This window comes from Gambusia affinis, linkage group LG16, assembly GCF_019740435.1.
Source record: "Gambusia affinis linkage group LG16, SWU_Gaff_1.0, whole genome shotgun sequence".
NCBI classification, from domain to species: Eukaryota; Metazoa; Chordata; class Actinopteri; order Cyprinodontiformes; family Poeciliidae; genus Gambusia; species Gambusia affinis.
The window spans coordinates 23,908,351-23,979,755 of record NC_057883.1 but is presented as its reverse complement, the minus strand read 5'-3'; the positions used below and the strand labels follow the sequence as shown (position 1 = coordinate 23,979,755).

The following is a 71,405-nucleotide window of genomic DNA, read 5'->3' as shown; positions in this document are numbered from 1 at the left end:
GTGCATGTTATTAATAAACCTGACAGTGATTTTCACCTTAACAGTGCTTAGATAAATTGCTCTAAGGGGTTGTGATGTGATGTTCTTCACTGATACAGACGTCTTTCACAAGTTCATCATTATAAGTTTCAGATATTGTTAATTCTGATTAAATATGCAAGCAGGTCTGATTATAGTATCTCTCTGATGACTGAAGGATCTCAAAAAGTAACATATCATCTAAAAGAAATAAACAATAATAGACAAAACAAAGTCATTGATATCTATCAGGCTGGAAAGGGTTACAAAAGTCTTTCTAAGGCTTCAGGACTCCAGAGTGAGAGTCATCATCCACACATGGAGGAAACATGGAGCTGTGGAGAACCATCCCAGGAGAGGCTGGTCAACCACCACAACCACATCTAAACCTCTGCAGGCCTCACTGCCTCGGTTAAGGTCAGAGTTCATAAATCATCAATAAGGTGCTTCCCCCACATGCCTGAGAACCAGAGGCACCCTCTCTTCACTCAGATCTTCTGTATGTTTTCTGGTAGACTCGGTTCGACTGGGAACGAAAACTTCAACAACTGCTCCATCTCCAGCTGCTGTGATTCTCTTTCTCTCTGCTCTGAGTCAAACCAAACAAACCCTGTGAGCAAACTGTTCCCCTCCTGCCCTGTGGGGGCGCTGCATCAAGAACCACTGAAGGAAAGACACAAAACCCTCTGAAGACACTAAGAGCAACTTCCTTCTTCACCAGATGGAAACAGAAATGGAGTGGTTGATAGGTACTTTTCCTTGAACCTAAATAAAGAACCACAGACAACGTATATATGAATTTTATGACAAAGCTTTTGCAAAAGGAGAAGTCTCCGATATCAGCTTCTCCAAGCTGTTCACAGAGAGTTCTGATCTCCTTTCACGCAAGCTCTTGTTTTATTGTCAAAGAAAAACAGCCAAGGGGGCAGTTAGTAAAAACAGCAGAGGTCGTAAAACATGTAACCTAAACAACCAGCAACCCATTTCCAGATGTGGTAACTAATCTACGATCTAAGCCCGGTTCAAATTTCGGTCAAGCTGTTAACTGCTCAACTGCTCACATGAAGATAAACAGACAATCCTGACCTCCAGGTCAGAAGAGAAACAGAACACTTTAAACAGACTGACTTTGAACTAAAACTAAAGTAATAACAAAATGATAATACCGAAAATTCTCTAACAGTGGTAACAGATTTTAACGGTTGGAGGATTTCTCTTTAGTCTTTGGCAAAAGACCACAAGATAGCGTTAGACTAGCATATTTAGTTTGGCTGCATTTACCCAGAATGCCTTGTGCTGTAGTCCAATTCCTGCTTTTGAATCGGTATCCGTTCTGCTTGGCGTCCACTTTTCCATTGAAACCACACCAGAGTTCACTTCAACAGAACCCAGACTGAGATTTGTAGGACCAGAGTTCACTTTTTTGTTCTGGATCAGAGTTTGATTACACATTCACACGTCCCCAAACGAACCGCACTTTCTGGAAAACAGACTAGAGTTAGATTAAAGGAGACTTAACAGGCCTGGTGGGAATTAACCGTTATTCTCTGGTGAATCATACTGAATAAATACTATGGACATTTTTCAGATTTGATCATGTTTGTTGGATACACTCCTGAGTCACTGATTGCCCAGTTGCTGAATCAGAGGGAGTGGTGACTCTAAATAAAAACCAACAGCACGTTCTGCCTTTCCTCCTGGCCAGATGAGCCGTTCTGCTCTGGTGGAGGGAAGCGTCTCCACCTCCTCTGTGGTGGCTGACACCATGATGTTTACAACCTGAGAAAATCAGATTCTCAGAAACAGGGTCAATTTGGGAAAATTTCCTGAAACTATTCTAGTCTCTTGGACAAAACTGCTTACTTGGGGTAATGCAGTTTGTTGGCTAGTTTGTATTAATACCACTATTTTTATGCATCACGATACATTTTTATTGACCTGTGATACAGAAAAGATGAGACACACACTTTGAGCTTCCATTAGCATCTAACAGGAAGGTTTATTCTTCTTCTGTGTGCACACCAATGCGACAGACGTTTTTTCTTACTAAGTTTAGCTGAAGTCATTATTAAGGCGACCTAGACTTCCTGAACAGAACCACAGGCTGATGTCCTCCATGCCACGATGCATTGAAGCAAAAATTCATGCAAAAGGAGCCCAGACCAAGTAAAGTACAACATAGACAGGCCCACATTTCTGTATTAAATATCCTTTAATTGTGTTATATAACATTCTAATCTTATTGTTTTTATTTCATTTCATTTTGGAGAATTAAAGTGGACGACCGAAAAACTCTGCATGCATGTTCTCCCACTTCGCCACACGGGGGCGCTGTTATCCTTCACATAATGTAATCAGTACACGTGCATCCTTCATGAAACATAGCAACACTGAAGAACAACCAGAGTCCTGCAACATGTTTCAGGCAGTTCCATGTTTCTAATGAGGAGCAAAGAGAAACTTTTACCAGTTGAATTTAAAAAACTAAACTAAACTCAGAGACCTGGGCGTCGTTTCTGTGAAGGAGAGAAAATTACATCAGAATTATGTTTTAAATGGGCTTTTATTTTAAACAGGAACATGTAGAGCTGATAAGTGCACTATGGAGACATGGTAATAATGACCAGTAGGCAATCATGATCATCACCAACGTAACGACGCAACAAACATGACACCTCTCACTCTGTTTGCAGATTAAAACTGGCCTCTGTTTGTTTTTCTCCTGATTGCTCGTTTGGAAGCAGACTGATGAAGAAAGATGAAGCTGGCCTAATCTATGCTGCAGGTACATGGACGGAGTTCAGGAGAAAACTGCAAGTAATCAGCTTTGAGTTTTAAACTTGAAAAAACCTGAACTTAATTATTAATTTGTTAAAGATTGTATTTTATTTATTTTAACCAAGTTGTTGTCCAGAACTAATGTTTGATGAGTCTCCTCCGGACGGGTCGGATGTAGATCCTTTCACCCAGAATAGCAGCTCAGAAATGTTGGAAATGTTTCATTTCATCCAGAAGTTCAATTACAAAAATGTAATAACTCTTTTTCTGGAGGTCTAATGAGTTAATTAAAATGAACTTGTGTAATTTAACTCAGAAACAAACACATTATGGTATGTGATGCACAAAATGATGGAACAGATACACGTTCCATCATGTGTGAACCGCTACATTTTGACCAAACTGCAGGAGTTCAGTCAAAATTCCCCTTCGAATTAATGAGTCCCGGGAAAAGTTAGTTCTGGGAATTTTGATAGTTTGGCTCCAACATGGTTTTGGCATGTGGTCTCTAAATAAATTCTCTCTGATAAATTTGGGCAAACAGCAAAAACTGACCAGAGGACGGGACAGACGTGTGTTTTTCTCATTTTATTCAGTACATTAAAATATTATCACAAAGTGAATTGATTTGAGAAATTAGTTGTAAATTGGCGATATCCAAATAAACTGAATGGAATTGAGAGAAAGAAAATGGAGGAAACATCTGGCTCCACACCTGCAGAAAGAGAGAAAATATCTGAATGTCTTTAGATGAGAAATAGTAACAAATCTTACCTTTATGTCACCAAACTATCTTATTAAAAAAACATAAGTCAAATTAAGAAATAGATTTGTCAAAGTAAAACACCGGTGACAGAACTTTAATATTTTTAAATATTAATGGTAAGTCTGACACACAGTGAACTCAGTAAACGTTTTCCATCAGTGAGCTGTTTGTTTCTCTTCCTCCTGTTTTCCACCAGAGGTTGGAGTTAAAACCTGTGATCTGCCATGGAGAACCTGACGCTGGTGGCCAATGCTTCAGGCTGTTTCCCGGTGGAAACGCCCCTCAGGAGGAAACTCTTCTTCCTCTACTACCTGACCGTCATCATCATCTCCATCCCTGCAAACGCCTTCTCCCTGTACGTGTCGTGTCAACACATCAGGCAGAAGAACGACCTTGGCGTTTACCTCTTCCATCTGGCCTTGAGTGACCTGACCTTCACCTTTGGCCTTTCCCTGTGGATGGACTTCCTGTGGAGAGGCGTCTGGACCCATGGAGGCTACATCTGTTTGGCCTCCATCTACTCACTCTACACCAACTTCTACACCAGTGAGGCTTTCCTCTGCTGCATCGCTGTGAACCGCTACCTGGCGGTGGTCCATCCGCTCAGGTACGCCTGGATGAGGAAGGTCAGCACCGCCGCCGTGACCTCCGTCACCGTTTGGGTGTTGGTGATGGGCTTCAATATGTGCACCATAACCTGGGAGGACTCCTACTATGAGAACAACACGTTCTCTTTGTGCTACGACATCTTCCTCCCGCTGTCGAAGACCATGGCTAATACTAGCATCGCTCGCTTCTTCCTGGGCTTCGTGGTTCCGGTTCTCATCGTGTTTTTCTCCAGCCGGAGCACACGCCTGGCAGTGAAAGCCAACAGAGCCACGATGGATGAGGAACGGCTGCGGGTCTCAAAGCTGCTGACGGTGGTTCTGCTCTGCCTGTTGGTCTGCTTCGGACCGATCCATGTTGCTTCCTTGGTCCGCATGCTGTTGGATGGCTGCGAGAGCTTTAAATGGTTCTTCTGTATTTACAAGGTTAGCACTGCGATATCGAGCATGAACTGCCTGGCAGACCCTCTGCTCTACTGCTTCATCACCAGAACAGGGCAGGAAAACATCCAACAGATTCTGCTTTTCTTCTTGAGGAAGCAGAAAAGGAGAGAAGGGATAAACTGTATCAGTTAAAGAGGAAAAGCTTTTGCAGAATCAGCTGGTTTTAATTCAGCTTCCCACTGATTTCAAAGTTTAAGCTGAACATAAACCTCCTTTAGACATGAGTTGATATTAAATTCCTCCTGAATGATGAAACGTTTCATCCTGTCTCTACAGTCAGACGTCCTCCAGAGGAAACTCATTTTTCTATCCTTGATCTTGTTTTTTTCATTACTACCAAAAGCTCGAGACCATCAGGTTCTTAGATAGGAGGAAACTTGACAGTCTGGATCTAGTTTTCTGGTTCCAGGGTTGGTGGCTTGTGCAGGATGAGAGAAGCTGCAGCAGCATCCGGCAGTTAGTTAGTTAGTTAGTTAGTTAGTTAGTTAGTTAGTTAGCTAGTTAGTTAGTCAGGGTTTAATTCAAGATAAAGGGTTCAAGTGGGTGGATATTTTACAAAAAGGAAATGTGTTTTCTAGATATATTCTCACATAAATCCCATCCTGACAGTCTGGTTCAGGCTTTTATCTTGACTTGCTGAGATTTATTCAGTTTCCTCAGTTTTTGTCCTTGACTCTTTTTTTATGTCCAGTTTTCTGTATTTACAGAACAGAGGGACAATTGCTGCTCTTTAATAACTGGACCAGTTAATAAGCAACAGACTTGTAGACTCACCATCCTGTCATTGTTACCATGGGACGACGTGTTTCCCGGAAATCAAGCTGCAGGTTTGAAGGAGGAGAGAACGTCTGCTTCCTGATGTGAGGCAGCTCAGTGTTTATTATTCTGCTTTGGGAAATATGTTGCTTTGGGTCAGTAGATGCAGTACAGACCAAAGGTTTGGACACACTTTCTAATTGAATTCAATAAGAAGGTGTGTCCAAACTTTTGGTCTGTACTGTAAATAAGTATTTTAATGTTTTATAGTTGATGGGAGTATTTTCAGTTGTTGAAACATGATTCAAGATTTCCATATCAAAGTTAAACACCATAATTATAACCCAGCTGACACATACAGCTGGGATGTGAATAAATATCCTGGAAACTTCCCAGTCAGGTGTTTCTGTGATCCCTCCTTCATTTTTACTTTACACTTTGATTTCTCCCACCAGGTTTGATTGTTTAATTAAAATCAGTTTGCAGGACAAACTTTATCAGCAGAACAACATCTGTTGTGATTCTGCTAACAGAAACGTTTGGTTTTCCACCTGCTGAGCAGGGAAACAGCAGCTGATTTTAACCAATCACCTTTTGTTGTGTTTTCATAACATAAACAAAATAAAACGTTTATTTAGCCCAATACCTGTTTAACTGCATTAACAGATAAATATACATGACAAATGAATATTTGCACAATTTCTTCCTTTGCAAATTTGATTGATATGTTTTTATTAGTTTTCAGTTTCTTCACATTTCTGGCTGTTTTAAGCAAAAATAGAGACTTTAATAGTTTCAAACCTTAAAAAGGAAAACGTCTCACATGAATATTATTCATGCTTTCACTCTGTGGTTGTGAAATGTTTGCAACAGACCAATGGAAGTATGTTGCTCTCTAGTGGACATTGTAGGAAATGCAGCCACATTTCTTTGCTGTTTAACTTCATACTTTTCTGTGACGTCATTCAGAATAAAAACATTTGTTCACTGAATGAAAATCATCTAAATCCAAACTTTCACACATATCATTGATGATGATAATCAAGATTCTAGCTGTGGCTTATAAAGTCTTTCTAAACATACATGCATGTTCAATAAACTAGAATATTATAGAAAATTATTTCAGGAGTTTTATCACTTGTTATATAAAAATATTATTCAGATAAATTACACTGTGAAGAATATTTGCAAACATCTATTTCTGTTACTTACGATGATTTTCCACTTACAGGAAATGAAAACATGTCACTTAAAATTTTAATATCACATCAAACCAATAAAAATTAATTGCTATTTAAAATAATTATGTTGTTTGTTTTTGATCATTTTACTTATATTCAGTATGTTCACCAGTGTTTCCTCTCTAATCTTCATCACTGTGATCTTCATCCTTTGACTGATTTTGCAGATGGAAAATCTGCAGAAACAAACAGGAATCCTTGAAGACTTGTTAATTATGAAAGTTCAGACGGACATAAAGTTCAACAATATCAGTTTGAGAATACTGAGCTGAAGAGTTTTGATTTAAATTTCTGCAGGTTGACATGACGACTTGCAGGATTGTTGTTGAAGCTGTTTCCATAGCAACACCAGCCGACTGCGTCGTCTTCAGTGTGGAACTTTGTTCTTTTTCTGAAACATAAAATCCTTCAGCTGAACCTCAACAAGCTGCAGCTCCTTCCAGGTATTCACTCTGCTTCACATTTGATCACATTACAAATACAAACAGGTTTTATGTTACATGTCACACAAAGCAGAACATAGTTTGTGAAGTGGAAAGAAAATGCAATGATTTTCAAACAAACGCTAAAATAAAAAATAAAAAAGAGAGGTGCGATGTGTTTCTAAGACTAGCAGGTCTGTTGATGTCATGGATTTTTGTCTGATTTTATGAAAAAAATTAAATTCAGTCAAGAAACCAGGAAAAGTGTTATGGATTATGGACGCCCACATGTCTGGTTCATCCAGCTGCCAGATCCACATTTATCCGTTCAAACATTAAGTTCGGACAGCGAGAGAATGTCCAGCCATCATCCAGTTCAGAGATGGACGGAATAAAAACTACGATAATAAAAACTGTGAAGGAACTTCCTTCGTTATCTACAGTGAGACGTTTCCTGGACCAACAGGAGCTGAACGGCTGCTCAGAAACCAAGCAGCCATTACTTCACAAACAGCACAAAAAGCCACATTACAGTTTGCAAAATCATTCCTGTGTTCTGATGGAAGTATTGTTTGGTAAACTGACCGGACCAGTCTGGTTCTTCTCCAGATCAGCTGAGTTCTGCCATCAGCAGTCGGTCATGCCGCTCTGCAGAGTCCAGCTAATGAGCCATCAGTTGGATTCAGGACAGCAGCTCTCCGAACGCCGCTGGGTTCATTTGTCTCTGATTTACCTGAGTCTCTGTGTGACAGACTGGCCACCTGTCCAGGGTGACCTCTGCCGCTCAGCCAGTGACCCCTGAGAGGGGCTCCAGAAATCTGCTGTTTGCACATTAAACCGGCCCTAAAAAAGACTAAAAACCCGCAGAGCAAAGAGAGAATTTAGACATGAAGGCAGCTTCTGCTGTTCCTCTTACAATTCTCCCAGCAGCCAGAACTAGAAGATGTTGTGAGGAACTGAAGAAGTGTGATGGCGCTAAGAGCGACAGGAAGAGGAAAAGTTGGAGGAAGTGCCAGACGGTGGCCCCGAGCGGCGCAGCGGGTTTGACATGAAACGTACCGAAACGCAGAGACAAAAGATCCGCCTGGCAGCTTCGACATCTGAGACTCTGACATGAAGCGAGGTGTAAAGTGAAGTCATCAGAACCGAACCGACCCGAACCGGAGATCCTGAAGAACAGCATGTTCCAGGAAGGGTTGACCAGAGCACGAGCAGTTAGCTTCTTTTCACCTCAGCCAATGTGCTAAAACTGTTGAATCTGACTGAAACCATCCTGTTACTGCAATAAAAATATTTACAGGCATTATATTTAGGTTAGTGGCGTAGATTTATTACAAGCTTCAGAGTCAGAAACTCTGCTGCTCTTTTCTTCTTCACACTTTGCGCCTCTAGGTGGATATTTCTATGACTGAGTCAGACTGAATGCATCTGCAGGACTGGAAAGAAACCAGAAGTGTTGAGACAAACTGAATGAAAATAAAGCAACAAGTAAAGAAACATTCTTCAGGACAGAAGCTGTTTACATTCAACTGTCAGCAAAATCTGAGCTAGCTTTTAAATTTTGCAACAAAAATATGAATTATGTAAAATTCTGTCACACAACTCGGCTGGTTTTTACCAGATTTCTAAACATTTTTATACGTAAATACAAACTCAGTTCCTTCTGTAAGTTGGACTGAGGTTTCATGTTTTTTTTTCTGAGCTTGTTTTGTAGAATTAACCTCTAACTGTTTGGTTTTGGTAAATCATTTAGTTCCTGTGTGTGTTTGTGTTTATTTCGGTTTTCCTGAGTGGAGCAGCCATCATGATGCTGCCATCACCGTGCTTCCCTGTGGGGATGTTGCTGTGCAGTTTTAGTTTTTCTGCACATATTTTACCCAGAGGCTCCATTCTGATCTCATCAGATCTCTCATCGCTGAGCTCGTAAACGTTTGTAGAGTTGTTGTTTCTACTATTTTCATCTTGCATATGAAAGATCAAAAAGTGCGTGGGAAGTTACAATCTTTGTTCCGGATCTATCGACAGCTGGGTTTAAATTTGTTTTGTGCTCCTCAACCTTCCTTTGATTGCTCTGGCTAATATTAGGATGTGAGCCCACGCATGCTGTCAGTGTCTCCAGATGAAGCCTTTATTCACACACACACACACACACACACACGCACACACACACACACACACACACACACACACACACACTCCTCTCTGATGATTTGCACCATTAAAGGACGCCTCAACAGTCTCTGTGCCGGAAGGAAAAGTAAAGTAGCCACTTCTAAACTCTGATACAAATGAAGAAGCTCGGTTTTTAAAAACGGGACAACAGGTCAACATCTAGAATCACATCTCAGATGAAGGCTGGATGGAGGAAATCCTAACAGTTTGTTTCTTCTCATTGTGTTGGTTTGTCTGCTTTTATTCACAATTTAAATGTTCAGGATGAGATCAGGCTCAACATCATGGACTCTGGTAAATACACACGGTTACTGCCATGCAGTTATTTAAAAAAGAAGCCTTCATCGTTATGACAGTATTACAACAAAATATTGTGATCAACTTTAAGTCCTTCCTGCACAGATGGCTTCATGGTACCATGCTGGGATGAGGTTCTGAGAACGACTCGTTCCTTCATAAACAGTCTGCATGTCCAGCTGCTGAGCAGGACTGGTGAAGATTTCATTTTATAATTATATCTACAGAATACAGCTTGATTCTAGTGGTTAGTAAGTTAAACGGAGTGAAGGTTGGTGGTTTCTGCTGCAGATCAGGTCGTTGCTCCTCCTGACAGAAGATGCTCTCCTTGCTGTTCAGGCAGAGTTACGTAACACTGCAGCACACAGAAGATTTATTTAAATATTTCTCAGGCACCAAAAACCATTCATTGTATTTAGGAAATGTCAATTCTTATGGGTACACCTGCTTCTCCTTTTGCCACTTTATTGCTGCTGAGTCTCTGTTTGGATTGATTTTCTTTAACGAATCGCCTGTCAGCTTCCTCCCCTGTAAATAACTCTGACTGCCCACCACAACAATGTTCAGTCAATGATGCGTCCAGAGGAAAAGTATTTAAAGAGCAGCAATAGAACTGGATCAGATGCAGTGGAGGAGTGGGAGCTGCAGTGGGACGGGGGGCAGAGGTCACATTCACCTTGAGGTAAAGCTCTGCAGACCCCACACCCACCCACCCACCCACACACACACACGCACACACACCCACGCGCAGACCCAACCACCCACACACACACACACACACACAATCGTGTTATTAATATCTCCACCTTCCTGCCCTGCCCTGCTGCCCAATTGCCTGATGACAGAACCGGACCGGACACGCGGTTCGGTCCGGTTCCCAGAGGGAGGGAGATGAGCGCACGCGGGGACCCGGAGCTGCAGCACGCCGCGGGTCACTTATACAATCAGACACTCTGTCATTTAATTACCTGAAGCTCCAAACACACCAGAGGAGAAATCTGCTGCAGGAAGGGAGAGAGAACAGAAAACAAGACGCTGGTCATGATTCAGGTTATATTAAATATGCTTTTTGTGCCATTTGTCAAGTCATAACTGATACAATTTAAATTAAAAACTAATCTTTGGCTTAAGAATAACAGAAAACCTACAAGTTTTTTTACTTTTATTTATAAGTTTTATTCTAAAAGAACAAATGAAACTACTTCCTGTTTGGTAATTTCAATGCTTTTAATACCAAGATTTTGTTGGTCAATATGAATAAAAATGGAAACCAAAACTATGAAGTCATTCTCAAAACAGAGAACTGGATGCAGGTTTTCTCCACAAAACCTTTGGAGAGTCTCAACCAGCAGAGGCAGAATATGAAAATAAATCCAGAGAACATATTATGACTTTAAAATTAAAACAGATAGAAATCATTATTATTATTACGAAACTTATTATTTTTAAAGATATATGAGAAAACTAAACTTCAAATCTAAGTTTAGTTGAAGTTTATTTCTGTTTCTATAAAGTGTTTAAAACATAAATAAATCTCCCAGTTTATATGCATCAGACATTTTAATGATAATCCATCAGATTAATATTGTTTTTACTTTTAACCCGTTAATACAATCTGTTACAGGCTCAGGGTGTGAAGAATTTAATAAGTGATCAAATGTCACAGCCAGAAGACAAAAATAATCTGATGATGTCAATAAGAAGCTCAGGCTGCAGAGGTCGGTGGAGGTCATCCCAAGGCCTCTGTAGTTTTGGTTTCACTCTCAGCCAATCAGGGCGCTGCATCTGAAGGCCAATCAGGACTCAAGTATCGAACAGGAGCCACTGAGCTGGAGCCACAAACCACACGTCCCATTTCAGGGAACATCTGTCCGCCACAGTTTGTTTCTGTTTCAGGGCAGCGACTCTGAAGGACGGAGGAGAAGCTTCTGACGAGACCGCGTATCATTTTAAATCACTCCTTCTGTTAGTTTAGGTTAATATGACTTCTGGTTTATGAAGAAATGTAGTTGTCTGGTAATGTACAATATTGCTTCAGACCATTAGATTATGTAACTTACAAAAACAAGTTTTTACAATAATTGTTAAAACTGTGACAGTAAAACTGTGAAAAGATCGATCTCCTCCACCCAACCCCAACCAAAAACAACCAATCAGAGCCAGGAGGCGGGTCTTAGTGCTGTCAGTCAGGCTTGTGCACTCGCTGCTAAATGTGGAGAAACAACTTAACATTACAGGAAAACCATTTATCTGCTGTCGTCAGTGAGCATGCTAACAGGTTTTAGCATTTATGGCAGCTCTGCTGTGGTTAACCAGCTGTAAGCAGAAAGCAGAGAGTGTGAGCAGCGCCTTCATGAGCCTGACTGACAGCGCTGAGACCCTCCTCCTGGCTCTGATTGGCTGTTTCTGACTGAGTGGTGTATTTCTGTGGTTGGTACTGGGAGCACTGGGAGAGGGCACAGGAGCTGGACCTTTTCACAGATTATCTGTCTCATATTATAACAGAATGACATGGTGGCAATTTAATATGTGATATGTTCCATATTAAACCCATTTTGGATTTTCATTGACTGTAAACCAGAATCATCAAAATGAAACAAAGGCTGGTTACCATGGCATCAGCCTCTTACCTTAAACATTCTACCTGCGGCAGTCAAACATGATGCTGAATGATTCTGAGTGGGAGCAGAATAGAAAGGACAAATAATGCATATTTCTTCACTGTGTTTGGTCCAGTTGGGGTTCTGGTCTCAGGCTCCGACCCACACAGTTCACACCCTGTCTGGACTCTCAGCTTCCTGTCACACCTCCAACGTCTCCAGCAGAGCCGCCGTGTCCAACAACAACACATCAGGACATATTGAGCCTCCCTGTCCCACCCGGACGGACCTGTCCCACCCGGACGGACCTGTCTCCACCCGGACGGACCTGTCTCCACCCGGACGGACCTGTCCCACCCGGACGGACCTGTCTCCACCCGGACGGACCTGTCTCCACCCGGACGGACGGAGCTGTGATGAGGCTGCATTTCATCCTTTTTCAGCGGACAACTGGCTATTAACTCCACTCCAGCCCTAACAGATGCTATCGACCCCATGCGTGTTATTGTTTACGTCCGAAAGTTTTACGCATGCGCACAATGCTGGAGGGCAAAAACACTATTTTAGATGCCATTCAAAGCTGCGCTGCCGCCGTTAACTAAATGAAACCTGGAGATGTAGGTATTATTATTTCAGTTAAATGTGACACAGAAAAATAAAAAATAACAGAAAAACGATTGAGGAATAACTCAAGAACCTCTGGTATTTTTCTTTTTTCCTCCCTCTGTGTCGGCTGTACTATACGCACACTTGTTGCCATAGCAACTGACAACTGTCCCCCTGTATCAGGATTCAACACCAAAAAATGCATTTCCCACACAAAATTATGTGACATTTTTGTAAATGACCCTTAAGTAAAAGAGCAATTAATTAAAGATGATTGAAATTTGAAATGCTTCATTTATATTTATTAATGAAAAAATATACAAACAATATGTTTTTCAGCTAAATTAATTTAAATCGAGATGCATGTGATGAGGACATAAATCTTATCTAATGAAATCGCTGGTTGATGAGGAGGAATCTTAAATGCATCGCATCGTAGTTTGTGAATCCAGATGTGTTGAGATCAGAGATCCCATCCCTAAAAACAACCATCGTCCTCCAGCGTCCTGTGAATAAAAACCAAACATTTTGCTTAAATTAGAAGGTTATAGCAGACCAATAAAAATAATTTTTATTCAGAAATGTAGGCTCACTGACTGAGCTTTTCAGCCTATATAAAACATATAAAACTATAAGTTTACCAGGGATTTGGTTGAAAAAGCAGTTTAATGATACAAAAATGCATTTTTATTAAAAATAAAACACTTATCACTATTTTTTGTTCATGTTACAGTTTAATGGAAAATACACAAAACCGAGGTGTATGGCTGATAGAAAAACAAGGAAACACAGATGCAAACATGCTAGTGTGTATAAAAATCAACAGCATCACATTCATGAACAGAATCAAGGTAGACATGTTTAATCCTGATAGAAATAAAAGGCAAATTGAAAAAGTGTAAAAAATTTGTGTACAATAAAAGCTGCTGATAATCTTGCCGGAGTTGTTTGGATGTTTGTGTTAATTCAGAATTAGCCGTTACAAAAACACATTAGTTTTACTGTGGATGAGCAGAAACCAGGAGTGAAAGCCAAACATTTTATTTTTTCATGAAAAGGGAAACATTATAACAGCTGTAACTCTTTAGGTTATTCCCGCTAGCTGCTATGGTTGTGTTTTAATAACCATGCACTGTGTATAGTTTTTCTTCATTTTTTTTCATCACAGATCTTAATATTTAGTTGTTTTTTTTTTACTGTCAGGCTACATATGCAAAGCCACATACAATGTAGGGATAATTGTACATGTCCTCTAGGTAGCTACTAGCGCTGTTTATTGATCCAGCAAAACCGAAACCTTCCAAACTGCAGTCATTAAGGTTGAAGTCCCTCCTCAGCAGGCCGGCGGCCCATAAACAGCCACCACAGTATGAGATGACAAAATGATCGATAATGTCTCTGGAGATGAACGACAGGAATCCAGCTCTCTGGCTGTTGCGCCCACAGTGTGATGGAAAAATAAGATTCAGCGTGAACAGATGGCCGTCTCGTGAGCGCCTCCAGGGCCGAAAGACAACAGAGCTGAGCGTGACAGCTCAGTTCACATCACAGGTAGCCCATTTTACAGCAACATATGTAATGAGGTAATCGAACAACAGGCTCTTCTGGATGTTTGTTTTGATTCATTTTTGGCAGCAGGTTTTCTTCCCATTGCTATGGCACGATGACTGAATTTGATGGGAACGGTTCCAGTCAAAGCATAGGAAACAGAAAAGGCACGTTTCTTGACATCTCAAAGGACTGTGAACTCTCCCTGGGACTCAGTCCGACTTTCTTTCTGTCTCTTTCTACAGTCTATGTCTGCAGCTGAAGTGTTCATGCATTTGAGATCTGATCGCTCTCTCTGTCCTTGGCCTGTGTCGGTGTGAAGCCGTTGAGCTTGCTGCGCTCCGCTGCGTACTGCGACAGGTTTGTCAGGCTGATGTTTTCCTCTTTCTTTTCTCGGGTCTCTTCGTCTGGCTCCTCATCCTCGCCCGTTCTCTCCTCCCCTTGCATGGGCGTGTTGATGGCCATGCTGGTACGCCGGGAGTCTTCGGTGATGTTCCTGCACAGGTCGCGGTTCTTGTTGCGCCGTGCCAGCTTGGTAAGCGAGCCGAAGCGCAGGTTGAAGAGGTTCTCCTCTGAGGAAGACGCAGTCTGCGGCGTCTGCTCGCTGCCCTGCTGGTCGTACGTCTCGCTGGCGCCCTTCAGCCTCAGGTTGTTCAGTTTTCCGTTGATGCTCTCTTGGGAAGAAGTCTTGAAGCGGCCGGCGTCCAGGCTGGCGAACATCGCCCGCTTCTCTGGAGAGAGAATGTCGAGCGAGTGAGCGCGCTGCTCCAGGCCCAGCTGGCGGCGCTCCATGCTGCGGATGGTGGCGGCCCGCTGGAGCTTGTCGTGGATCTCCACGCTCAGGCGCCGTCGCGTTTCACGCAACTCCGCTCTGACGTTAGCTTTCCACTCAGCAGCGTGAGCCTTGATCTCCCCGACCTGAAACAGAAAAACCAAAACGATCAGAACAGCAGGTAAATTACACACATACAGATTCATCCGAACTAATCACAATATCATCAATAAATGTGTTTATTTCAAAACAATACATATATGGTAGTAAGGGGAGCCATTTGTAAAGTTACACAGTAAAAAATACAAATATTTTGTTTGGTTTGGCCTGAATACACAATCGAACCAAATTGACAAACTAGTCCGTCTCCAAACCTCCTCTGGGTTCGGTTGAAGTGAACTCTGATGTAGTTTGTATGTATATGTGAACGCCAAGCGGACCGGAGAGTTGTAATGGATTGGATCTGGTTTTACCCAGTGAGTAATGTTACTCTGTGACCTATGAAATCAACATTGTTCTTTGATTCACCTGCTTGAAATTCACCCTGAGAAATTGACCTCAATGGGAGAAATCCCAGATGGAGCATTGAAGTGAGATGAGAATTGAGCTGAATAGCGTAGGAAAGTGACGCCAGGCTTGTTGAAGATGCAGAAATATGGACGCTCACCTCTTCTTTGGTCTTTTTAGAAAGAACTCTCAGCCAGTCTCCGATCATGCTGAGGACAGCAGCAAAGTACGCCAACCCCACCAGGATCCAGAACCACACCAGAGGCTTGTACCAGTTCATGTAGTCGATGGTGCGATTCCCACCTGCAGCAGGAGCAAAAGCGATTTTAGAGGGCCTGAATCCTGCAGCTTCAGTAAAAGGCTGCAGCTGTGGGACGACCTGCCACGTAGTCGCCGATGCCCACGGTGGTGAGGGTGATCACAACGAAGTAGATGGCCTCCAACGTGGTCCAGCCCTCGATGTGTTTGAAGATGACAGCAGGGATGGTGACGAAGACGATGCAGCCGGCGAGGATGAACAAGAGGGCGGACGTCACTCTTATCTTCGTCTGGCTGATCTGTTTGTGTTTTTGCTGAGCCAACCAAGAAAGAGATTAGAAACTAGGAAAAAATTATTAAAAGGTTCAAACATGACAGATTCACACTGGATATCCTTTAAAAAAAATAAAGTAATAAATAAAGAAAACAGTTTTCAGACACTGGGCAACATTACATAGGTTGTTTTTCCTCTCATATAGAACTGAGAGCTAAAAAAACATACTGATAAAAACAAAGACCACACGCTCCTCACCCTGAATATCTTTTCAACTCGCAAGATGCTTTTCACAAACATGGTGCCCAGCTGGTCTCCGATCCCTGCCAACAGGAAGCCAAAGAGAGGGATGCCAAAGATGGCATAAAGGATGCAGAAGATCTTCCCGCCTTCCGTGCTGGGAGCGATGTTCCCATAACCTGTAGAGAACAGCAGAACGTTTCAGAACCCGCTCAGACCCAAAAACAGACGCAGGGAAGGCTGGCGCGTAAGACGAGGAGGAAGACTCAATCAAGCTTCTCTTATGTAACTCAATCAATTGATGGCCTTATGCAATACCTCTTAGTGCATGGAAAAGCTCCAACAGACTGTAATCAGGTTTAAAGGAAACTGCATTAATAATGACTTTACTGTAACATACAGAGATACGAGGGGGTACAGTAAAAATCAGTCATGGAGGAGGCAGCTTGATTTCTTCATCCCACAGAAACCCGGTTATCACATTTAGGAAAGATTATCAAAACGTTTGAAGCTTTTGTTCAGCAGCAGCTGGCAGAAAAACTCACATTTTTTATGTTAAGATAACAAATTTTGGTATTTTAATGATTTTTAGGTTATGTGAAGCTAAAGCAAAATGATACGAATAAGAAAGTGGAAAGTGTTTGTTAATATTTGCACCACTGAGTTAGTACTCTGGGGAACATTTTCACTCTTTTGGGGTTTTTCTCTACCAGCTGTAAACATCTAAACACTAAAAGTTTTTTCTGTTTTTCTTTGTAAAATATCTGAGAGCAGTAAAACTGAGGCTGCTCTAAACCTGCTGCTCTGGTCCTGGAGCTTTATGATGCTGATTGTTCACCAATGTTTAAAAAAAAGAAGAAATATTATCTATCACATGATATCCCAATAAGACGTGTATGTAGTAACAGCACGTTGTTCTGTTCGCAGTGTGTATGAATGAATTTTGTGAAGCTCTGTACATTGAAAGCGAAACTTCATGCTGGTGTTTTAAATGGTCTCTGAATCGTCACCATGTTTTGTGTAAAAGCAGCAGAAGCTGTTTCAGGAAGGCGGCTCGTCGTGAGAAAACAACATGTTTATGTCAGCAGTTTCTCTAAGCAATTATGAGAATGCTGAGCTTCACAGGCTGTTAGCTCCAGGAGGATTTTGTCGTTCAAATCACCCGGGAATAATAATGAGACCCAGGTCAGCTGAGATTTTACTGCATCTATTCAGCCACAGCAAATAAAACTGGAAAGGACAGAAGAACATTTACTGTAAAAATGGGAACAATGAAATTTATTTTATAAATGTTTTGTTTTATATTAAACTTGTTGTTTTTGACCTTTGCTGATAGGCTAGCTCCTTTTAGCACAACTTGAAGCCAACAATGTTGTTTTCCAGCATCCAATCGGATCGTTTTGGAGCAGAAATGGACCCTCAGAGAAGCAGCTTTATTATCCATCGCCGCTGCCAGCAGACTGTGCGTCAGATTTACAGGCGGACCAGAAACACAACACAACATTTCCAGCTCAGGATTTATGCATTTTAATAAACCTCTGATAACTGCATTAAAATTTTGACATGCTAAAATTTATGCAATTAATTAATAGAAATGAACAAGTTAAAGTTCATACATTAAAAATGTTCTATGAAGTAATTATTACATTCTATTTGAGGTTTAATGTTAAACTTAACATCAGCAGGCTGAGGCTGCATGAACGTGTTGAGCAGAGCACCTTTCTGGCTCCTACCTATGGTGGTGATGACCGTTCCAGCAAAGAAGAAGGCGCTGCCCATGTCCCAGTAGCTGGAGTTGTACGTTTCTCCAATAGGCCTCACTCCTGCGCTCACAGCGTCTATAGCATGCTGCAGGAAACGGAGCAGTGAGACTGATCAAATGTATAGAAATGAACTCTGATCAAAACACAGGAAGACAAAAACGAGCAGCTCAGCCGTCACAAAGAGAAGAACCGGTTCAGAGCGCCGGGCTCCCACTCAGGATGGAGACCTGCTGCTGGTAAAGACAGACAGATTGATTCACTCAGCTCAGCTCAGTCTGGGTCTGCACACCCAAACGGTCATGGTATTTCAGAGAAGTCCAGATGAAATGGACTGACCCACAGAATCATAGATCCTCCACCATACTTATCTATGAGTCAACCTTTCAGTCTGATTTTTCTAGATTTTATTTTGTCTTTTGCCTGAATTTACATATTTGACCACTAGTTGGCAGTAGAGCTAGTGGAGGTGAAGTGAAGCACCTGTTGTAGTTTGTTACATTATTCCATAACGTGTGTTAATGCAGGACAAAAAGTCTGGACAAACCACACACACCGTCAAATTATGCACTTCATATAAAAAGACTTCTAGACAACACAAAAGTCTAAAAATATTTTAGAAATTAAAATACTTTGAAAATAAATAAAACTTTATATGAAGATGATAAAAACAGTTTATCTTAAAAAGCAGTTAAAATATGAGTAAAGTCAGAAGGAATCTTCCAGAAGTTCAGGTGTTGACTTGAAGCAGCCTGCAGTTTCAGGTTTACACACCTGGTCATGTGACCTCTGTCAGCACATAGTTAGTCCATTTAGTCCCTAAAAGAATTTCAGAAAGAGTTTTTCTTGATTTTGTACTCAAATAATTTAAAGTCATGTTAGTTATGGCACTAATCAACAGACTGTAAAATCTGAGGGAGTTTCTTTGTTTCAGAAAGAAACAATATTTTTGGAGTCTTGCTGTTCACACAGGATCTTGTTCTGTGTTCGGTCTTTCCTGTTTCTTTCACTTATTATAGAGTGTAAAAACCATTTACAGCATCATTTCTCAATGACCTCCCTCTGGGCTCCATAATGGACCCAGGAACATCAACCTTTAATGTTTTGTTCTCTATAATCTCTGTCTTTATGGGCATTTGTTGAGAAAAGCATTTATTTTATAATTTTCATATGCATGTGCTCGGTAACATAAATAAACCGAGGGAACGTTCACTGTGAAACTGTTTCCTCTCCGCGCTGCTGGAGCGTCATGCTTTTAACTGTTTCTCCTTCATTCAGGGCAACCCCCAATCTGTTCACTCAAGCTTCCTGCAAGCCGTTATAATAAAATATGCATGTACTCTTCTGACACACATTTTATGGCATAACACAACCTGCAAACACGCTGCTGCACTTGCTTACTCACCATCTTACATCTGATTGCCTCAGCTGCATCAACCCAACTAATAACATCCACTCAAAATCTAAAAATAATCACTTTCAAAATGCTTGAGGCTTTAATAAACATTAATCATTTATGAGGGACAATATCCTATCAAATAAGCCAAAGATTTCCTAATTTTAGAGTCGAGTGAGAGAAATGCATAGCTGCTCGGTGTGTCTGAATATTTTATAAGGACTTCTATTTTTGCCCCATAACTTTCACAACCACGCTAAAAAAATGATCCGTCTGAGATGCAAGTATCAGGTTGTCCAAGTAACAGCTAATTTATTCAAATCAATAGTGAAAACAAATATTTGTTATGTTAAGACATTAATTTGCATCTAAAATCAATATAAACAGAGTCATTTCCATCTTGGCACACAGTTCCACACAGATGTTCAGCCAGTCTAGTTTTACACGTCTAAAACGATGCTGTCAGTTCCACTGCACACTCCGGCCATGCAGCATGCACAAGCCACATGCCTGCAGAATCAAAGCTCCAGCTCAAGCTAAGCTACGCTAAGCTAAGCAGACACATTCCTCTCTGGATGCTTGAAACTAAATATGAAATTCAGCTTCACCTCCTTTCTAATCAATTCAGCTAATAATTATTTGATCACTTGAAGTCACTTCACTGAAAAGTCATTCCTGAACAGTCAGATAATTCCAGAAGCTTCATACTGATCACACCACAGAGAAACACTGAATGCCACAGCCTTCATCCCGAAATGATGCTCTAATCAGAACAAAACAACACACAAGTCTACATGTTCTTTAAAATAACCAACATAACAGAAACTTTTAAACTGCGGCACTCAAATCTGTGTCCGCCTACAAACCTCAGTTTGGGTTCAGTTGAAGTTCGGTTTGAATTTAGATGTGAAAGCTAAACAGAGCAAAGACCGCTCCAAAAGCAGGAAGTGGGTAAGTACAACCAAAACAAACATGTTAGCCTAGCATTAGCAGCAGAAATGTCTCCTGGTCTTCAGCCAAAGACTAAAGAGAAATCCTCCAACACTAAAATCTGACGCCTCCATCTTGTTTCCATCTGGTGAAACAGGAAGTTGCTCTCAGTGTCTTCAGAGGTTTTTGTGTCGTTTCCTTCAGTGGTTGTTGGTGCAGCGCCCCCACAGGCCAGGAGGGGAACAGGTTGGTTTGACTCAGCAGAGAGGAAGAGAATCACAGCAGCTGGAGGTGGAGCAGGTGATGGAGTTCTGGTTCTGGTTCTGTAACCGGGTCTACTGGGCTATCAGGGGGGAAAACATCTGGTGTTGTTTTGTCCACAAGGCAGGATTGTAATTGTTTGGAGGCAGACAAACTAGAATAGTCAAAGGCAAATCATCTTTGAGGCTGACACCTTGTCATTTATGAGATTTAATAAAAACTATGAAAAGTATTTGAGAATCCTTGCAGGTGAGAATATAAAAGCAACAGAAGGTTTTATTTTGTACCGGAGGAAGTCAAGTGTGAAAAGTCTCCGACTCATTTGAGAACTGTGATTTGTTCAGGTTATTTTTGTCTGATGTGAAACTTTGTGACTTTGGTAATTAGCCAAACTGTTTGTTTATCTGTAATGTTCTGGTCTGCTTTGGTTTCTCTACAGGTGCAGAAACGCTGCCACCACCAGCTGGCTCTTGGCTGATGTGTTTTCTCACCCTGCGCTGCAGAATCATTAGAGAGCAGACAGTCGCTGCAGATTTCCATCCTCTCAGCGGCGTTTCCTCCCTCAGCAGGCGACGGCAGCGATCCGGGCAGCAGCTTCCTCACGCTCTCCTCCCCCTGCTGCATTCTGACACGCTGCCAACAACTCAGCTCTGCAACACTTTTAACATCAGCCACACCTGAACACTGATCCAAACCACCTGGAAACCTTTGATGCTACAACCAAGAACTGAGTTCAACAACAATAACAGATGGGTTTTCTACTAAAGAACAATTTCTGAACTAATACTTTAAGGCTAAATCCCTCCTCTGCAGCATTCTGTGCAGCTAATCCTTAGAAATCAAAACAAACCCAACCTGTTACACTTTTCTCTTATGTTACATAATTTGTGACATGCTAGAGTATTTCTGGTGTATTTTTACTTGCGGTAACCCGGAGAATGCAGAAGTTTATCTGCAAATTAGTGAGTCATCAATACATGGAGCCTAACTGCTGCCAGAGACATAATGGCATGGTGAGTCATCAAACCAGCGCCCGCAAAGCCAATTAGGGCTGCAGTGTTTGTGGCACTCAGTGGGTGAGTGGGCATCTCCGGTACCGGAGCAGACGTGACGAGGTCAACAGACGCGCATGGCCGCATTAAGTCAGCACACGCTATGCGGCCAGCCTTAACGAGAGCCGCCGTCCTGATAGATCGGCCCACACAGGCTTCCCAAGGTTGCCATTTTCCTGTCAACTTCTTCACCAGAACAGTTTGACAACAGAGCGTCGCCGCTGCCAGCTCTCCGGCTGAGCGACTGGAGCACGAACAGATAACTAATAACCAAAGCTGAGAGAGGAGCAGGCAGACTCTCTGATGATGGACGTGTGAAGCAGCAGGTCCTGCAGGCCTTTTCTTCAAACCGCAGACACATAAAACTGAGTCATTCTGTTACTTTAAGAGCTGATCGAGCTCTGATGTTTATTAGGAATACATTTATTCTTCAGAAAGACTAATATTCATTTTCTTCCACATGTCATTATTCCATGTGTGCAGTAATCATAAAGCTGCTGCCAGTCAAGCTTCACAAAGCTCAAACTTCAGAGAACTTTGAACTGAACAATGATGCATTTTACTGACAAACTTCAAATGAATGCAGCTTTAATGATTCTCTGTTTGTGATTTTCAGTGTTTACAGGAGCAAACTCTGCGTGTCGGATGCATTATTTTCCCTGCAGCTGAGCAGAGTGACTGCTGTGTGAGGCAGGAGATACACTGACGACATGCAAAATCCAGATTTTATCCAAGAGAAATTTAAACCTTCGATACACTGCCTGGTTATTCACAGATCTTTTCCTACTCAGTTCACTTCTTTGTGTTCAGTTCAGGTTTTATTCTTGTTTTCTGATCTTTGTGCAGTTAAATGAATGAATCTTCGATCGGCGTTATCTTCTCCTCTTAGTCTGCAGTTTGAAAGTAATTCATTATTTTCCTTCTATTTTCCAAATCTTTATAAAAACACACTGAAGTTGGTGGCTTCACTGTGACTGAGTGTAAACAGTTGAAGAGTTGTTCATTCTTTTGAGACGCTTTGTAAAGTTTGAAAACTGAAACTATTTGACATGTGAGGAAATAGAAAGTGTTATGAAGAAGATCCATGTTGTCCTTTCATGACAATCACAACACATTAAAATTTAAGGTAGAAACCGAGTCATTAAATAAAAATTCAAATAAATAAATTCATTGAACAGATTCAGATAATCTTCCTTCAGATTGAGCTGATTTGTCCAGAAGACGCTGCTGGCTGTGAGTCACTCCAGCAGACGGTTTGTGTCTGCAGATCTGCTCAATGAATAATTGATTCCTCTGGACCCCAGGCTCGCCACGCTAAAGGTTTTCATTTCCACATGTCTTCTTAGGAAGCACTGTCATTGATTTTTTTCAAAAACTCATGATGGAGCATCAGTGGCTGAAAGGCTGAGTACAACAAAGGGAATGTGGCGCAGAAAAAGGACGGATCCCAAAGAAAGTTTGGCTGAGCTGCAGAGGGAGAGAGGCTCTGTGGAGCAGAGGGAGCGATCAAATGGAGTTATTCTGGTGGAAAGACGAGCGCCACCGACCCGTTTGGGTCGGTTCAAGGACTGGGCTGCAGTCCTCTGACTGAGAACGTCTGGAGAACTGACTGGGTTGTTGCAGAAGGTTGTTGTTCCTGGACTTTCTGTTTGTTCCTGGACTTCATGCAGCATATTGTAACGATTTCTGCAGCCTGGCTGATCTTCAGTCCTGAACCTGTAAAGTTTCTGTTCACCGGCACATCTCAAGTCATTTTCCCATCTCCCTTTCCACTTGTGTGTGTCATGGTGATGCAGTGACCCTCAGTCTGGACGATAATTCAGTTTAATGCCAGAGAGCAGAATAAATCACAGCTGTGCTTCATATCACTGCTGCTGACCGTGTGAAAAACAGTAAAATGGACGGTTAATTTGGATTCTGACTGAACTCTTTCCTGGACCTATGAACTGACAACAAGGGAAGTTTCCCAAGTCATGCTGAGAAATTACTGATTCAGTTTGTCACTGATTGAGTTTCTACTTGAAGTCAGAAATGTCCCAGCAACTTTTTCCATTTCCATGAACTCTGCATGGAATCATTCTGTCCCTTTTCTCTGGAATCAATTTAATTAATTCTAACCTTGAATTGGATATAAATACATCTGACTTCCTAACTGTGAGTCTGACTGATACAGACATGAGAAAGTGTTGGAGGAAACAACAGGTACACGAGGCGGAGTGTCAGAGTCAGATAAGGTGAGACTTTTCTGAAGTTGAAAAGAACATCCTCAGATATCACACTCACGTTCAGAAAGTTGTAAAAAAAATTTAAAATTTATCATTTAAAATTTGGAATGAAGATCTGAGATTCTCCAAACAGAGTTTAAATAAACCTGAAGTTAGACTCTCTTATAGCAGATGTTTTATGTTTATATAAGCAAACAGAAAACAGCAGACATCACCTCTTCTGTAAAATGAACTGACATTTCAGATCAGATTTCTCCTGTGACATTCTCAACCTCCAAGAAAATGTCTGACAAATTTACAGAAATCTCATCATTGATCTTCCACATGTAAGATAAACTCCAGGCTGATTTCAGCTGTGCTACGTAGAAACACAAATGTTTAGTTAAAAACAGACTAATGTATTCACAGTCAAACATTTTGTTTTTATTCTCAGATTAAATTAAAAACAAATTAGGAGAGTTTTATCATCTTGGTCTCTGGTGTTTTTGTGGCTGTTGGTTGTTTATTTCCATCTGTTCTTGTTCTGTACTTTTTATTTCCTTTCTGTATTTTGTTGTTTGTCTCTATAATTTTTCCTCCATCCCTGTTCTGCATTTCTATTGCCTGCTGTTCCATGACTCTCCCTGAAGCGTTTTGAAAGCCCTTGGAGTTGGAGACTAGATGCAACATGGATAAGATCCAAACCCACCTTGATGATGGCGTCCAGCTCGGTGGGAGTCACACAGGGGTTCCTCTCCAGAAAGGAGGCCTTCTCCAGGGTGATGCTGGTCTTCTGGTTGCTCTCAAAGGGCTGCTCCAGGGCCTTGAAGGCCAGAGCTCCAGCCACCAGGTAGAGGACCACCACCACAAACACCGCCATCACCGTCTTCCACTTCATCACGGACTGCAGCGCCGCGATGGAGCCGTCGGTGCTGGCGTCCAGGCTGGCCACCATGCTGGCGGAGCGTGAGGAGATGGAGAGGCGCGGCAGGGCGCAGTGGCCGTTGGCCCGCGGGTCGTAGCCCATCGGGTTCTGCATGGTGGCCACGCTGGCATGGACCAGGCTGGACTTCACCATGCCTGGCTGCATCTTTTTGGGTGGCACCAAGTGGGTCTGGACCGCCACTAGGAAACAAAACCAAAAGAAAGGTTAGGTTTTATTTGGACAGACGGAACATGAAAACATTTCCACAGCCTGGAGGGAAAAGTGAGAGAAATCTGGAGACTTTTTCTTTCCTGTAAATGCAAAGGCATTTTGGTCGACCATCACGATCCCAGAGACATCTGTCTTTGTCTGTGGTAAACAGCTTGCTGACATGTAGAATTAATGTAAACTAATGACATGGGTTTAACTAAACCATTTCTAATGGTTTGCAGTTCACATTTAATAATTAGAGATACATTTCTGCATACAGGCATAAGAGCATTACAGCCATTAAAAAACCTATTATCCCCACTCACAAGGTCTAAAAAGCTTTTCTCTGCTCACTTTGGGCAAACAGACGGCTTCTTGCAGAGGAATGCTATCAGAAATCCATGCTACGCTCACTCTCCTTCACCTCTAAATTCCTCCAATGTGAGAAGAACTGGAAGGCGAGAGCTCCACTTCTCCTTCAATCATGCTGGGACGTATTAAACAATGTTCTGATCTAAAAAAATATGCAAACAGAACTAAACCGAGCAAAACAATAATTTACAAACAGTTATGGCTTATTGATACGGGCAATAAAGCTCACACCCAGGGTGCCACTGTGTCAGGGGATCACAATTAGAAAGCAAACAAAAAGCAAAGTTGTCCTTTGCACCTCAAGCAATTTTTGTGTTTGTTGTTATTTTCCATCAACAGAGAATAAATCCTCTCTCCTATCCTCTGTTTGGTTTTCACAGAATGACAAGAAAGTCCTAAAAATGACGGCGAGTCGTTCAAGAAGACGAAATGGTTTCTGATTGAAGTGGTGCCGGGTTTTAACACGTTAATTTTGATTAAATAATTAATAGATTTTAACATGTTTGCATTTTTAATACATACAGTAGTCCCAAACCAGAACCATTGTGTCATGTTTCCGGTCTGTTCATAAATCTGACGCACAAGTGACTTCCAGAAACACCAAACCGCAGCGCCTCTTTTCTGGTCCACTGAGGGTTAATTCCTCTAAACAATCTGATTGGACGCTGGAAATACTATTGATGTGTTGAAGTTGTGCTAAAAGCAATTAGCCTATCAACGAAACATAAAATAGCATGTTAGCTCTGTAGCAGCTAACGCTAATGTCAGTGAGCACAGTTCACATTTCTAGGGAAACTCCGTTAACGATCAGAACTTCCTGAAATTCTGGAAAGATGAACTTTACTCCAATCTGAAGAACCTGAAGATTAAAAACTATAATTATCTTTTTTGTTGAGCTCATTTGTTTATTTATCCAATAATTTACCACAAAATGGGATTTGAATTGAAAATATTGTTTTTTCTGGTCAATACATGCTTTTCAATTGAAATGCGATTATTTAATTACAGACCCAGAAATGAACTGGATTTAAAGGACAGCGTTCATGCAGACACACACCTCCCTGCTTCACTGAGCTGACAGCAGATCTTCCAAACACATTTCATGAAGAAATGTTCCCACTAACATCACTCTGCTGGATTAGATATTAATAAATGAAGGATGTTGCTGCAGGTTAAACATACATCAAGCCACAGCACGAAGGAACCAAATATAGAATCTTTTAAATGCATTGATTTTGAAGCTCTTCGGCGCGCTGGCCTCCACCCAAACGCCCACACATCTCTGGCTGGAGTGCCTCAGGGCGGCGGCTGTCTGTGACGCTTCTCATCTCCACATGGAGAGAAATGGATTTACTGAAGGAAGAATGGTTCTGCTTTAACGCCAAACATCCACCAGGAATCAAAACCGTCCAGGAACAGCCTTAATCTCTGACGGAGGAATTTTTTTAGTTATTCACTAAAAATTAAGTTTACAGGCAGAAATATACTAAACGCTGCAACTAGCTGCACAGAAAAACAGCAGCTGCTGTTCACAGTCCTGATCAACATGTTCCCGTTCCTTAGGGGGAAACATCCTCAGTTCACACCATCCTTGGGTTTGTGTGTAAACATCTTCTGAACACCCTGGAGCGGACTGTTCTTCTGGTTCTGGTTCTGGTTCTGGATCTGTTGGTGAGCAGCGCGGCGCCGTCGGCCTTCCTGTGGAAACTGAATCCTCGGCTGAAGCCACTAAGTCTGCAGGCCTTATGCAATCAATTCAGACAACCTCAGGAGCCTGGCGGCCACAGATCCCGACTCCACCACCAGGGGGCGTAACTACTGCTTCATCGATGCTAAACAAGAAATATGTTTCCAACTGAATCTTTTCAGGTAATTGACTTTTTGTAATTTTCTTTGTGTAAGGCAATAATCTCTTGTCTTTATTAAGGCTTGCAATAAAATATTACTATCAACACTAAAGATAATTCAAGTGTTTTTCTTTCAAGGATTAGTCAAACAATGAGTGACTTAAAAATAGGATTTAGTGATGAATTTGGAAATAATTCTTGTAAGATTAGTTTTATTTAAACATTTAAACTCTTGATGGGTAATCTGTTCATTACAAACAGCCAAGCAGTTCTAAATGTTCCCAATAAAGTGATTTTACAGAGTGATTAAAAACTTCAGGGCCAAATGTAGCAGTACCTCTTCAGTGGAAGCAGATAACTAACGTTTATATCACTATGGGTGATAACTTTTATAAATGATGAAAAACCAGAAAAAGTTGTTTTATTAACCTTGTTGTTTATTTAATACATTTTAGATGAAGCAGTCGTCCAAGAACATTAACTGTCAGAAAGTGAAGGTGAAGAACTGCAGCTCACCAGGAAACCACAGGAAACCATGTTTTATGACAGTCAGAAAAATAAAATGTAAACTAAGAACTCAAACTACAACTTGCAGTCCAAACCAAACTGCAGCGAACAAAACACCGTCTGGCTTCCTGGAGATGAAGGTGGCATTACGGTAAAATCATTTTGAAGCTTCTCAATCAGCTTCACATTGATTTCTGTAAATTAGATAAGCAGGGAGGAGAAAGTGTTTCATGCCATTAGACGCTTCACCCCTCTGCCCTCACGCTGCGCTTCTAACCAGAGATGAAGAAGGAAAATACACAGATGGTGATCCATAATGGAAGAGGTGGAGGAGCTGATGGTGGAGCTGATCTCAGCAATGTTCTGATGGAACCTGCAGAACCTCTGGGCTGCAGCGGGTTCACAGCCGGCTAAAGTAAAACTCCAGCAGTTCTGTGATGGTTCTCTGTTGGTTCTGTATTGGTTCTGTGTTGGTTCTCTGTTGGTTCTGGGATGGTTCTGTGTTGGTTCTGTGATGGTTCTGTGTTGGTTCTGTGTAGGTTCTGTGTTGGTTCTGTGTTGGTTCTCTGTTGGTTCTGTGTTGGTTCTGTGTTGGTTCTGTGTTGGTTCTGTGTTGGTTCTCTGTTGGTTCTGTGATGGTTCTGTGTTGGTTCTGTGTTGGTTCTCTGTTGGTTCTCTGTTGGTTCTGTGTTGGTTCTATGATGGTTCTCTGTTCTGTGTTGGTTCTCTGTTGGTTCTGTGTTGGTTCTGTGTTGGTTCTGTGTTGGTTCGCTGTTGGTTCTGTGATGGTTTTGTGATTGTTCTGTGTTGGTTCTCTCCTGGTTCTCTCTTGGTTCTGTGTTGGTTCTGTGTTGGTTCGCTGTTGGTTCTGTGTTGGTTCTGTGTAGGTTCTGTGTACGTTCTGTGTTGGTTCTGTGTTGGTTCTCTGTTGGTTCTGTGTTGGTTCTGTGATGGTTCTCTGTTGGTTCTGTATTGGTTCTGTGATGGTTCTCTGTTGGTTCTGTGATGGTTCTGTGATGGTTCTCTGTTGGTTCTGTGATGGTTCTCTGTTGGTTCTGTGATGGTTCTGTGTTGGTTCTGTGATGGTTCTGTAATGGTTCTGTGTTGGTTCTCTGTTGTTCTCTGTTGGTTCTGTGATGGTTCTGTGTTGGTTCTGTGTTGGTTCTCTGTTGGTTCTCTGATGGTTCTGTGTTGGTTCTGTGTTGGTTCTGTGATGGTTCGGTGTTGGTTCTGTGATGATTCTCTGTTGGTTCTGTGTTGGTTCTATGATGGTTCTCTGTTCTGTGTTGGTTCTCTGTTGGTTCTGCGTTGGTTCTGTGTTGGTTCTGTGTTGGTTCTGTGATGGTTCTGTGTTGGTTCTGTGTTGGTTCTGCCATTGTTCTGTGATGGTTCTGTGTTGGTTCTGTGATGGTTCTGTAATGGTTCTGTGTTGGTTCTCTGTTGGTTCTGTGTTGGTTCTGTCATGGTTCTCTGTTGGTTCTGTGTTGGTTCTGTGTTGGTTCTGTGTTGGTTCTCTGTTGGTTCTGTGTTGGTTCTGTGTTGGTTCTGTGATGGTTCTGTGTTGGTTCTGTGTTGGTTCTCTGTTGGTTCTCTGTTGGTTCTGTGTTGGTTCTGTGTTGGTTCTGTGTTGGTTCTGTGTTGGTTCTCTGTTGGTTCTGTGTTGGTTCTCTGTTGGTTCTGTGTTGGTTCTGTGATGGTTCTGTGTTGGTTCTGCCATTGTTCTGTGATGGTTCTGTGTTGGTTCTGTGATGGTTCTGTTATGGTTCTGTGTTGGTTCTCTGTTGGTTCTGTGTTGGTTCTGTCATGGTTCTCTGTTGGTTCTGTGTTGGTTCTGTGTTGGTTCTGTGATGGTTCTGTGTTGGTTCTCTGTTGGTTCTGTGTTGGTTCTGTGTTGGTTCTGTGTTGGTTCTGTGTTGGTTCTGTGTTGGTTCTCTGTTGGTTCTGTGTTGGTTCTGTGTTGGTTCTGTGATGGTTCTGTGTTGGTTCTGTGTTGGTTCTGTGTTGGTTCTGTGTTGGTTCTGTGTTGGTTCTGTGTTGGTTCTGTGTTGGTTCTCTGTTGGTTCTGTGTTGGTTCTCTGTTGGTTCTGTGTTGGTTCTGTGATGGTTCTGTGATTGTTCTGTGTTGGTTCTGTCATGGTTCTGTGTTGGTTCTGTGTTGGTTCTGTCATGGTTCTGTGTTGGTTCGCTGTTGGTTCTCTGTTGGTTCTGTGTTGGTTCTCTGTTGGTTCTGTGTTGGTTCTGTGTTGGTTCGCTGTTGGTTCTGTGTTGGTTCTCTGTTGGTTCTGTGTTGGTTCTCTGTTGGTTCTGTGTTGGTTCTGTGTTGGTTCTGTCATGGTTCTGTGATGGTTCTCTGTTGGTTCTCTGTTGGTTCTGTGTTGGTTCTGTCATGGTTCTGTGATTGTTCTGTGTTGGTTCTGTCATGGTTCTGTGATTGTTCTGTGTTGGTTCTGTCTTGGTTCTGTGTTGGTTCTGTGATGGTTCTCTCTTGGTTCTGTGTTGGTTCTGTGATGGTTCTGTGTTCTCTGTTGGTTCTCTGATTCCTGATGGCACTGTGCTGCTTCCAGGTTTTCACTCATAAAATCTGCCTTCAAGCTTCAATTCAACTCCCACATCTTCAGGTAAATGCAGTTTTTCAAAATAAAAGTCATTCAGTCCAATATTTAAAATGCACAAACAAGGAATCTGATTAAAACAGATATGAGTCATACAAATGTAAAGGATAAAAGGGAAACTATCTACATGTATTTACATTCATATCTATGTTTATTTAAATAATTTTACTGTCTGATTTCACATGATATAAATTTCTTAAAGGGCAAACTGAAGAAATTAAAAAGCTGATTCTGTTTTGAGTGATGAAATGCTGAGTTCAGCTGATGACATCACAAGAGGTGAGAGAGGAACCTGATCGTTTGTTTGGTCGTTTTCACCAGATCTGCCTCTTTGAATAGATTTAAAACTTTATTACTACTTCAGTCACAAATAAATAAGTTAAAAATTCTCTTAGCAATTAATTAAAATGTAGTTGATATGCACATTTTAAAAACTGGTTTAAATGATTTAGTTATATTTCTTTTATCTGTTAAATTTGTATAATTTCTACTTTGACATATTGATGAACATTTATATTGTTAGAATTTCATCTACTTATATTTGGACTAATACTGTGGAAATGATGTAAGTTTATCAATTAAACGAATAACGAGCAGAAATCAAACCACTTTCCAAATCATTTTAATTTGAAATATTTCTTCAAATTGTTTGGTTCTGCTCGGTTTCTGGGTTGTGATTAAAAGTTACTGAAAGAGTTATAAATGTAAATAACTTTATGCTTTTAGCTGGAGCCAAAAAACATGAGATCATAGAATTTATATGATTAAATAAAACTGGTTTGAACTGGATTTATGGAAAATTTCTGTTTAACTGAAAATGAATTGGACCTGTTTGTCTTTTAATGTGCCTTAAGATGTCAGTAGATAATTAACACAATAAAAATATGCTGAACTGAACTGAAATGGAACCAACATGTTAAATGAAATGTAGATATTTTTAATGAATATTATTTATGTATCTCTAAAATGAAGTGAAATATCTTTTGGATAAATTTGGAAAGTAGCTCTTCATGCTTTTATTTTGAAACGCTTTGTGTCTCAGACATTCTGCTGTTCTGACTTTCCCATCAATGCTGCTTTGCACAACTAAGATCATGAATGATGGAGATCTGGCTGTCACAAACACCTTTCTGCTGTTTACACTCATTCTCATGATTCAGACTGTCAGTGGAAATAAAATTCAAATCAGCAACAGGAAACAGAGCAGAACTGTTCAAGCGTGTGAAGAATGTAATGCGGATGTGCTGCAGGTAGCCCACCTCAACGCGCTGCTGCTGAGACCAGGCTTTCATAGCAACACATTCTGGAATTGGCAGCAAACTCAGGATTTAAGAGGAAACGATGGATTCACCTACCTTGCTCTGGGTCCCAGTTTACTTGTTTTGTCGGGTTTTCTATTGGAAATTTCATCTTTGATTTGGTTCCTCAGTAACCAGGGAGTGCAGGAAAAATATTCAGCGCGAATCCCAAAATGAAAAAGAAAGAAAGAAATCAAATCAAGTCACGACGCATTCCGTCTCCACTGCCTGTTTTCTCAGAGAGCAGCGATGAGCGCATCGACCAGCCGCATTGTCTGCCTCTCTGCTGGAGCTGCTGCCCCCTCCTCCTCACCCCCGCGGTGTGTTCAGACAGGCTGCTTCAGATGCCTCCCCCCGTGGTGCCGCACCACTCGCTGGTCCGAACCACATCCCGTGTCGCACTGGAGCAGTGGTCCGGTCCAACTCGAGCTGCCGGAGCGTGTCTATCTACGCGTCTTTACGCACGCCTCACACCAGCAGCAGGAACAACGGGGGAGGATGCTCTGCTCTCCGCCCTCCCTCCCAGCAGAACCTGCTCACTGCAGGCTTTTATTTAAATTTAACGGGTTTTTATGATTTCAGTTCAATCAGGATTATCTTCTCTTCATTTGGCGGCCAGGAGATGAGCACATGGCGCGCAGCGGCACCAAATCATCGGCAGACACACTATTACATCATTCACATGTGGAGGTGGTAGGTGGGGGGTGAATTATTAATGAAGTGTGATGGATAAGAACCGGTGACCTTCTGTGACCCGTCAGACCGGCGTTCTGTCGAAACTCCTGATGGAGGATTAAACCGGAGCTGCTGTCAGCCTGGAGGGAACCGCGTTTCACTGCGAGGCTTTTATTTAAATTTAACGGGTTTCATATGATTTCAGTTCAATAAAAATAATATATAAAAACACTGAATTGTTGTTTTTTTGTTCATTTCTAGCTACAAACCTTCTGACTCTGTTGCCCTTATGAGACTCATAATTTGTGATTTAATTTATTCTGTTTATTTCTAAAGCACCATTTAACAACAAAGCTTGTCTAAAGACACTTTACAAAAATAAAAATAAAAAATCTAAATTGTAAAGAGCAATGTGTAATCAACCAGTCCGGTCAGAGAAGCTGAACTTACAGTTCGATTTGATTTGAGTTTAATTTATTATTCAAGTTATAAAAAAAAAAAAAAACGTTTTTATTTCTAAGAAAAGTCACAGATTGTTCAAAGTATCAAAATATCAAAATCATTTTCTTTTCTTTTCAAATCAAGATCACATAGCAGCAGGACATGTTGATAAAACAAACAGCTAAAATATTAATAAACGGCTGTCTCTGCATTCAGCGAGGGAATTTTATAATATTGAACATCTTTTCATATTGACATAATTTTGCTTTATGCAGGTAAAACCTGCTTTGATTTGATTCATAAATAATATTTATTATTACTGTTATTCCAACTGTTCAGTTTGTGTCTGTGAAATGAGACAATGAAATCTGGGTTGGGACAAAAGGCTCCAAGAGGTGAAACTAATAAAGTTAGTTATAAAACATCAAATTATGGAACCAGATCAGAAACAAGTGAACCTAAAATGTCCAAAAATAAAATAAAACTGGAAAATACTGTTTATGTTTCATTATTAGATTTTTTTTCCAAATTGAGACGTTGACTTTCTGTGATTTTACTTCATACAAATATTTTCTTTTTTAACCTTCAGATGATCCCATGGATCTAATCAAACACTTAAAGCAGCTTTACATGTTTTAACAAAATTCCTGAATGGAAAATAAAAATAACCATTTAGCTTTGACAAATAAGCCACACTGAAGAAAAAATAAGACATTTTTAAAAACTGAACATAATTTTCATAAACCCTTGCTTTTCTGTCTCGTTTGTCCTGTAATTCACTAAATGTTTGAGTGACGCAAGGGGTCAAAAGGTCAGTGAGACAAAACAGGGAACATGGTGGGAGTAAAGGTGTGATGCTGACAGAGAGTTCCCGTCCTGCCCTCTGTGTCACGAGGCCAGCAGGTTCTCAATGGAGCGCAACATAGATAAAATAAAATGTGACTAATGTATCAGACAAAGATCAATATAAAAACAGTTTTCAAATTATGGTTCTATTTATTAAAAAGGAAAATACCATCTAAAACAATCTGGTAATAATAAACAACACCCCTGATCTGTGAGTTTTAATAAATGAAACCATTTAAAACTGATTTCTGTATTTTTGTCAGATTGTGTCATGTTTTGAAATCAGTTTCATTTGAATTATTTAAAGGCAATAAGAAGCAAAAACAGAAGTGAAACGTGTCCATTCAAACCTGGAGCTATAAGCTTGATCAAATTTACTAAATTACTATTATTTCACCTGGTTTCAGTTAAAACGTGGCAATAATACTCCCAAAATTGTTGTCTGTTTATGATTTTTCTAAATTAAAGAGATTACTAAAAGAGTGAGAACATTATTACCAAGATTTTGTTTTCTGCCCTGCAGTTTTATGCCCACGTGTATTTACATATTTAATTTATTCCATTTATTTTTACACAAGTTTGGATATTTTACACCTGGATCTTTGGTTGTATTGCTCTCTGTCGCCCCCTTCTGTGCACTTGGCGTGATGACGTTCTCACAACTAAAACGACAGAAAAAGTCTTTAGCAACTGAAGCCCTCTGGCGCCACCTGCTGCTCGAAAATTCACAACTGCGCCACAACAACCATTCAATTACACATTATTACAAAAACAGCATCAAGTAAACTCTGTCTACAGTTTGTAAAAACTGGAGGAACTTCACGATAAGGAGGAAATATTCTAATGGGAAATAACAAAAGCAAATTAATATAAGAGGTACTGGAAAAAATATGTATAATTTCTACAATTTTGTTTGATCAAACAAAACAAATTAATCAAAATAACATGTAAAATTATTTGAAAGTATTTGATACACTGGTGATTTTTTAAATTTTCCTACTTCCAAAGAATAAAGAGCTCTATAATTTTCATCGTAGGTTCATCTACCTTGAGACAGAATCTAAAAATCAATCCAGAAAAATCACATTATGATTTTTATTACCTAAATTTTTATGACCTAAATATGACAAGTTTATTTTAATTCAATAAACTTGAATTCAATAAAATTATTTGCAATAATTTTATTACAAATTACTGCAATAAAATGCAACAGTTTGCATTTTATTGCAGTAAAAATTAATTGATACATTAGAAAAGTACAACTTGGAACAGGATCCTTTGATTGGAGAGTTTCCTGTAGTTCTGGACCCGGTTTATCTGCAGATCGGGTTCTGGATCTTCTGCTCCAGAAGATGGAATTAAATCCAGGAATATTTAACGCTGCAGACTTGAGCCTGAGGTGGAGGCTCATCACCCTGAACATCCAGCCACGGATAAAACAAACACACGGCCTAGTCAAAGTCTAGACTTTTCATGTATTTGACCATAAAGGTTTGAAAAAGGATATTTACAGATGCGCTCTGTCTAATCTGACTGAACTTCTGCTATTTTGCAAAGAAGAAGAGAAAAAGGCTTCAATCCAGAACCACATTGACCCTCCAATTTTATCCATGGTGGGCTGGAAAACAATGCATGCCGCACTTTTAAGTTAATCAATTTAATCTCACAGTTATGACAATTTCTAATAGTTAGAGTTTGAGTGTGAATACTTTTATAAGGTATTATTTTCAGATCTGTGTCTAGTATGTGTTCATAACCGTGTAGTTTTCTTCTTTTTGCCTTCTCTATTTTCCATAACTGCACAGTCTGCATTTAATTTATTTTATTATCGCTTATGTTTAAAGTGTATCAGTGTGTTTCCACTCTACTGCTGATACATCAGGATTTCCCCTCTGAGACACAAATCTAGGATTTTATTCTAAACAATACAACGGATTAATATTTTCAAAAGGATTTTTATTTTAAGCTTCCTAATTTTACACTTTTTCCTTTTTCCGGGGTCCATTTTTAACTGACCGTTATTCAGCAGCAGAAGCCATGTTTTTGGGAGTGACATCATGTTTTGTCGCTGGTGCTGCATTGGTTTGCCCCCACATGAAGCCCTGCGTCAGATTATTGCAGCGGGGTGTGAACGTAAGAGGGGAGCGTCACGCTGGAAACAAATACCAAAATAAAGATCACGTGTTGGCTCGAGTTTCTCTTTTTTCTTTAATGGTTGGAGAGAAATACCGCCATCTGCTGGACGGCAGAGATATGGCAAAAATACGAGAGCCTCCGGACTAAACCATTCACCAAACCAGCGGAAACTAAAATAGAGTTAAAGTTTATTTTTAGGTAACATTGTGGTATATTTTTAAAATATAAATGAAAACAGTCTAGATGAGTAAACGTTGAAGCAATAATTTTGAGAGGCTTTTTGTTTTGGCGTGTCTTGGCCCCCGCATCCTGAGTGAAAGTGGTTCGGTCCAATAGTGAAGGCGAAGCTGCAAAAAAGAACGATTTGTTTTCAAGGAGAGGAAGAAGCGTCGCCGACATTCAGTGCGGCTGCATCGCTTCAAACAGAAACGGTTTGAACATTTCTAACTGCTCGCTGCTCTGCCGGCCCGCCATGGCTCTGTGCGGGGGTGTCGGAGCCATGGCTTTACCCAGCGAGCTCATCGTCCACATCTTCTCCTTTCTGTCCGACCGGGACAAGCTGCGGGCCTCGGCCGTGTGTTCCCGCTGGAGGGAGTGCCTGTTTTACCCCGCGCTGTGGACCGAGCTCAAACTGCGGATAGGCGGCTGTAACGGCTCCGGCTCCGATGAGACGGCCAAGCTGGAGTTCCTCATGCGGAAGTTCGGCTCCTTCGTGCGGGAGCTGCAGCTGGAGCTGGCGCCGGTGGAGGGGAACCTCAGCCCGCTGAGCAACGACCCGACGGCCGCCAGGATGGAGCAGCCTCCCGGCGGCCAGGAGGCGCACCAGCGGTGGAGGGACGCCATGGCCACCTACTTGGACCAGGTGTTGTGTGTGTTCACCGGCATCCGCAACAATAGGTAACATAAAACCGCAGTTTCAGAGAGATGTGTGCTGCTTTGTGTTACATCCTGAAAACTACCTGACATTTGTTCATCGCTCAACGTTTTGAGCTTTTAGTGTAAACAAACCCAGGCTTTAGAGAGTTACGTAATCATGTCATGTCTGTGCGGAGGGCAGTGAAGTTGGCTTCCGATTCGTAGCAGAGGTAAATGGCTGTTTCACAGTTTTTAGGAAGTCAGATATCTATTTTAGATCAGCGCTGTTTAAATTGAACCTGGACTAGAAAGTTTCATACTGTACTAAATATCCATATCAATCTAAAATAAATAAATAAATAAAAACCTATAATGTCATTTTATTAACACTTCACCGAGCTGGATGTAGCTTTTTTGACTTTAATGGGATTAAATTAGGATGAGGTGTTAAATCTTTTATTTTCTGTTGAATGTAAAACTACTCCCTCCATCAAGGAGCCGGATGCACATTTTGGTAATCTTTCATATGTTTTCATAATCAGCAGGTCAGAAACCGAACCTGAATTATTTGACAGTGATGCAGATTCTTTAAAATCGACTTTATGAGGACATAACTTATAACTGATTGTAATTATTTCCAAAGAGTATGATGTCTAAAATGTTTGCTTAGACTGGATAAAGTGACATTTTTATTTATTTATTAATCAAATATTAATTATTAATTTAATTAATTTATTGCTTTTTAAGGGGGAGTTAACCATTCATTATCTGTCCTGAATCCCAATATTTTCCCTGCTGACATGTTTTAAATGACAATAACCACAATAATGTCCAGTTTAAAATGTTCCTTTAGATTACATTTGACGTGACCGTTAATTGTCAGCGTAAAAGGATAAAATATTTCTCTACTTAATCCAATTATTATTTCATATTATTAATGTGTTTTCTGGAATCTTCAACAATACAACCAGTTTCTAGATTTTTAACCAGAGCCAATCTCCATCCTGCTCATTTAAAATCAGTGAAATATCCCTTTAATGAAGCCGTGAATCAGACACCAACTTCAGAATCGTTGACAGCATTCATCTCATCAGCAGTCCTGCCTCTGCTGGGTCTGTTGGTGTGAAGAGGTGTGTGTGTGTGTGTGTGTGTGTGTGTGTGTGTGTGTGTGTGTGTGTGTTTGTGTGTGTGTGTGTGTGTCTTTGTTTGTGTGCGCGTGTTAGAACCAGCAGGTACAATGCAACGTTGCAGAGAGCCTTTGTTGCCTCTGACCTGCTGATATCAGCACACACACACACACACACACACACACTCACACACACATTGACTCTTGACATGGAGACGTGTTGGTCCTGATGAGCTGCTGTGGGTTAGGATCCACCTGAGCAGATCACAGATAATCTGGATGAATAATCTGCAGAAACTTTCCGTTTCATCTCAACATCTTCTCCTATGTTCTCTTTCAGGCTCTGCAGGACTTTCTAGCAAAAACAAGGCCCCCATTCAGACCTGCTTACTTTGTCTAGGCCACGCCAACTTCTGTTCTGTTGTTCTGCTTTTGTTTTGTTGTTTAGCAGCTTCTGTTTATCGATTATCTGCATTTTTAAACCTGAACGCTTCAAACTAATCACTGGATGTTATTCTTTTACAGTAGGATGGCCTAGTTAAAGTATTTGATGATCAAACATGGCTGTCTTACAGGTATCTTATATCGAAAGAGGCATCAGTTGGCTTAGTTGACCTTTGACCTCCCCAGTTTGATTTGGACTAATTGTTTTTTATCTCTTATTCTATGAATTAAAATGGTTTAAGAGAAAAAATGTTTTTTTAATGAACATTTTAGTTTTGAACCCACCAGTGAATGAATGAATCACAGATTATTGTTAAACTGCATTAAAGTCGATTTCGTTGCCTGATGCATTTATGGACCAGAAACTGTGGGACTTCTTAGGTTTGAAGCTGAGAGTAAAGCAGATTCTCAGTTGATCTCCGATCCGATCCGGTTCCAGCTGATGGGTCCATCTCTGGCCCATTTCTAGACAACCTGTTTGCTGCTTCCTGGTTTCACAATCTAGAAAACAAAATCTACGTCGGCAGCTGCTCAGGAAGCGGCGCTCTGCCTGGTGGGCAGCCGTCTTCCAGATGCCGTCATGGGAGACGTAAACATTGTGTAGAAGTGAATGTCCTCTGATGCCCTTTGACCTTTGCTGCAGCTCACATTGAAGAGCTGAACAAAGTGACACATTATTTCATGTTGACATCTTAATGAGTCATAATTACTGTGTAGTTTAGTTTGGAAACATCGACGCTGCGTCTCGCTTCTGACCGACTGTTTGCTGCCGTAACGCAGACAGAACAGACCAGGCGGTAAACCAGGCGGTAAACTGATCCTCCACCTGTTTCCCACCAACATGACGACTGGTTTTTGTCTTGTTCTCTGCAGAAACCTGCAGAAGCTGAGTCTGTACGGAGACACCTTCATCCTGCAGCAGGACGGACCGCTGGACATGTCCAGCCTGCAGCAGGTCCACCAGGGGGAGAAGAAGATTAACGAGTAAGAGCAGAGCGGCCGCCATGTTGGCAGCAATATTTAACTAAGTACAGGCGGTAAACCAGGCGGTAAACCAGGCGGTGGAGCTCCGGTCCTCTCCTCCAGGACTCAGTCATGTCCTGCTTTGACTAGGCCGCTGCAGCAGCTTGGTTTTTGTTGTGATCAGACGAAGCTTCAGTTCAGGGTTTCCCCAGAAATACTTTACGTTTGGTGGTGGGGGGGGCAAGAAGTTTGGGCCCCATGACAAAAAATGAAATTGGGCCCCTGCTGATGTCGTTGCTCAGTCTGGAGCCGGTCTGACCCATAGAACCGGTTCCCAGTACTAGAACAATATTTACTATGTTTCTGTAAATTCAGTTGGTTTTCTGTGTTTTGCATCTGATCAGCTGATACTAAAGCTCAGATATTGATATCAATATCAGAAGTCAAAGAAGTAGATCAGTGCTGTGATTAATTAACAATTAATTGATAAATCGTTAACTGGAGCATACAGACTTGAAATAGGCCATTTATTGAAAGAACAACACACCTAGAGCCGCCACTAAACCAAAACTGTACAAAACATTTACATTTAGCATTTAAGATGAGAGAAACTGTTATTGTTTTTAATCTGCAGAATGTGTCGGGTTTTGAAATCGATTAATAATAGAATAATTGATTAGTGAAGTAATGGTTGCTGATTTGAAGTGACCTCTGACCTGCAGGGTCCAGCAGCTGTTCATGGAGCTGCTGTCCAACAGCCGTCAGCTGCGCTGGCTGTCGTGCAGCTTCATGCTGGGTGTGGCGACGTCCTGCTCCCTCTCCTGCCTCTCCAACCCTGCAGCCGAGACGCTGCAGCACCTCAGCTTACTGGACCACCAGCTGGGTCAGTATTCGTCCGGTTCTGACGGCTGCAGAGCTGGATCGGGTCTGAGCGGCGTGCTGACCGTCTCACCTGTTCTCCGCAGGCCCCCTGGTCTCCCCCTCAGAGCTGGACCGGCTCTCCAACCTTCACTCTCTTGCTCTGGATTTCTGCGACTTCACGCCGGAGCTCTGTGGTCTGCTGGCATCGCCACGACGAGCTCCCCTCCACCGCCTGTCGCTGCTGCTCAACGGCGCCGCCCTGGAGTTCAAATCGCTGGAGGGCACGGCCACAGAGGACGACTGGAAGGCGCTGGTAAGTCGGCGGCGCAGCAGCTGTTGCTGTTGACTCCAGCCGGTTCTGACGGAGGCTCCCTGACGCTGCAGGTCCGGGTCAGCGCCAACCTGCGCGTTTACATGATGGCTCTGGAGGTGGACAGCTCGGAGCTGCTCCGCGTCCTGAAGCCCAGCCTTCCTCTGGAGCGCCTCCACCTGGACAGCTACAGCACGCTGGTGACGGACGGCGCCCTGGAGCTCATCTCCCAGCAGTACAACAGAACCCTGACCCACTTCCTGCTGCTGAGGGACGGGCCCGGCTTCCCCGACCTCAGCGTCAACCGCAACGAGGACCCACTGGTGCTGCTGGCGTGGCGCTGCACCCAGCTGGCCGTCCTGGTGATCCATGGTGAGTTCAGGGACCGTCAGCAGGTTCCACAACCTCTGCTTCAAACTTTACCAGGGAATAGAAATGATTTGTTCCGAGTATTTACACTGTTTTAAGGTTATTGATCAGTTATTGCTGGTATTGAAAACTAAAACCTCACTGATACTTTATGAAACATTCAGTTTTGAGGTTTATTATATGGATTAACTGATGATTAATAAAAATAATCCTCAAAAAGTGAACGTTTGTGTTTAGGTTGAAAAACGGAGCAGAGATTTTAAATTTCTCCTGAAAAATTCTGAATTCAGACATGAAACTGTGTAGAACCCGGTTCCTGGTGGTTCTGGTCCGTGTTGGTCCTCCAGTGTCCTGACCCCCCCTCTCCGTCTCCTAGGTTACACCGTGTGGTCCCATAACCTGGTGGCCATCTCCCGCCTGCGCGGCTCCAGCCTGCGCGTCCTCACCGTCTCTGAGGAGAGCGTGGACTTCGACCCGGACCAGTCCCTCTACGTGGAGGGCGACCCGGTCCACAACCTGGTGAAGGAAGTTTCTCTGGGCCTCGGCCGCGTCTGGCGCCCCTGCCTTGACTCCGCCGTGGTTCTGTCTGAACCCACCCAACACTTCCACCGCGAGCTGCGCGCCTTCAGCGCCGGCATGTAGCGGCGCCGGACGGACCAGACCAGCTGGAAACACAGCAGACCTGAGTAAACCATGCAGAACTCACAGGATCGGCTTTTATTTTAGTTTTTATTTCTGATCATTAAATTTGCTTCAGTCTTTTTTTTATTTTTTATTTAGAAATTGGAACAAATTCCTTCATAAAACCAGATTTTAACTAGTCAGTTGAAATGACTTTGTTCAGTCTGGGCTCATCTAGTCAGGTCTGATCCGGTCTGATCTAATCTGTGCTCGACTGATCCGGTCTGGTCTGATCGACTGATCCGGTCTGGTCTGATCGACTGATCCGGTCTGGTCTGATCTGTGCTCGACTGATCCGGTCTGGTCTGATCTGTGCTCGACTGATCCGGTCTGGTCTGATCTGTGCTCAGCTGATCTGGTCTGGCCCACAGTGGGATCAGTTCTTATTCCAACACCCTAACACCCTGCAGAGCCTCTGTGTGATGTAACTCTGATCCCTGTTAGTTTTTTGCCCCCCCCCTGTGTGTTCTCTGTTTGTTTACTTCGTGGTGACCTTTCACCCCCCCCATGTGTTTGAACACAGATGCGTTGTAATCCTGCTCAGATGCAGCAGGTTGGTGATGGAGGCCGACTGCTGCAGCTGCTTTTTGTTTCAGGTGGGGGTGTTATGTTTTATGATCTGACTGGTTATTGAATGTGTTATTTTTTGGTATTTTAAGGTCAGAGGTCATTTCTTAGGGCGTGTCAGGCGGTGTTACAGAGAGTTTTGTTACTTCCTGGTGAGCCTCCAGCTGATCAGAACCATCCGATGTTCTGATTTTACCTTTCACAGCCGGCTGACTCCAGATCTCGTTTTATTCTTGACGAGTCGAGTTCCCGGCGTGTAAAACTGTTTGGACCGGAGCAGCCGCTGGGTTCTGCAGGCCCGGTTCTGAAGAGCTGGAACGCTGAATGTAAACTGGGCTGGGCTTCATGCGTCACAGATTCCTTCCTTTATTTTTTCTGGAACCTGCAGCACATTAATGGTTCTGGTTGCGCCACCTCAGGGTTCGGGTCGGGTCGGCCTGCGGCGTCGCTCTGATGCTGATGAGTGGGATGTGCAAAACAATCACTTTTCTTTTCCTTTTATGTCACAGTTGCCTTGGAAACGGCTCCACGTTCTCCAGTGTAGTAGATTAGATGTCGTGCATCTGGCCATCAGACCGGACCCTTTGGCCCGGTCCGGTCCGTTCCGAGGCCCAAAGAACCTAATCATACATTTGTTTTCAACGATTAAGGTTGACGGAGAGACTCTGACGGCGGGACGTTCTCCTCCAGATGTCTTCAGACTGCAGAGATCCAAACCTGGTTCTGAACTTCCAGAACTTTACCGGCTGCAGAAAAGCCCCGGCGCCAGCAGCAACTGGGTCGTGGTTGCCATGGTTTCCAGCTTGGTCTGGTACCTAGACTGAACGGAGCACTGCACACTGACGGCTCAGGATGGTTGCCATGGTGCTCTGGTATCAGCTGGGTGAAAGAGGTCAGAGGTCAGAGGTCAGGGTCTTTTCCTCTCCGTCTTGTAAGAATCTGATTTTTGCAGCTTCACTTTCGCTTCCTGCTGCGGTCGGCTCAGACAGGAAGTCAGACTGAGTGAAAATCAGTTCCTGTTGTTCTGTGGGAACAGATCAGCGCCGACAGCCCGACTCGGCCCGGTCCGACCGGTTCTGGGACCAGCACACGGCAGCACAAAGTATTCTGAAAGGAGAATTCTTGTGGAGTTCCGCAGGGCTCACAGCTCGGTCCTTTGGGTTTGGCGGTTCTGGTTCTGGTCGGTCTGCTCCGATCCAAACTGCTGTGTGCCTGTAAAGTTAGATTAATCACTTTTTGCAGTTTTCTGGTGCATCCAGTGGGAGTGTGTTTATGTGATGCGTGGCTGAGAGGAGACCTGTGTGTGTGATGAAAGCAGGAAGCGTTGCCATGGCAACAGGAACGGTTGGTTCTCAGGACGCGAAACTGAACCGATCTCAGGCCTGTGAGTTACTCCGACCCGGTTCTGTTCTGAGGAACAACCTTCACTCACGCCTCAGTGTCGCCCCCTGGTGGCGGTTTCCTCTTCCTGCTCTCTGGAACGGGTCGGTTCTGGAACGGGTCAGTTCGGGATTTCACAGGGGAACAAACCAAAGCGGAGCAGGAAGTGGAGGCGTGGCCAAGCCGAGTTCTTACCTCTGATTGGCTCTCAGGGTCTCACCGTCTTCTCTCCCTGTTTCTCTGTGGGGAGCAAGGCAGTGTGAACCGTAGGGGTCATGGGGTCATGGGGTCACGGGTTCTGGCTCCATGAAGCTGTAAACTGATTTAGCTGCTAGGAAAGAACATTCCACATGAAGGACGGGGGGCTCCTTCCATCAGTGTGCATAGAAAATGATATCCATAGACAGAAGATGCTCGCTGTATTTTTTAACCTGAGTTGTGTGTTTGTGCAGCAGGTGGCGCTGTTCAGAGACGATGCATCTTCCTCCGTTAGATCAGCTGATTTCACGTTTCCATCCAGACTGGGGGGGTTGTCGTTCTGACACGTTGACCTGTTAAACTGATCCAGGAGTTATTATGCGATCGTTACCGCGGTTACAGTCGACTCTGTCCTGTGTGTTACATGAAGCAGAAGTCAGGCGGGTGTGGCGTTGTCCAATCAGAGAGCTGGCCTCTAACGCGCTGTGTCCCTCTGCTGGACCCGCTCAGCTCAGAACCAAAGTAGCAGACGGTTGGATCTGCAGGGACGCCAGCTTTTTAAGTTTCCCGTCTCTTATCTCGGATTCCTTTAGCTTGAAGCTGAACCGGCTCCTCCTACCAGAAGCTCAGGTCAGAAGCAGCGTGCAGAGAGCTGGACTCATGCAGGAATATAAATGTGACAAAACACTGGATGTGCAGCAGAGGAGCTCCTCATGCGACCCGATGCTCTGGAGCGTTGACCCCACCAGCGGTTCTGGTGAAACTCCTCTGGACGTTAAAGGAAGTCAGAGATCAGATCTGCTTCTGGCTGCTGAACCAAGAAACGTCCGATCAGGCGGCCAGGCCGGCCTGCTGCCCAGTCCAGCATCACAACTATGCAAGAGGAATGCATTTAATCCAAACTTTATTTTTCTGTTTTTATATTTGCTTTCCATTTTCTCGCCGTCACAGAGCAGCAGTGATAGATGTGAACTAAGAGATCGTGCAATGACAATACTTGGCCTTATGATGATGATTTCTGAGATCTTGTAATCATTTTAGTCTGAAGATGTTTTGAAGTGTGACCAGCCAACCCGGCGGCGGCAGCGGGTCGCTCTTGGTCTCCGTGAGACCGGCTAGACGGCCCCCGGTTCTATCGTGGTACGAATGTTGTGCATTTGTTTCAGATCAGGACAGTTTGCAATAACAGCAGTTTTACAAGTGGCCACAAGGGGCAATGTTGACGGCGCCCGGCTGCGCCTTTAGAAAACCATAGAGGAAGAAATAGAAACTATATAAAGAGATGAATATATATGAAGTGCATATTTGTAACGGTATCAGCGACTCATCGTGGTGTTTCCTCTTATGCAACTCTTGTCCGGGTTCAGATTCTGAACATGAAGTTGATTCTAAAACCACGCAGACTTTGTACATCAGACCCCATGTTGTTGTTGTTTTGGCTTTTATTTTTGCAGAAATGGTTTTACTCTGAGTGTAACTTCCTGTGTGACTGTTTGCTGATGTAAGTGCTGGGTTTCTCCTTCCTCCTCCAAGCAGAGACTCAGACCTCCTGACCCCCGACCTCCAGAACACACAGCTGGACCCGCCTCACACACAAATCCATCCGGTCCCTCTGGAATCTGCACAGATCAAACTTTGAGCTCCAACGAATGAATCCGACCTGAGAAGGGCTGGTTTCAGCGGGGGGTCAGGGGTCGTCTCTCCCTGCAGGAGGGTGGGGTTTTATTGGGGAGGCGAGGGGGCAGCAGGACCTCTGAACTGACCGGGACGGAGCAGAATGGACGGTCGGCCTGCTGACTGTTGATTGGAAATGATGCTGAATGAATGCTTCTCTTCTTTTAGTCAGTCAATAAAAACATTAAAAAGTCACTTTGCTCTGTTTGTCTTTAAATCCTGGATAGAAACAAAAGTTTCACTTTGTTCATCTGCAGATGATGCAGTTTATAGTTTGATAAGCAGTCGGATCCAGTTCTTGTCCAGAAATAAACAGAACCAAGATGGACTCTGAGTTTCAGTTTCTGAAATTCAGAATCTGGATTTCTATCATTAATCTGATCTGGTCTGATTTCTGTTGACCCTCCTGCCAGAACTTTGTGTTTCCACAGAAAAGACGGTAAAAACTGGAGAAATGACTGAATTACAAAAACTTTGAGAAAAACTACAAACTGATACAAATTAGACAAAAAAAATTTAATACTGCAAACTTAGTCACTCAGTGACCTCAGAGTCATTTTTCCTCTTGAAGAAATGAACTCTTGTTTTCCAGGTTTGTCTCTGAATTCAAACTACAGCAGAACAAATTTCCAACTCGATGAGCTGAAATACGTCAGACCGCAGCTGCTCTTTCACAGAGGAAGCAGTGAAATGTCAAACAGGAAACAGGAAGTTAGTTTAAAAGTTTCAGAGACACTTCAGTAAAAACGTGAGAAAATGATTATTGTTCTGCAGTTATTTAGTTTTCCATCACATCTGTTTGGTTGCCAACAGTACCTGTGATGAGATAGACTGTTCAAAGTTTGGGTCATGAAAAGATTTTCAAATCACAGTGATGTGACCCGTCAGGTGTACGGAAGGCCAAAATGGACAAAATTAAATAATGCATTATGAAATAAATAAATTAACCATTAAATGTATTATAAAACATGCCATACACATCAACAATTAAATATATATTTTAAATAAATATATATTTAAAATATATATAAGTACATAAATACTTCCTGTATTCCTGAGAGAATCGTTCCTGTTTCCTATTTCATTCATTTTTATCTAGATGTGAGATTTGTAACATTATTTAATCTGTGACTGCTTTATGCATCACTGATAAGAAAGAGAAAAAGCACTCGGGGTTCATGAATTATGGCATAATTAATATGATCTGGTCTGATTTGACGTTGATCTTCATGTTTTAAAGAGAACACGTGATGAAGGTTCATCACCATCATCTTCAAGCATCTGGTCAAATGAGGACACCTAGTGCCCACGGCAGGTATAACAACACTGCAGTAATCACCAGATGTTTTCCGTGCTTCATATGAGCTTCATGGCCAAACCCTGACTGCTGCTGATCCATTTCTGTCTGCAGGCTCCCTCTCTGTGGACTCAGAAGGTTTTTTTAGTTCAGTATACCGTCTGTAAAGTTTTTACATCTGTGCAAGATGTACATTTTTGCATTTCTTCCTGCAGCAGAAGTCTTTCTTACTGATAATGAGCTGTGAGAAAACCAACCCTGGTTTATTCGGTTTCTTTTTATATCAGTCTGCTTGGAAACAGAAGAAGTTTGATCATTTGGTTTATATTTATTTTTCAGGGAGAATCACAAACTGAACATAAGCAGAAATGTGAGGGAGGCCTGGAACACATTTAGCTGTTAACATGTTTACATGATTCCTTTGTAAAATCAGATAACATTTGTTTAATTTTTATTAGCAAAAATATCAAATTTCCATGAAAAGTCAATATTTGCAGAGTTGATTCTCCTTCTTTTTTGGGACCTTGTGTCGTTCTGGACCGAGTCCTGCCTGATGGTGAGCCACTCTTCTGTTTGGACGAAATGCTAAAGAATCTATAAATGAAGTAAATGATCCACTCGTCAGAACAGTCTGCAGAGGGAGATCAGCTTTGGCTTCCTCCTGAAGTGTCCTTGAGTAACGGCGTTAATCCCACTTGTTGGCTGATGCTGCACACTAACCAGAGGCAAAAACACACTTTCATCTTCATCACAAATTAAAGTACATCACTTCAAATGAGTCCTGATGCAGCTGCATACTAATGTGCAGGAGGGACGTGCCAGAACTGCGAAGGTCTGTTTTGTTTTCAGAGCGCAGTGATGAAGCTTCTGGCTCAGCTCTGATGTTGACACCTTAATGATGCTTCACACGTCTCTCTCTGGGAAAGTAAGTGGGTGACAAATGTGTGTCTGGGGAGACAAAAGGAAAGTTGACTGCAGCGAAGCTCAAGTCAGGAAAATCTAGAGACGTTCCTGGTAAGAAAGAGAAAACCTTTCCAGGTCGGCCTGCCTGGTTGCAGCCTGCTGATCACCGGCCTGCCAGACTCACCTCACAGCGCTGATTGCTTGTAGACATGTTGCTTCTTCCCCTGAATGCTCATCAGGTTCAAGGTTTTCATCACACTCTCACACACACAGCAGCACCGCTGGCATCACAATGCATTCAGTTCAGCATCCAGAGACGCTGAACTGGATGCAAAACAAACCTAGTTTACATAAAATTTAACGCAGAGCATAAAAATACTGAGAAATGATTAATATATTCAGCTGAAAATCCGTCACCAGCATCAAACCAAAACTCTGCAGGGTTTCTGCAAATCACCTGCAGCCTGTAGTTTGTTGCAGGCTTGCTAACAACCAGCAGGTGGCAGTAGAGCTCCACCATCGTTGGTTTAAACTTCTGCTAAAATCTGGATTAACAGCAGAGACCAGAATAACTGTTAAAGTAATTTTCAGCCTTTTTTGCTGTAATGAGATAAAAAACATTTCTCTAACCGGATGGCATCGGTGTTCACACTGCTAAACTAATACCTGGCTGAGGTTGTGAACACTTCTGCAATCAGGCTATCAGAGAGATTTATTTTTTATATTTTACAGGATAAATATCACATTAAAGATGGAAAAAGTTTTAAATGATCATTATAACCTCAGTTTTTTAGTTTTAACAGGATTTTTTACACATTAATATCTCCTCTAACTTAATAAAAAATGGTTTAGCTACCATTTTAACTAGAATATGAGCGTAATCTGTCAGTTTACGCTGAATCTTCCTCTGCTTCACTGTACATCATCTGTAAATATGCTCATATTTCGTGCAGTTCTAATTGTTAAAGCTGTTTGCAGGTGTAACGAGTGTGCAGCAGGATGCAAGAGCAGATCAATACGCAGCATGAATAAATGATGATGACACGATAAAATATGTAGGTCTGCAGGGACATCGACGCCGCATGCACATCTATTTTTTACACTGACAAATACAGATTTCAGGTTCCCTGAACAGACTGTGAAAAAAATCAAAGACGGATCAACAGCAGGGTCAGAGGCATGCTGGGAAAAAAATTTAAAAATGATCTTTTCATAGGAGAATTTATACTGACAAAATAAAAACTATAAACTTGTAAGCATGTCCGCCCACACCTTTGATTAGTTTTAATTAAAGTGTTATTAACTGTAATCATCATACTGGACCAATCTATTGATGGTGCTCTGAATCAATACCTGGAGACATAATTAGGATAATTGATACCAAAAAGCAGAAGAAAAGCTGGAGGAGGATGAAATCTTCTCAGATTGTCCTGTAATTAGTGAGAGGAGAACAGATTATAAAAACCTCTATTATAAAAAAGATAAGAGGCTCCTTTGTGTCAGATCACATTAACTCATGTCATTCAGAAAAGACGTCTGAAAAACAGGAGAAGGTTGATCCGGTTAATCACAGCTCAACTCTTCCTCTACCTGTGAGATTTAATATCAACTGATTCAGATTCATGATGCAGAGCTGCAAGGTGGAGAACCGACCGCAGCAACAGATCCCAGCCAGTGATGGAGTTCTGTTCCCGGTCCAGTTTCCTCCCACGGTTCACAAACACTGACCTCATGAAAGGTCATGAAAGGTCATGAAAGGTCAGGTCACCATAAACTGTGATCATATATGTGAGTTCTGTGGATGTTTGAACTGATTTTCTGTGTTTTGTTCTTAATGCATCGTTGATCTGGTTTCCACAGACCAGTTCTTTCACTGGTTCCATAACTGGTCCTACTGGTTTCCTGTAGCTGCTGTTCACAGGAGGCAGTGAAAGTCATCTCTGAGTGACGTCTCCTCCTCTGTTCCTCCAGAGGAGCAGGTGGATTATCTGTGTGTTGCTCTCAGAGTGATAGACAGACAGTTCTTCTACGTTTGTGAGAAACAGATTTTGTCAGAAATACCTGAAAATGATCTGAGGCCGTTCATCAGATCAACATTCCTCCTGGTTGTTTTCCTGGAACCAGCAACAGGAAGGGGAGAGAAGAATCAAGGTCCTGGAACGGTCTAGTCAAAGTTCACACATCTTGCTGATGGAAACGTTGTGCTGGGACCTTCAGAGCAAGAAGTGCAGAAATAAATCTGTGGAGGTTGTGTTTGTGCTCAGTGGTAGAGCAGGTCTCAGGTTCGATTCCCTGCCTCTCTGCTCGTCTTCCTAAAGAATAAAAATCTCAGAGGCAGAAAGAAGACCTTAAAGAAAACACTTGGAATTGATTTAAATTCCTACATCATGATGTGAGTTTGACACAAAACATGAACTGAACATTTTCGTCTTAAAGAGTTACTCACCTCTTTTCTCTTTGTTTCCATCATTTTAAATGATTTAGGGCAGAAAATCTCTTGTATTTTTTTGCTCTTCAGTATTAGTAAAACCTGATAAACAGTGAATATGTTTTTATTTCGTTCTTCCTAAAGCTGACTGCTTCTGAGAGGAATGGGTCTATTTGATGCTGGTGATTTGCACTCATGATATTCTGCATGTTGCAATAGATTTGCAGGAATAAATTGTGCTGCAGTGGGCAGAGCAAACACTGCGCTCCCAGGTAAGCATGCTGTATATATCGCAGGCTGACAGAATGAAAGACTCGTTTCCTGGGGAGGGTTGAATTATTACTGCAGTCAATACGACACGGAGCTGGAGATGTGTTACTGTCTTTGTGTTTGTGCTCTGAAGAAGAAATGGATGTTGTTGATCTATCAAGCAGGTAGAGAAAAGCAAAGCAGAACTAAATCATTCAGAAAATCACGGATCCACCTCTGCTGAATCTAAAGCTGTCCAACCAGACAGGACATGTTTTATTATGGAGGATTTTACCTGGTAATGTGTTTCTCACCCAGTCCAGCTCCCAGTGCAGCTCCCAGTACAGGTCTCTGTTGTCCCAGTGCAGGAACACCGGGGTCCTGAGGACTAGAATGGTTCAGAACCTGTTCTGGACTCAGAGGGAACAGATTACATGAGATGCCCCATCAAACAATCAGGTTCTCTTTGTTTTGAGATGCTGGAAGTTTCCTAAAGACAGAAACCAGCTGGAATCTCAGCGCCTCAGATCCGGCAAATATCCGTCTCTGGGTTTCTCCGGACCTTAGAGACCAGAACCAACACTTTGAGGGCTTCAGAGCAACAACTTAATCAAAGAAATCAACGAACCGATCGTCCGATTCCAGAAGGGACCGCATGACAAAAAACCCGCCTCAGAAAAACGACTGCATTGACAAATGCTGCCAGTGAGTCCATCTGTGTTAAGAGCATTAACCGCAAGAAGTCATTTGCAAAATTGCTTTAAGCACTCAGTGAAGCATAGCATAGCTGAAGTGATAGGATTGAGAATCCATGAGGGAACTGAGTTCCCAGCAGCTGAAGGATGTGTTAAAGAGATGAGGTCAGTCTGAGGATGAAAACACCAGCTGAGGAAGAGGATGCCAACGGCGCCATCAGGTTCATCTCAACTGAAGGGTTGATAGAAGTCTTAAGTTTCACTTCAAGTCTGTTTGTTTCACAACATCCTGAGCATGCATGTAGCGACAGTGGGAAGAAACAACTCTGCTTTAACTGGAAGGAAAGGTTAGGTTAGGGCATGAAGTCAGTTTGCATCTTTTTCTGAAATCCAAGATTTTATTACGTTTGTTGTTAGTACTAATTAAATAAAATACAGTCAGACCTCTTTGTGAATGATTTATGACACACAGAAGCTACGTAGCCATCATAGCTGGATGATGGCTACGTTACCGGCAGAAACGTAGCCATCGTCCAGCAGCGCTCTGTGTACGGCAGCAAAGATGGCCGCCGTCTCTGGATGGATTGTGAAGGTGCTGAGCGCCACTGCATGGACCAGCAGACGAAGCAAACTGATAAAAAGCTAACAGCTAACAGCAGCGGCCTTTAGTGGAGCACTGACTGCAGCTTCCGACCCGGTTCTGTTGGGATGTGGAGTCGGACCCGGTGGGATTGGGATGTGATGCGTTCACTGACTCAGACTGATTTCATCACTTCATTATAATCATTTTCAGTCGTCCAGATTCACCTTCCGGGTTCTTCTGCTGCTGAATTATGATGCATGTCTCACGTTGATGATGTAACAGTCAGATAAATGCGACGTGACTGTCCAGACTGCAGACACTTTGAAAACTATCGGATATGATTTAGTTCCACATAGGGAAGCGGGTCAGATCGGGTCCATGGAGGGTGTAAAGATCTGAATAAAAATGTTCATAAACAGACAAACTGAAGTAAACAAATTAATTCCTCATGCTGGGAATCAACATGGCTGAATTTAGCGCATTAGCATTAGCTTCTGATAAATACCATGTTGGTATAGCACTTAGCATTAGCAGAACTGATGTTTTTAATTAGCGCTTCAGGGTGAGCACAGCTAACTGCTTAGCTAGCAGTACCAACCATGGCTCATTTCATCTTTTATTTCTGTTTAATATGATTTCTTTTAGCTCTTAGACTCCCGATCTGCCTCAGATTTGGACTCAGATGCGTTTGGACTCTGAATTTGTGTCATTCATTCAGAAATTTAACAAAAATCTCTGAATAAGAATGTTGCATAAAAGAGAGCAATATTACATTTACCTGAGTTATTGTTTTAAATTCTGATAGATAAGTAGTTCTGTTGTTTTCCTGATGCAGCTGAAATCTTTACCTCATTCAGAAATCATAATCAAGTCCTTTAGAAAACAGAGAAGTGTTTAGAGGAGGCGAGGTCCTGCTGCAACATTTCATCCTGCTTCACTGGGAGAAAAACATCGCAAATCCCCATTTTTAGACGGATTAGAACATGTTGGAACCAAATTAGAAGTGTGGTCTCTGAACTCATTAGAAGCAGCTCTTTGAAACCAAAAAGGAAGCTATTCATGATTCATGATTCAGACAGAAAAAAAACGTCCCATTGTCTGAGCTAAACTCATCCTGGACTTTCTAATCTGAGTGCTGAGCTCGGCGGCGGCGGCGGCTTCAAAATGTCGACACGGACAGATGGACGCATCGGCTGGCTCGGAAACAGAATCTTCCTCTAATTAAATTTATGGGAACAAAGTGTTTCTGGTCTCAGAACAAACTCAACAAGGAAACATGGGCTGCAGCCCCGTTCCTTTAGCCTCCGGGGAAGAGCTGATATCTGTCTATGAGAAGCCAAATTACGAACAACAAACCTTCATTCTGCTCTGGTTTCTGCTCTGACCCAGCAGACCAATCAGACATGAAAAACATCTACAGCTGAAACATCGAGCAAACATTCACAAACTGGAAACAAACGAGCCAAATCTGTGGTTTTCTGAAACACTTTGGATGAAACGTCTGACCACCTTCACCAGGTCGACCAGATTGTTTCTGAAATGACGGAAACAGAAGAGTTTATACCGTCAGTGTTAACAGCCAGTCATGATTTCATTCTTATTCATAATGACGAGTCTTCTTGTGTTTATGCTACATAATATTTTTATTCCAAAGCATGTTGGCAGCAGTTCTCTGAAGATTCAGCCGCTTCGTTTGGAGCAGTTGCTGCTTCATCTGCAGGAATCATCTGGACTCTGGATTTCTGTTCCTCTTGATCGATAAGCAGCTGGGAAAATTTATGGTACTTTATATAAAGCATTATTAGAGCAATAAAAGAGGAGAAAACATCACAGTCACTTCTGTGAGTGAATGTTCTGATGCGGACGAGTTCAGGAAGGAAGCTGTTCTCACGCAAAGAAGAAAAATATCCAGCAAGGAAAATTAAATATGGATAGTTTCTTATATTTTAGCATCTGCTGTTGCTGAAGAGGAAAATTCTGTGACTTTATATTTAAAATGACATTTCTTCATCCTCCATCATAGCTGCTCAATAATCAGATGAATCAGTAAAACAATTTGATGCTAACTGCTAACACCTTGGCTGGAGGAAGGTTTCTAAAAAAACTTCAAAAAATGAATTTATTTAAACGTTTTCTGAGTATCTTTTTATTTCTGTCTTGTGTTTAGTCTTAAACCTCCAACTCTTTAAATATCAATTTGATCCAGGAACATCTAAGACTCAGTTGGTTAAAATTTGGACTCTAAGCTAAAGTTCTGTGAGATTCTGTGAATAACTGATCCTGATTTTGTCTTCAGCTCAGCTTAGATCTGACAACAGTTTCTGTTTCCACTGACACGACATGCTACTGTATTTTATAGCAAAGCATGCTGCCATCACTCCTTTGCACCAGATCAGTCAATCTCAGTGATGCAGTGAGCTGACGGAGGAAAAGGAACGACAGGTCAGCAGGAACCTGAGGCAGAACAGGAGCGACGATTTGATGAGGTAAACGTCATGAAAAAGCACAAATATCAGTTAATCTATGATATCAAATATGGGATTAATCTTCATGATCTAAACAGGGGTCTCAAACTCCAGTCCTAAAGGGCCGCTGTGCTGCAGTGTTTAGATGTGCCACAGGTACAAAACTCTGGAATGAAATGGTTTAATGACCTCCTCCTGGTGTAGATCAGTTCTCCAGAGCCTTAATGACCTAATTATTCTGTTCAGGTGGTTCAGCAGAGGCTCATCTAAACGTTTCAGGGCAGAGGCCTTCCAGGTCTGGAGTTTGAGACCTCTGATCTACAGGGATCATATTGTGTGTGTGTGTGTGTGTGTGTGTGTGTGTGTGTGTACCAGGTTTTTGTATCCTTACGGGAACCTATTTCTGTCTACAATGTGGGGTTACGGGGACCATTGCTCCTTGTGGGGACATTTTCTTGGTCCCCATGAGGGAAATTGTTGTTTTTGGGTTAGTGATTAGGACTGTGATGGTTAGGGTTAGGGTTATGGTAAGGTTAGGATTAGGCTGTAGAAATTAATGGAAGTCAATGTGAACTCCCCACAAGTGATTAAAACACGACTGTGTGTGTGTGTGTGTGTGTCAGCAGGTTGTCAGACTCAGATTTCTGGACGTCTGATAATCCTCACCAGCTCTCACAGGAAAACATCAGAGTTTAAAAAATCAGCTAGTTTTATAGTTCTCCAGATTCGCAGCTGTAATGTAATTAAAATGTTTTTTATTACCTGCAGAACAACAATTAATTCCTGAGCGGAACGAATCAGTTCCACTGTTTGAGAAGAAAAAACTCGATACAATTAGCAGCACATTTCATTTCCTAATGCAGCTAATCTCACAGGTAATTAATTGCAATTACACGTCCTCCATTGCACAATTAGACTGAGTGTGTTATGCTGAACATCTGAGGAAAACAAAGCTGGCTTTATGCTCCAGCTCCTAATGAGAGCAATAAATGGCCCGTTAGGACCAAAAGGGGAAAACACTCCAGACCTCTGGAAAAAATTTGATTTTTTTTTAAAGACAAAAATCTCCATGAAGCTTTAAAAGCCAAAATTACACAGACTTTCTGTTTTTGGCGGTGGAAAAGGGAAAGGCCACTCTAAGAGAGAAAGTTGAGAAGAAATGGCTCTCACAATCAGAAGCAGCTCTTACTGAACAAAAAGCTTTTCTGCCGCTCACTTTTCCAGTCCAGCTCCAGCTGAAGGAGACGATTTGAAATCAAGATCCAGGTCACTTCAGTTTTTTTTTCATTCTGTAGAAATGTTTTTCTGCAGCTCAGATAGAGGACTGATAACTGACTAAACAAACCTCCTCATCCAGGAGGAATTGGAGTTGTGAGTCGGGCCTGGATCCTTCTTAGAGACTCAAAAAGAAAGAAAGGTAAACCTTTAAAAAGTGTTTTTTTGTTCTGCCTGAAAGACGTCAGTCTGGTTCAGTCTGATCCAGGCGACCTGCGCCCTGTCAGCACAGCAGCATCTCGTCTCCAGGAGCTTTACGTTTGTCTTCCTGCCACAGAATAAAACGTTTCATTTACGAGCGTCAGACTGGCAGCGTGCCTCTCTGCAAGCTCTGACATCGTCCGTCCTGCAGGATGTAACCACGGAGACGATGAACCAGTTCAGAACTAAATGAGAGCAGGCATTTAGTTCTGAACTAAATCTGTAAGTTTCCATTCAAGAGTTTCTTGACAACATCGTTCCCAGGATGTGAAAAGTTCAGAGCCCGTCTAATTTCAGGTATATCCTGATCTCCTGTTGATCAGTTATCTGAAGTTTATCTGGTTTGTTTCTGACGAGGCGTTAACAGCTTTTCAAACCTCAGATGAAGCTGAGAAATAAATTATTACTTTGTTTAGTTTGATTTGATCCAAACCGTACACTGCAAAAACACAAAATCTTACTGAGTATTTTTGTCTAGTTTCTAGTGCAAATAACTTATTACACTTAAAATAAAGAAACACAACTTACAAGTTACTTTAAAGCAAAATATAGGAGCTTGTTTGTTGTAAATAATCTGTAAGTATTGATGAAAAAAGTGGATTCAGCATTAATATCCACGTTCAACACACACATGCAAAAAGGAGGAAATATTTTTAAAAAGTCAGATAAACTGGAGTGAAACATGGAGGAACAATGAGAAAGCAGCAGCACAAATGACGTCAAACAATAAAACAGGTGAAGTGCAGAACGGCGTGCCTGGAAATATATTTTCCTCCAGCTAAGATGAGAAGCGCCGCTTCATCCTCTCCTCTCCTCTCCTCTCCTCTTTTTTTCTTGCATTTAAAGCAGGATGCAGATGTGGTGCAACCTGCACAAAGGAAGCTCATCTCTGTCTGCCTCCACACACACACACACACACACGCACACACACACTCACACTGAGTTTCCAGATATTGATGCTAAGCAGCCTGATGGACCCCCAGCTGCAGCCGAACTCACATTCAGTAACGTTAAACTGTCCATCTGAGTGTTTTCTCGCCACAGAAACAGAATCCAGCGATGAGTTGAACATTAAATCTCCTTCCTGTTTGTTTTATTTTGCTGCTTTTGATTTTTATCAGAATGATTTCCAGCTGATCTGACGGATCGTCTGAACAGGATCAGAGTTTTATAAATGAAACTGAGGGAATGTGGGAGTAAACCACTTCCCCATTCATTAGCATTTCTTTTCCAATAACCTCATTTATCATGTGTTTAATAATTGAATTTCATATTTCAGATTCAGCTGTGTGGTTGAGAGCCGCTCTCAGCCTCAGGTGCTGCTGCGCCTGGAAAGCCTTAGAAAGTTCAGCTTTTTAATGATTTCTAATTAAAACATCACAAACGGTGCTCCGCTCCGGTGAGAGATAAAAAACATCAGATTCCTTCGTTTTAATCACGACTTTCCAGTAAAACCTTTTGACTTTACCTGGTTCAAGGTGATGATGTCAGCAGGACGCCGGCGCTGTGAGACCGATGAGACGGAGAAGCAGCTTTGGGTCAAAACGGTTCTGATTGTTCCGCTCAGGTTCTCCTGCTGGTTCCACAGAGCATCTGATCATCTTAGAGGACCAGAGACAAGCAGGCCCAGTTCAGGTTTTGCTTTATAAATTATTTATAAAGAAACATTTTTTAGAACTGCTGGCTCCCACAGTAACATGTCTAAATTTACAGCAGCAACACTAATTTTTATAATTAGACTGCTGGGTCTTTATTCGTTTTATTTTAATTTATTTTATTGAAAGTGAGACAACAGTTAATATTTGCTATATTATCATTAATTTGCATATTATTACCAGTTGTCTAAAGCCTCCTGGCTGGGTCACATTTTGAATTTTTCTTAAATATTTCATTATATTTTCTCAGTTTCTTGCTGTAATGTACTCCCAGGCCATACTTGAAGATGTTTTATAATTTTATGTTTGATTCTTTCTCACCTGCTTTTCTCCATTTCAGTTCTCCTGAAACTTTTCAGTCCAGGTTGTGAAAAGTGTTAAACATGGTGAGAATAAATGGACCATATTGATAAAACCGAGCTCCACTTTGCAGATAATAAACCATTCTGATGCTGCTTGAAGAAAACCCTGAAATGCTGCAATTAGCCTGCATTAGCGCGCCAGCTCATCATTATGTTGAATAATAACTCTTTATGAGGCTTATTGATTTGTTCCAGCTAAGAACATAATCAGGTTTTACCACTTCCTGAAGTGATCTTCTTATCTTTTCAAGCGAGAAGAAGAATGAGAAAAAGAGAAATCTATTATGCGATGACTGTTTCCATCCTGGTTCTGCTGTGCTGAGCACAAAGTAAGTCTGTCATTTAATCAAACCCATCATTTTCTCATTACTGCCGACCTCTTCAGTCTGAAACAGGAACGATGTGGGGCTGCAGCTCTCACAAACCTATTAATTAGGAAAACTTGGAGTGAATATGTGCAGTTCAGCCTGGTTGACTTCCAGTACCTTCACTTCTCTCTCATCATACATCTTCTCTTTAATGTTTCCTTTGTGAATCAACTTTCCCATAATGTCAGCATAAACATGATACTGACAACAATATTTTTCTACTCCTATATTGTTATTAGAGCTGCAATTCTGTGGATTGAAATATAGTTTTATGAAAATCATGAGAATATTTACCCTTCAGGCATTTCTGTTTAATCATCAATCAAGTGAATGTAAATAATTAGACTTTTCTGAAAGTCATAATAAAAGGATTTGTCTGATCTTAGTTTAGTTTTATATTTATTTGTAATCCAGCCGTTACAATGGATTTATTTCACCGGCGGTAGGGAGACAGGAAGGTGATGGTTCAAGCACATCTACTTTAGAGCAGCTAGCTGCTAATTAGCTCCATGGAGGGATTCAGGTGGAGCGCTCACATCTCCACCTGCAGCCACTGAGAAGAGCCCAAGTGAAACTGCAGGGTCTGCTTTTAGCAGATTTTTTTCCTTCCTCTAAAGATCTGAGCCGTTTCTGCTTCCCTCACTAGAAACACAACCTTCTCCACACACTGAGACTCACAGGCTTCCATAGAAATATGATCACTAAAGATGTTCTCTGGTTGGTTTATGAACAAAGCTGCAGGTCTGGGGAAGAGTAGCACTGAAAAGACTGACAGATGTAGTTATTAATTTATCTAAAATGCCAGAATATTGTGGCTTTGGAGGCTTAACATGCAGGATGTAAGTAATCAGACTTTAATGACTGAAGAGATACATTTATTTTAGGGTCTCACGGGTGCACAAAGAGGGCGATGGGTTATTAAATTTAAATGTGGAGGGTATGACCAGCCATATGAATGTTTAATGATGCCGTCACCTTAAAGAAAGTCTTTACAGTCAGTGTGGGAGCTGAGGAACTCCTCGTCTTTATTATTCCTCATTTTGAATCTTCGTTTAACTGCAGCCGTTCTGGTTCTGAGAGAACCATCAGCTGAGACCAGGAACCCGGCAGCAGGTCAGAGAATGATCTGGAGAAATGTAAACCAGGTTCAGGTTCTACAACAACAACAGTGCTAGCTGTCTGTTAGCTAACAGTTTAGATAACAAACTGAACTGTTAGTTTGTTAGCTAAACAGTTAAACTCAACCGTTAGCTGAGTTTAACTATTCAGCAAAAGTGTTTGGGTGCATTCACACCAAACGCGTTTTGAGCGTCAGACACGTCTGGTTTACATTCAAAGTCTCTGTATAGGCGGGTCGAGGGCCGTTGTGGCGCGTTTCGAGCGTCAAGCACAGCGCGATTTGAACCGTTTGGCTCGTCAAGAGTGTCCGATGCGCCACATACAGTTTAAATGTAAACCAAACGCTCCTGATGCTCAAAGCGAGTTCACACCAAACGTGTACACACGTCAGATATGAAGCGTCAGACGTTTTTGACGTATGTAACACGTTTGATGTGAACGCAGCATTAGCTGTCTGTTAGCTAACAGTTTAGCTAATGGTGCTAACAGTTTAGCTAACACACCGTTTGGATTGCTTCCCTTCATGCTGGTCTTTTTCCTCCATTGTTTCTGTCTACAGCAGATTTTTCTAAAAAAATGCAAACATTTCGGAATAACTACTACAACTCAACAATATCTTCCAGAACCAAGTCCATATTTTAATTTAATCAGAGGACTAACTGCTGCGTTTCTACATGAAACTGATCGGCTGATCGGCTGAGGTCTGTGCTGACAGCGACGCTGGATTCCCTGCAACGTTCCTGAATCGCTGGTCATAATCCCATTATTCAGAAACAAAAGCTTTACTGACACCGTATCTGACAATCACACTGCAGACGCTTTACTGCCACTGAACGGGGATTTGGTGAAAATGTCAGATTAGCTCCAGATGAATCGTTGTGGTATTGTTTGAGCATAATTAACCACAGGAGGCTTGTTACCACGACGATAAGGGGACGGTAGGGAAATCGGGCGGTTCCTCATGGAGCAGAAAATGAAGAAGAAGAAAATGAAGCTGAACATGTCTGCTCCACGGATTAGCTCAACTTCCCTGAGATAAAACTAAATCCCATTTTTACCTCCAGAGCTGCTGCTTCCCTGGGTGTAATTCTCTGGTTCAGATGCAGGGGGCGCTGTTGATCTGGACAATATATTAATGTGTCATCATATATGTATAGAGGTGTGTGTTTGTGTGTGTGTCCTTCTCACACTGACCAAGCTTTCGCCCCGTTCTGCAATGCCAGGAATTAATGATTCCAGCCTCTTGACTATTCTCCATCTCTCCCACTAAAATCACACTCTGCCCGTCCTTCCCTTCCTGTCCTGTGAACACGCACACCCACACACACACACGCACGCACGCACACACACACACACACACACACACACACACACACACACACACACCTAGTGCATGTCATTGTCTCCTGTCGTCACTCTGAGGTGTGAATGTTGCCAATAAAGATAATGACTTTCATAGCGTGGAGGAACGATTCCGTCTGGAAACATGTGAAGGTTTTTCTTTGTGATCATTGCTGCAGTTGATTCTTTTTCTTACATTTCTATAACTCACATTTTGGCTGATGGATGATCTGGATGAAGCATCTTTACTTTATGGCCATGTGATCAGCGATGAGATGATGGTGCAGCTCCACTCATCCACTCATCATCAGCATGAATGTAATCACTTTGGGGATTTAATGACTCATTCTTTTCATATTGTGATTTGAGGATGACTTCTAAAGAGAAATTTAGAAGTCAACCAGTGTTTGGGATGTGTGCAGTTCATGGTTTTAAAGTGTAACGAAACTCCCTGTGAAAGCGAAGCCCCGCCCCCAGATAAAATAGGGGCGTGGCCAGAAGTGGGGTTGAGTGGAAGGGGTGACAGTTTATCTGTAAAATGAAGGTGGATTTGGAGTTTGGTGACTCTAACGATCGTTGTGATTGTTCTATAATTCATCCAGTTTCAGAACTATAGATCTACTTCAGGCTGGGTTTCTACAGATCGTCATGATCTACGGCTGTTTGATGTTTTACGTTTCAGTTCCTTACAGAGTCAAACAAACACATAAACCAAACTGCAGCCTCCTTCATGATGCCAGCATTTCTCACCTAAACCTTCAGGTTACCAAAGTAAAGACCCAGACCAACATGTCAGGTTACCAGTTGATTCCAGGTTTTGGGTTCAGATCCAGATGGAGACGGAGGACGTCTAAGAAGTTCAGCTGAGGACAGCAATCCTCTCCAGGAAAGCCTGTCCACTCTGGAGCTGAAATGAAAAAATGTAATGCGCTGCGAGATGAATCGCTGCTGTCAGACAGAGCAATAACTGACAAATTACTTTTTGTGGAACGAGTCTTCACTCTTAGAAAAAAAAGGTAAAAAGTCGTCACTGCAGCCAATTACATTTTAACAGATCGGTGTGAGCTCTGAACCGCTCTGAGGCGAGTAAAAGGAATGGCTGAGCCGCGTTTAATCTTTTGGTTTATCTATTTCATGTGTTGATCAGGTTTTTTTGGGGAGGGGAAACTTTGAGCTTTAAAAACACTCAGGACTGAATTTTTCTCCTTTATTTTCAGTTTTTCGTCCTAAAAATATCTGGATTGTGAAAATAATCAGATAGTTTAGTGAGATTTGAGTTTCTGCATTTAGAGTTTGATACAAACTGGTGTTTTTTACTCATACAGTTTATGTAAAAAAAATCATTTTACTACTTTTTGATTTTCAAGTTAATATATTTGTGCTAAAAATAAGATAAATGAAGCTGAATCTCTAAAACATGAAATCTGATGCTTTTCAAAAAACAATTGCAATAAGATATGTAAAAATTAAGAAAAAAACTAACAAGTTGTGATTTATATTATTTATATAACAACAGTGGATGTAAGAATGTTTGGTGCATGTTTTTTAATGGTTTCATTCTGACTTTACCCATGACAACCCAGAATCTGCTGCACGTTTTTCTACATCTCAAGTTAAACTTAGTAAATGTTAAAACTTGATTCATTTTTATCCATAAACCTGACAGGAGGTTGAGGAGGGACTATGTGTCTCAGCTGTCCTGGGAACGCCTCGGGATTCCCTGGAGGAGCTGGAACCAGTGGCTGTGGAGGGAACCAGTGGCTGTGGAGGGAACCAGTGGCTGTGGAGGGAACCAGTGGCTGTGGAGGGAACCAGTGGCTGTGGAGGGAACCAGTGGCTGTGGAGGGAACCAGTGGCTGTGGAGGGAACCAGTGGCTGTGGAGGGAGGTCCTGGCCTCCCTCCTGAAGCTGCTGCCCCTGCGACCCGACCCCGGATAAGAGGATTTAGATGGATGGATGGATGGATGAACCTGACAGGTGTTTTGATTTTCATCTTGTTTGTGACTTTTTGGTTGTTTTTAAAAAATTATATTATGTTTTTTTTTTTTTTTTTCTGGTCGCTACGTTTAAAGAATCTGAATGAGAAAATGTGAGCAGGATGTATTTGTGAGTTTTTCCACCCAGCTCTTGTACTCTGGATCCTACCTGAACCTCGACTCCTTTGAGCTGCGGACGCTTTGAGCATGACTAATTCATGAGTTTGCTCTCTCTGCCTACCTTGTTTACTGTTTGTGAGTGAAGAGCAGCCATGATGGGTCAGACCTCTGTATGTTCACCTCTGTTTTGTTATATAATCCCCATCATTTCTTGAAAGTGATGAATTAATTAAAAATCTTTTCTACTGACAATCCGACACGACTCGTTGTGTAACTAACCCTCTGGATCTGCAGAGCAGGTCGGGTTCCTGCCAGCACTGTGCTCTATCATGCATCTGCTGTTGTGTTTCTAAAATGATAGTGATTTATAATTTAGGTCTGCTGGGATTTTATGAATTCTACACGGCTGACGTGCAGAGAGTTATGGAGGGTTTGGTTTCTGTTAGTGTCACGGTAGATCTTGCATGCAAAAGAACAACTTCAGTGTTCATGGTAATGGGGTATAAATATGAAAAGGTGTCTAAAAATAGTTTCAGTTGATACTAGAAGAATTGTTTCTGTGCACGTTGGATATTCTGCATTAGATATGAGAGGGTTGTTGATTTTCTGTAGCTGAAATGAAAAAGACACTTTCAGTTCACTTTGGCTTGAGTTTCTACAAACGACGGCGGAGAATTGGTTGTGTCGTCCCTGACTCTACACCAATACCTCACACTGAGCATGGAGCGACAGTGGAGACGAGAAACTCCACCTTAACAGAACCAGAACCTGGATCAGTACCAGAACTGATCCAGGAGAACTTTCTATGTCCATGAAAAGTAAAAAGTTCAAACGCCAGACCAGGTGGCGCTCCGATGGAGAGAAAAACACTCGTGAGAAAACAAAAAGTTAGTATTTAAAAATTAGCATTAGTTCAGCCAATGAGAAACAATGTTTTGAACTTTACTCGATCACCAGCGTTTGACCCTGACGAATTATTGGTTATTCCCAATAATCATCTTCTTTCTCTTCTCTCTGTCGATTCATCCTTCCAGACGGAGTTGAAGCGGGTCGGAACCACACTGTTTTGGAAATGCAAATTAAAATGTTACTGATTTATAATTGTACAGATCCAGAATGTTCAGCTGCTATAAAATTAGTGTCCCTGCACCAAATCTGGGATTTATTTGCTCAGCCCAGTAAAATCCAGAAACATTCCTTTGTTTTTCTGGAGTTTTATTTATAACAATGTGAGCGATTCCGTCCCGACCAGAGTCGGATGTTTAAAGACGTGAGCAGGTGAAGGTACGTTCAGTTTTATCTTTACATCGTTATGTGTGGATTCTGTCTGTTTTCATCGGTTTATTATCCTCATTCAGTTCATTCACAGCAGCTGAAGAGGCTCCAATCCAATTAACCTACATTATGAAGGGAGATGTGTGATGGTACTTGTCATGTTATGCATCAGAGCATGCAAACAGAAAACAGAAAAGTGTTGGTATTTCTGCAGCTGAATGTGCTCAGCATGACATAAGTAATCTCTCTGCATGAGGCTGAAAGCAAACACTTTATTTTATGATCTCCACCCACACGCAGCCTATAAACACGAGGCTTTACAGCGAGTTGGTGAGCTGGTCACTAAACCGAACCGCAGCAGAAAAACAACCTTTATGTGCTCCATCTCTCTCTGTTCTCCTCTTTCTGCATCGCGGCTGGAGATATTTGTCTTCTGTCTAATATTATCTTCAGCAGCAACAAGAGACTGGAGATAAACAGAGAAATTTACCAAGATGATAACATTCTTCTTATCACAATGAAACACTTGAAGATTTATCACAAAAACAGAGTAAAACCCAAAGCAATGCTTAAAGTTTAGCACCAATATCTGAGGAGAAACGGTCCTGCTGCAGGATTAGAAGCTTTTGGTCCACATAGGATCCATATTTATTACACATGTCTTTCTCTTTCTCATCCAGAAATGTTTCCTAAAAACTCAGCAGACACTGGATTCACCTGCTGTTGTTACAAGGTATAATACTCAGTTGATCTTGTTAATATTAGACCTAATTGTTTTGATTATTTGCATTAATTTAGTTTGGTTTGGGGCGTGTAAGGAATGTAGTTGGGTCCTTTGCCTGGAAGAGGGGTGCGTTGGCGCCATAATCAAGAGTCCACTAGGGGGAGTAGTGCGCTCTTCTCTATGCTCAATACAAGAGTAAGTGAAAGCGCATTGATTTCATCGTGGTCATTTCTTCTCTTACATTTGTCCTTTTAAAAGGGCTAACACTGTAGTTAAACCAACATGATGCATTTTGCTCCAGATCACAGCTGGTTTGCCAGGCTGAGCAGATTAACCCTCTGCTCGTTTTGCAACATGACTGATTAATTTTAAATTAATTCCTTCCTGCTCATCTTCCACTTGATGTTTTCACCTCAGATCTTCCTGCACATCGGGCTTTGAGCCTGTCATACGTTCATCCAAACTGTGTCACAAACACCACTGACCTTTGACTTTCTGATGCTTTTGCATTATGACAAACATAAACTTGGACAGTTTACAAGCATAATGTCTCATAACTGAGGAAGAACTGCAGCTGTACAAAGAGACTCTGTTTGACTCAACACACTGAGCGTATTTGGAAATTACACAGACACATAATTTTGTTTTGCTTGGATAAAATGCTTAATGAGAATGACCAACAATTATTTAAAGAGACATTTTTTATCTGGAGCTTAACACCAATTAGCTGTCAGTCTGAAGGACTAACACAGACTGAGCTTTTCTTCATGCTGCTCTGCAGTAAAACATCCACAAAGTGAAAAGACTTTAGAGGCAAATAAAAATAAACAGAATTATTCCAGTCAAGTCTAACATTATGGATGTAAATATAACTCGGACAAAATATAAAACATACAACACCAAACAAAAGGCTTCATCAACATCTACAGAAAATAAAAAGGAGTTTAATGGAGGAAATTATTTCAGATGATTCACAAAAACATATCAGAACCATCTGCCAGTGAGTTAATGGTTTCTTTTTGTATAATATTCAATATAAATATGTGTTATATTGTAACAGGTTGATATATTATTTACTGCTGCTGCAGTTTTATAGAATACAGATAAAAACTGATATTTACAAAAAGACATTTCATCAGATATTAAATCAGACTGAAGTTGTCCTGGTTTTGGTGAACAAACACAAAACAACAGAATAAAGCCAAACTGTAACTAATATGTGAGAATACTGAGAGTCAGTGTCTGACGGACTCATTTGTCTCCCGTCTTTAACTTTGACTGGAGACAACACGACAGTTGCCTGAATGTCGTGTTTTGATGTCATCTGTTTGTGAAGTGCACCAGGTTTCCCTCCACCCTCCATCTTAATACTTGGTGATGGTGTAACGAGTTTCTCTGTCGCAGCGTGGCGTCTGTTGATAGAGTCGTCTGCTTTGTTGGTTTTCATTCAGCATTAAAGTGACCGGAGCCCGAAACACTGTTAGGTCCAAATTAGCTCATGATTACATTGAAGACACGCACCTGATGTGGTAAACGTGGAACATGATTCCAACATGTCAGCTGAATACTGCAGCCTGGCAGCTGACCAAACTGTGTGTCCCACCGTTTCCAAGCTGCTGCTTCGTCGTTTTCCTCCTGGTAGACTCGGTTCGACCAAAAACGTTAACATCTATTCCATCTGCAGCTGCTGTGGTTCTCTTCCAGTCCAACCAACCGAACCCTTTGAAAAACCTGTTCCCCTCCTCGCCTGTGGGGGCGCTGCACCAAGAACCACTCATGGAAACAACATGTAAACCTCTGAAGACACAGAGAGCAACTTCCAATTTTACTACAAACTGTAGTTGGCTGAATAGGATCTGAACAAACGCTGAGCTGGATGTTTGTGCACCGGATCAGAGGTTCAGTCTGGTACTGATCTGTTATAGGATGAGACTTAAAGAAATGGCATCCGGACAGCATGTAACGTGCAGAACGGACCCGTGGGATGAGCCTGCAGTGGATGCTATTCATAGGAAGTGCAATGAGATATTTTATATGTCAAGGTTAGTCATTCCACCTGAAGGAGACCAGAGGCTCCGTGTCAAAACGAATGAAATCAGTTTTTTGTTTGCCTTCTTCTTCTCTTCATTCTGTAAATGAACTGAAATTAAACAGACACTTGAAGTGATTTAATGCTGAACGTCGTGTTTACGCTTCCTGACAGCAGCTGGGGAATCGGTGCCTTGCCTAAGGACACTTCAGCCCATGATTGAACTTATTGGTTTATTCCCTTTCCCAAGGACCAACATCCTGGGTTTTAAAGTTTCTCCTGCTTGAACACGACTCATTTAGAAAACGGGTCATTAATAAACTCCTGAAGACCTTTGGACCGGGCTGATGTAGAACTGAACCGTTTGGGTCAGGCATGTGAGCATACGGCCTTTGAATAGGACCTCAGAGGAGCCTGAGTGGATCTTGTCCATGAGGCTGCCTGGGCGTTGCAGGAGGTCGGGTTCTGTTTGGGTTCCACTGGATGAGCAGTAAGAGCGAACGGCTCGGGTCCAGTCCTGGAACTGAACCGTCTCAGAAGTCGTGTGTTATCAGTCAGGCCTCTGCAACGCTGCTGCAGGAGAGGGAACGAAATCCGACAAAAAAACAAGGAATTCAGAGAAGTCACAGCGAGGAGACGGCTCAGCGTGAGCGTTCCCGTTTCTCTGTTCTCCATCACATCGTCTCCTCCTCCCTCCACCTTCCTCCTCATCCCTCCTGCTCCATCCTTCTCCCTCCACCTCTCTGTCTCATTCAGTCCTTTTCTTCCTCGCCGTGCCTCTCCAGCGAATGCCTCTGTAATTTCTATTCTTATCTCCTTGTCGGCTGGAGGACGGGAGCTTCTTTACTGATGTGCTGCTGCTCTCCTGTGGGAGGAGGAGACAGAGAAAACATTTTAAACATCTCGATGACATGCACGGCAGCAGCAGGGCGGAGGAGACGTTTAAACTGGGGCTGAGAGAAAGAAGCAGATTAATTATTCTGAGGATGTTCACTTTCATTTTAGCTAATCCTGTCATGGGTTTGTCTGTGTTTCGGCTCTGAAAAATCCCTCACAGGCCTCAGAGAGAACAAAATGGCTTTTTAAACAACCTGGATTCTCATGCATCTTAACACACACACACACACACACACACACACACACACACACACACACACACACACACACCTCTGACAGCCTCACCCTGCAGACGCTGCCGCTCATTAAAAGGTTTCATTAGGTCTGCAGAAGTAGGCCGGCCTCCCTGAAACACCAGTGTTTTCATTTTAGTATTAATATTATTAACTTTGGTAACTTTTTAAAGGAACCAAACAGAGAGGATGATGGGAAATGACCGGATTTGGTCTGAAGACTGAATTTATTTATTTTGCTCAGATGTTGTTTGGTCTAAACAACCAGTTGGATGAGATCCTGCTGCATCCATTCATAAAGACGCTGAAAAATGAAGTCCAACAAAATGACTGAGGAAAGCAACAAATGCATCCTGAATCTGTCTGCATGTCACACTCTGAATAATTCACTCCCACTCCACACAAATCATGTCATCCCTTCACTGTGTTCAAGTAGAAACATCTTATGCTAATATCACTCAGGAGAAATGAAGCAGTTCAACATTATCTAAACATGTGGATCAAATTTATTGCAATAAAAATCAGGATCTGAGCCGAACTATCAGACATGATGTCCAGAAGGATAAAACAGACAAAAGGCCTCAAGGAGCAGCTTTATAGATCTACATATAGATCTGCTTTACTAATACTGCTGAACACATTTCTGTTCAACCCCTAAACTAAAAGCTATAAGTAGGTTAAAAATAATCTTTATATAAAAACCCAACAACTTCATGCCTGGCAGGCCTGAATTGTTCTGTGGTACCTGAGCTCCAGCTTACAACCACATGCAGAGACCAGCGCACATAAATAACCCAGCGGCATGCTGGGAAAAACTCCGTGGTAATGCAGGGTGACAGTACTGGGGATGGAAAACATGACCAAACTGCATTATCGCTCCGAAAAGGAGAAGAAGGAGGAGGTTGGATATGTTAGGAGAGAAAGATGATAATCTGGAGGGAATAAAAGAAGATCTGAATGAAAAACAGTGAGAGAAAGAAAAACAAGGAGAGGAGATCCATGAAGTTGAAAAAGGTTAAAAAAGACAAATGTGAAGGACAAATATACCAGAAATAGACAGAAGAGTAAGAAGATAAAGATTTAAAGAGAAAAGGAATAATCATCAAACATTTCAATTCGCTTTTATTTATTTTCAGACAACAAAAAAATCTATTTATACACAGAAACAAAAAGTCAGTTTAATCCAAACAGCAGAAAGATTCAAAGACAAACATTATTTATCAGGTGGTTCTGATAAACAGAACTCCAGTTCAGTTTATTACCTTCCTGATTAAACCGAGTCATTAAATCTGCAGCAACACTGAGAAACAATATTCATCATTAAATATCAGGTCCTGTTCAGTGAACAGACAAGTTTGAATCTCGATTGGAAGCAGAAAAACACGTTTGATTAAAAAAGACAATAAATATGAGTCACTGATGAATGATTATTCCTCCATATCCCAACATGCAGAAAGAAATTTGTGCAGCTAAATGACCTCTGAGCGTTTAGTAGAGGTCAACTTCAACCCTGTTAACTTTAACACACACACACACACACACACACACACACACACACACACACACACACACACAGATAAATGAGTTTGCTGATGTTTGGGTGGCGTTTCAGAGGCTGTTAAAGGCGAGCGGTTTTCCACCTGAGGCCTCGGCTGCATTTCCATTCAGCACCTTTGAACCGCTCCGTCTCAAAGCTGACATGAAACATGGAGTGAAACGTCAAACGCCTGCTAACGCTTGTCGCTCTGATGTGGCCGGTCGCTGAGGAAAGCTCAGATGTGATGTGAAGCGCAGCCGGACCCCCGCCGACCCGTAAAGCTGAATTCTCACCAGCAGGCTGTGATCTGCGGCTCTGAGGCGATTTGGGTTCCGACGGGGAATCTGAGGGACGATGACACGACCAGAGGATTAACCTGCTCTGGGCTTTAAATGAGCCACTGAGAAGCTCCTTATTCCCATTAGAGGTCTCTGAGCAAAAACTGATTCTCTCATCCTCAAACCAAGACATGGAAATTAAATCCTACAAGATTACTGCAACATTACTTCAATAAAAGTTAAAGAGAACCAAAGAGAAGACTGAATGTTTTAATGGGTGTGTGTTGTTTGTGTGAGCTGCATGTTTATGGTGAACCTCCACAGCCTCAGTTTCTTCTGCAGCCGATAAAAACGTTTCATCCAGGATTCTCGAGTCGAGGCAGCCAGCTGTTGAGTCCCAAATCTGAAATGTTTCATGTCCCTTCATGCATCATCACAGTGAAAATGTTAAAAAGCAAAGCGTCGCTCCCGACCCTGCTGCCCTGCATGACCAACATGTCAGTAACACACACCATGCTGGAGCCTCTGTGACGCTTCCTGATGCATCTTCACCTTTAAATCTAATTAAAGCTTCTTTTTATCTTCCACTTCCACATCTGAGATTTTAGTGAAAACTAATTAAAGTCAACAGGCCAAGTCAGAACCAAACGTAAATGTTTCCCCTTCCTGTCCGCCGAGGCCACAGCTGAGCTGCTCATGTAATCTCATTACTGTAATTGACTGTTTATCAGGTCATTTCTCTGATTCATCAGCTCCGCTGATTCACCTGTAAACATGTTAGAGTTATAATGAAGAGCGGCTGCAACCTGAGATTAGGGATTAGAGATTAATCCTGCTCACCATGCAGTAGTTTATGTTCATGCTGAACAGTAAGCATGAACAGTTCAACATAAATTGATGTTTAAAACAGTTTTGGAGCCATTTTTTATCCACTCTGGATTATTTTATTTTAGTATCTGGAACACGGAGAAATGCTGCACCTTCTTCAAACCATTTCACTGAGTTCAGAACAGAAACGTCGTGAAGCTGGAAGTTATGCTTTTACTGCTGATGAGAGTTTCTGATGTTAACGCCGCTCCAAGGTCAGGTCAAGGTCAACATCTGGTTCTAGGGTCCAGACCTCCGTGCTCAATCAGCACAAACACGAGTTGAATTTCTTCTTCTGCTGTTTTCACGCGGTTTGTCAACTGGACTTTATTTCCACCTGGTGGAGGGAGTGTGAACATTTCTTCAGTTTAACAGTCAGTTTGAGTTTAATCCAGTTTTTAATAAATTATTTTGTTGTTTATGTCTTATTCTTCTTTCTTCTTGTTTTAATTTGAATCTCAACCTAATTATGGTTGAAAAATGCAAATACTTTCTTTGCTGATCTTGAAGTTTTGATCAGATGTTTTCTTTTCTTTCTTTCACATTTTAACACAGCTTGTTTGTTTTCTTTCATTTTTGCGTCACAGTTGGTCCATTTTAAGGTGAAATGCTGATGGAAACTCTGATTTGGAAAATGTCTCTTTTTTCTTGATTTTTAGCTTCAAATAGAGCAGCAGCAGCCAAAAATAGACGTCCATCCTCTGTGGGATTAAGAAAGGGCAGATGATATCTGAAGTGGCCCACACACACACACACACACGCACACACACACACACACGCACACACACACCCACACACACACCCCAACACACACACACACACACACACACACACACACACCCACACACACACCCCAACACACACACACACACCCAGAGTGAGTGAGGAAACTCAAGTGGTTTAGCAAGCAGCTCAGGGATTATCATGAAGCCATTATTCCCATATTTCCACCTTCATAGTGAGGCTAAATGTGAGCCTAGCTTAGCATCGCCGTGAGGTTTCTGCCTTTCTCCTCGTATTTTATTCCAGTGGACTCTGGTATCGGTGGGTTAGAGACCACAGCCACCCACTAACAGATCCCGTCTAGAAACACAAATAACTTTCTATTTTAATATGTTAAACACCAAGTATGGAAGATAGAATCAGACTCACAACCTTCCAGTTTCCAGACGAAAACCTTTCCTCTGAGCCGCAGAACGGTGCCTTGTGGCAATCAATCACCACCATCATAACCTGTGAGTACTCAGTGGATACTCTGGGGTTTCCTCTGCAGGTGCCCCATAGATCACATGTGTCAAACTCAAGGCCCCGGGGCCAAAGCCAG

At 42.0% G+C, this 71,405-nt stretch overlaps 4 protein-coding genes across 6 annotated transcripts in view; 3 read left to right on the top strand and 1 right to left on the bottom strand.

Annotated features, from left to right (window-relative positions):
* Positions 1-41, top strand: part of LOC122846455 (B2 bradykinin receptor-like) — a 4,574-nt gene extending 4,533 nt beyond the window's left edge. For both annotated transcript variants that reach the window (XM_044143441.1, XM_044143440.1), the window contains one exon: positions 1-41. This exon is cut by the window's left edge and continues 2,417 nt beyond it. The gene's annotated coding sequence lies outside the window, so the exon portion shown is untranslated.
* Positions 42-2,435: 2,394 nt separating this feature from the next.
* LOC122846454 (psychosine receptor-like) lies at positions 2,436-5,043 on the top strand. Of its 2 annotated transcripts, none has more exons than XM_044143439.1 (3): positions 2,436-2,631; positions 2,712-2,803; positions 3,759-5,043. In XM_044143439.1, exon 3 carries the CDS (start codon positions 3,787-3,789, stop codon positions 4,741-4,743), a length of 957 nt encoding a protein of 318 aa, XP_043999374.1. In that variant the 5' UTR covers positions 2,436-2,631; positions 2,712-2,803; positions 3,759-3,786; the 3' UTR covers positions 4,744-5,043. The 2 variants fall into 2 exon arrangements, with proteins under 2 accessions (XP_043999374.1, XP_043999372.1); XM_044143437.1 differs by having other exon boundaries at positions 2,712-2,835.
* An 8,309-nt stretch (positions 5,044-13,352) lies between these two features.
* Positions 13,353-32,201, bottom strand: kcnk10b (potassium channel, subfamily K, member 10b). The gene is made up of 7 exons (XM_044143436.1): positions 31,736-32,201; positions 24,617-25,032; positions 18,038-18,152; positions 16,323-16,483; positions 15,912-16,104; positions 15,693-15,835; positions 13,353-15,171 (listed from the first exon to the last, which is right to left on the bottom strand). The coding sequence occupies exons 1-7, from the start codon at positions 31,788-31,790 to the stop codon at positions 14,521-14,523; spliced, it is 1,734 nt and encodes a 577-aa protein (XP_043999371.1). The 5' UTR covers positions 31,791-32,201; the 3' UTR covers positions 13,353-14,520.
* A 3,872-nt stretch (positions 32,202-36,073) lies between these two features.
* Positions 36,074-45,399, top strand: LOC122846451 (F-box only protein 33). The gene is made up of 6 exons (XM_044143435.1): positions 36,074-36,673; positions 39,075-39,185; positions 39,887-40,047; positions 40,130-40,338; positions 40,410-40,707; positions 41,081-45,399. Exons 1-6 carry the CDS (start codon positions 36,249-36,251, stop codon positions 41,344-41,346), a joined length of 1,470 nt encoding a protein of 489 aa, XP_043999370.1. The 5' UTR covers positions 36,074-36,248; the 3' UTR covers positions 41,347-45,399.
* Positions 45,400-71,405: the final 26,006 nt, after the last annotated feature.

Excerpts from the sequence above, each read along its gene's own strand:
- LOC122846451 (XM_044143435.1), top strand. The coding sequence starts at position 36,249 with ATGGCTCTGTGCGGGGGTGTCGGAGCCATGGCTTTACCCAGCGAGCTC. Across the intron at positions 36,674-39,074 it reads ACCGGCATCCGCAACAATAG|AAACCTGCAGAAGCTGAGTC; the intron begins GTAACATAAAAC and ends TGTTCTCTGCAG. Across the intron at positions 40,708-41,080 it reads GGCCGTCCTGGTGATCCATG|GTTACACCGTGTGGTCCCAT; the intron begins GTGAGTTCAGGG and ends TCCGTCTCCTAG.
- LOC122846454 (XM_044143439.1), top strand. The coding sequence starts at position 3,787 with ATGGAGAACCTGACGCTGGTGGCCAATGCTTCAGGCTGTTTCCCGGTG.
- kcnk10b (XM_044143436.1), bottom strand. The coding sequence starts at position 31,790 with ATGAAATTTCCAATAGAAAACCCGACAAAACAAGTAAACTGGGACCCA. Across the intron at positions 18,153-24,616 it reads AGCTGGACGCCATCATCAAG|CATGCTATAGACGCTGTGAG; the intron begins GTGGGTTTGGAT and ends CGTTTCCTGCAG. Across the intron at positions 15,172-15,692 it reads CTAAAAAGACCAAAGAAGAG|GTCGGGGAGATCAAGGCTCA; the intron begins GTGAGCGTCCAT and ends TTTCTGTTTCAG.